The following is a 72,089-nucleotide window of genomic DNA, read 5'->3' as shown; positions in this document are numbered from 1 at the left end:
CTTTTTGGCATTGTTTTTAGTATGTTTTTAGTATCTTTTAGTTAGTTTTTAGTATATTTTTATTAGTTTTTAATTAAAATTCACTTTTCTGGACTTTACTATGAGTTTGTGTGTTTTTCTGTGATTTCAGGTATTTTCTGACTGAAATTGAGGGTCCTGAGCAAAAATCTGATCCAGAGACTGAAAAGGACTGCAGATGCTGTTGGATTCTGACCTCCCTGCACTCGAAGTGGATTTTGTGGAGCTACAGAAGCCCAATTGGCGCGCTCTCAACGGCATTGGAAAGTAGACATCCTGGGCTTTCCAGCAATATATAATAGTCCATACTTTGCCCAAGATTTGATGGCCCAAACCGGCGCTCAAAGTCACCTACAGAAATTCCAGCGTTAAACGCCGGAACTGGCATAAAAATTGGAGTTAAACGCCCAAACTGGCATGAAAGCTGGCGTTTAACTCCAGAAAAGGTCTCTACACGAAATTCCTTCATTGCTCAGCCCAAGCACACACCAAGTGGGCCCGGAAGTGGATTTTTCTGTCATTTACTCATTTCTGTGAACCTTAGGACACTAGTTTACTATTTATAGGATCTTTTGACATTGTATCTGTACCTTATGACCTCATAACATTTCTTACACGTTTCTTTCCACAGTATGAGCCTCTAAACCCCATGGTTGGGGGTGAGGAGCTCTGCTGTGTCTTGATGGATTAATGCAATTACTACTGTTTCTTATTCAATCATGCTTGCTTCCATTCTAAGATATCACTTGCTCTTAACCCGAATGAATGTGATGATCCGTGACACTCATCATATTCTCAACTATGAACGTGTGACTGACAACCACCTCCGTTCTATTTTAGATTAAGTAGATATCTCTTGGGTTCTTTAATCGGAATCTTCGTGGTATAAGCTAGAACTGATGGCGGCATTCAAGAGAATCTGGAAGGTCTAAACCTTGTCTGTGGTATTCTGAGTAGGATTCAATGATTGAATGACTGTGACGTGCTTCAATCTCCTGAAGGCGGGGCGTTAGTGACAGACGCAAAAGAATCACTGGATTCTATTCCGGCCTGATTGAGAACCGACAGATGAATTCCGCTATGCTGTGACAGAGCATATGCAATCGCTTTCACTGAGAGGATGGGAGGTAGCCACTGACAACGGTGAAACCCTACACACAGCTTGCCATGGAAGGAGACTTGCGTGTTTGAAGAAGAAGACAGTAGGAAAGCAGAGATTCAGAGGATGGAGCATCTCCAAACCTCAACCTATTCTCCATTACTGCAAAACAAGTACCTCTTTCATGTTCCTTTGCTTTTTACAATCAATCCTGATAATTTCTGATATCCTGACTAAGATTTACAAGATAACCATAGCTTGCTTCAAGCCGACAATCTCCGTGGGATCGACCCTTGCTCACGCAAGGTATTACTTGGACGATCCAGTGCACTTGCTGGTTAGTTGTGCGGGATTGCAAAAGTGTTATTGCAATTTCGTGCACCAATCATCGTACTCCGTTTCTTCCTTTCCTTCACCTCTATCTGTTTGTCCTCTCTAGCCTCACCTTCTATAGTTTTCTTTCATCTCAAAATTCTTTATTCAATATCAATATCAACTTATTCGTACAAATTACATTAATTTCTATCCACTGTAGCATCATAGCCTTTCAACAATAGCAGCACACAAGAGACAAGAATAGAATAACAAGAGCGAACGAGCAACAACAATACCTCAAACCTACGCGGAAAGGGCTCGTAGAAGACGTGGTAGTTTTCCCCCATCGAAGCGTTCCAAAAGACAGTGAAGTTTTTAGCAAGGTTCTGAAAATCCAACCGGTCATCGAACTGCTCTAGTAATTGGTTCACTAGTTTACCGGTCCAATCGTGGTCCAACTAAAAAAATTATTTTATAATAAAATAATAAATAAATTACAAATAAACATTCTAAATCATAATTATAGTCTAATATAAAACCTTAAAATATCTTTCTTCACATATAAGTCACTTATCAACTAGGAAACTATAGTACTGTTCTTAACTATCTTAATTAACTGAAAAATCTCAAACTCAATCTTTTTGACTGAATTAGCATTCACTGTTGCAACATACAAAGCAGAGACATACTTTTCAAAGCCACCAAACATAAACAGTGAGACCTATAGATGCAATCAAGAAATAATAAGACTACAAAATTCTAATCCCACAAATAACAAGCATAGTGGCTCAAGGACGAACAAATTTTTTTAAAACAAATCAATCTGACCTAAATGAAATATAAATCAACAATTCATTGAACTTATATTCATATTCAATCACTTATAAGTTCATATTTTCTTCTTTTATCAATTACAATCTAAGCATAATTTCTTCTATATCAGCCTAAAATGTATAAAGGAATTATAACACAAACAATGTCCAATTACCTTAACTTAGAGACCTGAAAGCATATCATGAGATAGGAACAAATTATTAAAAATAAAACAAATACTTAAAAAATGAGACCAATAAAAGCCATTCCTAAAACATGAAGCGGTGAAAAGAACAAATATGCAGCAGTACAAAACCATAAGGCAAACAACACAATACAATTTTTTCTACTCATCAAGATTTTCAACATAATTTTAACATAACCTCAGATGTCCATGATGGGGAAGTGGCTTCAAGGGTATAAGGGACTTCAAAAACACCAAGAATGAGAAACAATATACGAAGTAAAGTAGCATTAGAACACAGGGTATCTTTCACAGTTCAAGTTTCAGTTTGGTATATCCCATCTATCTATCTATCTATCTATGTTACTTATAACAAAATTTTCAGCCAAATTTTAATAAAGTTTCAACACATTCTTAATAAAGAGTAACAAACTTTTCCAAATCTTTCTGATGTAAAGCATATTAGAAAAAGAAACCCAACTTTTAGGAGCCAATAACAAAATCATGAAATTTAAACAAGATCAAATTCAGACTAAACCATAATAAGAAAAATCAATGTCTAATCTTATTATTTATAAATATTCAAAAAAGACGGACACTCACAAATTTAGCATGATTTTGAAGTAGAACAAGAATGAGGGCATTTGAAATCAGTGGTAACATGATGGCAAGGCACGACAGAGGTAGCAACAGATGTAGCAACACTGCGGCCGTCTTCGAGCCCAAACACGGTGGAAGAAGCAAAGGCTTCACCCTTCGCGCGTCTCCTCCCGCGACCTCCACCCCTTCTTTCCCCTTCGTAGTGCATTCTCTCTCTCTCTCTCTCTCTCTCTCTCTCTCTCTCTCTCTCTCTCTTGTGTCTTATTACTTAACGATTACTACGATGACGATGGATGGCGGCAGTAGCGCGACGAAGCAGACAAAGACGAGGACTGAGACCGACTTGAGGAATAAGCTGTGATTGTTCAAGCAGAGGAGCATGGAGTAGATGCGGCGCGACGCAAGGGCAGAGATGAGCTGGAACGACGTTGAAACAGTAGGGACGCCGACTGGACCAGATTCAACGGCGGCGGTAGGACGGCGGCGGTGACACAACTTTAAGAGGAGAGTGATGAGGCTAGGGTTTGAGAGGAAAGCAAATGCGTGAGACCGAAAGGCTGGTTCCCTTTTCTTCTAATACCAAAACGGTGACGTTTTTTGTAGAAAAGTGAAAACTAGCCGGGTTCCAGTTTGGTCCGACCAACCGGTTCTCATCCGGTTCAATGGTTTTGAAGCGGTTTTTGAATTGTCGATTTTACCTATTAAGCCAAATCAAAATTGTTGGCGGTTCCGATTAGATCGGTTCAACCGATCGGTCCGATCCGATTTTCAAAACTATGGTTTTTAGAGACAGAGCTTGTGGTTGGTAGCATCAATAAGGCATGGTGGTGATGATAAAGTGAATAGAAGCAAGGCCCCTAGTCTCAACAAGTATCTCGCTCTCCTTGAATTTCAACCCCACCTTAAATTATATCTCCATCCTCTGCATTTTTAATGATAAATGACTCTACACATTAAAATATGCATATTCTGGTAAAGTATCCGAAAATATGTGAAACACTTCCTAGAATATAAGGTGTTTAGGTGTTGCACTATATTTAAATTAATATGAAAGGATGAGATTAAGAGAAAAATTTTCTAGGTGAGATTGTTAGTCTGCAAAGCATGGTGAAGAAGAGACATATACTTCTCTTTACCCATCAAAGGAGAGACAACATTTTGGCGTTATCCTTCGCTATCAATTTAGTCAGCTATTGTGAGGATGAACGGAGAATCAGATGAGTCTAGCATAATTGTAGTGGAATGCACAACGTTTAAAAAAGTAATCCTCATACAACTTATGAATATTTGTACTAGCAGCATTTTAAATATTTCAGCAATAACTTAGAATATAAATGTTTCATAATTTTAGGTCAAAAATTATTTTTTTGGATATAAAAAAATACGAATGATACCAAATATTTTGATAGTATTATAGATTTGTCATATCAAACTACAAAATGTCATTTAGAAACCTAATTACTCGCAAACCAACCAAAAAAAGTTGGTAACTTAACAAAGTCTTTTTTGAAGAGAGTAATGAACGTGAAGAAGAAATACAAGAGTAGGAGAATAATTTCAGGGGAGCCATGCATGATGGGTTGATGGTAACTACGACTCAAGTTATACCTAGCACATCCAAATTTGGCTAGCAAAGGGTTTTAAAATTTAGGCGAAAAAATCCCAAGGACACAAATAAAAAGAATTTTCCATTAGAATCGAGCCTATTATGCCAAAAATGGCTTCAAGACTAAATAGAATATCCAAGAGAAATCATCCATTGGCCCCGATGCCGATCCTGCCAACATGAAGAAAATTATCCCTAATTCGAGAACCCTAACTAAGAGGCTATAGAGCGTGATATGTTGGAGATGATGAGGAACATGGAGAGGCAACAAAGGGAGGCTTTCAAGGCCTCTAAGCGTGTGAACTTCTTGTATAAAGATCATGTGATGCATAATATATTTTTAAACTAGCTTTTGAATTGCCAGAGTCCATCTGATAGCTTAATAAAAAAGATTGAGGAAGGCGTACAATCAATCAGACCACCAAAGGTTGAATCAATGAGCTCAACACCACCCTAAAAAAATGGAGTTAATCTTTGGAAGAAAAGATGATGTGGTTAGCAAGGTGGGTACCCATCACTCTGCCTAAGTCTTGGGGTCTTTAAGACCTCTTTTTTTACTTAATGTTTATGATTAATATTGTGGTCTGAAATTGTAAAGGAGTAGGAGGTAAAGCCTTTTCTATGTTAATAAGAGATATTAGGAGAAATTATGCAGCAATATTTTTTGTTCCCTTAGAGACTCATGTAAATGGGGATTGGAGTGAAAAGATCAGAAAAAGTATGGGTTTTGATGGATGTATGGCTTTTGGAGACCCATGTGAGTGGGGATTGGGGCGGAAAGATTAGAAAGAGTATGGCTTTTGGTTCAAGAATCTTAGAATAGCTGCATTAAGGATTTTCAATAGTCTTTAAACACTAGAGTGCCAATGTTTTTGGAAATATACATTAAAAGAAATCCAAGATTCTTAGGAGGCTTGAGAAGATTACTAATAATCTAAATTTTTGTAATAATTGTGATTTGGAAAGGCTCCAAAAAAAACTTTGGGAAGAGTTAGCATTGAGAAGACACGAATTTTCTTCTCCAAAAATGTGGACAATAGTATCCGAAAAGAGATAAGTGAGGCTTTGTATTTTAGAAGAACTGATGATCTTGAAAAGTATTAGGAGTACCCGTTATTCACTATATAATCACTAAAGAGACATACAATGAGATCATGAAGAAGCTTAATACTATACTTAACAGTTGAAAAATGGTTGCTCTTTTTCTCATGGGACCAGTAACTCTGGTAAAATCTATTCTCACTTCTTTTTCACTTATACTATGCAAACTGCTTTACTTTCTACTGCTACTTATAATATGATTGATTTATCTTGCAGAAGGTTCTTGTAGGATGACACTGATAGAAGAAAACAGACGCACTTTATTAATTGGAGGAATGTTAATAAACCAAAATGGGCAGGAAAATTAAGAGTTCAACATGCAAAGGACTTGAACCATGCCTTTATGATAAAGATTGGTTTGGATTTGATAAAGAATAAAAAGTCTTTATAGATAAAAGTTATGAGATCAAAGTATAAATGTGGTAGGAATATTCTTCTGGTTATCAAGAGAAGGAACAAATCTATGAAAAGGAATTTGTACAACTTGAAAAGGTACTGAGCATAATACAATTTGGTGGATTAACAAGGAGCAAGAATTAATTTCTGTTGAGTTCTTATCAATTTCTGTTGCTTTGGCATTCATCTAACTACTATTCATATTAAATAAAATTAGACAAAGTCAAAATTATCCTTATCTTAACCTCCTTTTTTTTATTGAAATGCTTCTTGATAGTATGAAAATAGAATAAATTACTATTTATATCCATGAAAGATATAAATACTGACAAATGTATCTATATAAGAATAAAACGATAATTGTACCCACGGAAGATAGATTTCGTGTGCCAAGAATATCCTAACGACCAATTGTGTAACCAATGTCTGGGTACTCTTGGCACACGGAAGCCATCTTCCGTGGTTATAATTATCGTTTTATTTTTATATAAGTACATTTGTCCACATCTATATCTTTTATGCGTACAAATGGTAATTTATTCTATGAAAATATCTTTCTTATCGTTGTTTGAAACTAAAAATATAGTAAAATTTTAGCACTTCATGGGTGTAAGCTTAGATTTTTTTAAATAATATAGTTTTACCTAAAATAAATCTTAATGTTAATTTGACATCTTTTAAAAATTGCATAATGTAAATTTTTATTTTTTAAATTGTAAAATAATATTTAGATCTTTCAAATATATTTTATTTTATTATAAAAAATAAATTACAAAAGTGATATAAAAACGACATAAATTATGTACTTTTAGTAGATTTATAGTCTAATGTAATTTTGATTAATATTATCCAAATAATATTTATTTTTTTAAAATGACATTTGACAAAAAAATATTCTAATACAAATCACATTAATATCAATTTAATTTTAAGTAAATTTAATTCTATAAAAATAAATTTATACCAATATCTATTTACAATGCAAACACTCATTTAATCTCTGCATTGTTAAATATCTTAAAGTGTATGTAGAGTGTGTGATGTTCTTTGACTATCATTATTATCAAAATTAGATTATACAGGTGAATTCGACAAAAAAATTGATAAATCAAAAAATTCGGTCAATTTGGTTCACTATATTAACCATTTTTATATTTAAACTATTAAAAAGCGATCAACAACTGTCAAACTTGTTAAAACTCGATAAATTTGCGTGAAGTCACATTCAAGAATTTGTACTGATCCACTGTGCATAAAAGTTAAAAACATAATTATGAGAATCGAATTGGACTGAACGGTTCGACTATAAAACTTCCGATCGAATCAATGATTTAGCCGATTTAATTAGTAAATTGAACCAAATTTGTAATTAAATTGGTCAACGATAGTCAAATTCGTTAAAAATCGATCGACTGCACTAGACCTACATGGATCCACGATGCACCCGTGTGCTATCGAACCATCGTAAGAGCTCCCGTCCACTACAACTCAAAAAATGTTGACAATGAGGTTCACACAGCGCAGCATGTATACAACGCCTCCCCTTGCCACTACCCTATCTTATTTCTTAATAATATATGTGACAATATATAAATATATAATAAACTATGAATGAATTTTTTTTATCCTTTTTAATATGGATTGACATGAATATCAAACAAATAGCAATACATAGAATCTAATATTTTGATATATTGATATTAATTGTGTTATCTTTTATTTTTTCTTTTGTTCATTTAAATTGAGAAAATATTTTATACTAATGACTAATTTATTATCTTTTTTTGCACCATAAATTATATCTAAAAATTGATATTTAATTGTTATTAATATATTTTTAAAAATATGTATTTAATTTTTAATTTTAATTTTATTTTTATAATTTTATGTTTTTATTCAATTATAATCCGGTCAACTGGATAAATCAATGACTAATGACTCACCGATTTGCCACCAAGCCAACCTACATCTTATGTATTAAATTGTTATATATATATATATATATATATATATATATATATATATATATATATATATATATACACCTTCAATTAAAATTATTTTATATTTATTTAATTTAATTTTAATTTTGTATTTATTTTTATTAAATTTTGTAATTAATAATTAGGGCAATTTACTAAAATAAACAAACTGATTCAAATGTTTACCCAAATACATAAAATGGAATTCTCCTACGTGATTGTGCAAAACGAGTTATATGTAATCCGTGGCAAGTTAGCACGGTTTAGGATTTACATGTAAACCGTGGGAGGTTCCCACGGTTTAGGAAGAAGGCAAGGCATGCATAAACCGTGGTAGGTTACCACGGTTTATGAGGAAAAAGAGATGAATATAAACCTCTATGACCTACCACGGTTTATGTAGGAGGAGTGATGTGCATAATACCCTGAATGTTGCCACGGTTTACAATCACTGAAACTCTATATATATGTGAGTGATTCAAGCTCCATAAGAGATCATTTTCACAATGGCAAGTGAGGGAGAGAGTTTTCTAGCCTTAGTGCATTGCTGTGGCAAAATTAAAAAAAGCAAAAGCGAGGGTGTGAAGTTCACTGATAGAGAACCACTGAGTATTTTCATCAGTTCGTCAAGCTCCTTATCAGATTTGAAGAACAGCATCTTGCAGAAGCTTGGCGTGTTTGGTAGCAAGTGGGTGAAGAAACTATACTACAAGATCCCCATCGCAGTTGTCTCGACCGGTGTTAAGTATGATACCTTTGTGGTTAAGGCTGATGAAGATCTTAGGGTTTTGTTCCATTGCGTAAGGAGTTTTCCGGAGATTAGAATCCATGAGTTGTTCGCCAAGTTGGAGGTCGGGGTTGAAAGTTCTGGGGCATCCGCTCCAGTTCCTGGTTCAACTGCTGCCGGAGGTGCATCTAGTTCCATGCCTACCGTCAGACCGTATCATCCACCAATAGCATCCCCTTCATTCGCAGTGGACTTAGGCCGAAGAGAGATTGTTGGTTCTGTAACTTAGGAGAATGCACCAGTCGATGAGCCTCCTCACGATGTCGGCACTGGGGGTGGCCTGTTAACTTATATGGAAGGCTTTGGTGGACCCGATCGAGTAGAGAACGCAATGTGTGACGATGACTCTGAGCAGGAGCCTGTTGATATCGCAGGGGACAGCGACGATGACACAGGTGCAAATCCACATACGCAGCATATGCCTTCAAGTTCTGCCTCTCAACAGTACCCTCCACACTTCTCGACACTAAACTTGGATGCTCTGGCTCAACAGGAGGACGGAGGTAACATAGTCGGGGGCTCTTCTACAGAATTTCAGATCGGGCAATCATTCCAAAACAAGGATGAAGCTGTGCTGAGTGTGAAGGACTATAGCATCCGGCGAGGTGTTGAGTACAGAGTCATTGAATCAGATCATCTGAAGTATCATGGAAAATGCAAGGAATTCGAGAAGGGTTGTACTTGGTTGATTCGAGTAGCCCTGCGTGCACGCAAGGGCACTTGGGAGGTTAGGAGGTACAACGGGCCACACACATGCTTGGCAACCTCTATTTCGAGTGATCACCGTCAGCTGGATTACCACGTTATCTGTGCGAGGATTCTTCCATTGGTTAGGGCAGACGCTGCGGTTACGGTAAAGGTTTTGCAAGAAGCTACAGAAACTGATTACGGGTTCCGGCCTAGCTACAGGAAGGTCTGGATGGCCAAGCAGAAGGCAGTGGCACAAATATATGGCGATTGGGAAGAGTCGTACGCGGACCTGCCACGTTGGATGTTAGGGGTCCAGTCAACAATGCCTGGAACAATCACGGTGTTGAAGACCTCTCCCGTTCGGCTTGGTGGTGAGATTGACGAGTCGACGGTGTACTTTCACCGACTTTTCTGGACATTTCCACCGTGCATTGAGGCATTCCGTCATTGCAAGCCCCTTGTCAGTATTGATGGTACCCACCTGTATGGTAAGTATGGAGGAACGCTGCTGTTGGCAATAGCGCAGGATGGGAACTCGAACATCCTGCCGATAGCATTTGCCCTTGTGGAGGGTGAGAATGCAGAGTCGTGGGCATTCTTCTTGTCCAACCTACGAGAGCATGTAACTCCTCAGGAGGGTATCCTTGTTATCTCCGACAGGCATAATGGAATCAAGGCAGCGCTTGAGGCACCGGAGAATGGCTGGCTCCCTCCCCGTGCTTTCCGAGCGTACTGTATTCGGCATGTGGCGGCCAATTTTGCCCTTACGTTCAAAGGTAAGGACTCAAGGAGGATGCTTGTGAATGCTGCCTACGCAAAGACTGAAGCAGAGTTCTATTACTGGTTTGACATCATGCGGACTGAGAATCCAGCAATGTGTGACTGGGCCAACCGAATGGAGTACGACAAATGGACCCAACATGAGGATAGTGGTCGACGGTTCGGGCACATGACAACCAACATTAGTGAATGTGTGAACTCGGTGTTAAAGGGAACTCGCAACCTCCCGGTCACATCTTTGGCTAAGTCAACTTACGGGAGGCTTGCTCAGCTATTTGTGGTCCGCGGACAGGCAGCAGAGGCACAAATTGGATCTGGGCATGAGTTTTGTCAGGCCTTGGTCAAGGCTATTGATCGGAATATAAGGGACTCTAGGTGCTTCACGGTGACGTTGTATGACAGGCATCAATCCGAGTACACCGTCGCCGAGACAACACCAACCGGGAGCTTCTCGCTGGGAAGCTATAGGGTTTCCCTCAAAGATAACACATGCGACTGTGGCCACTTTCAGGCGCTACACTATCCTTGTTGCCATGCCATTGCGTGTTGCGCATACTCCCGCCTTAATTGGGCGTCATATGTTCACGAGGTATATCGTATGAGTGAGGTGTTCAACGTTTACAAGCAGGGTTTTTATCCACTTATCCCTGAAGGACTGTGGCCTCCATATCCTGGGCCAACTATCATACCTGACCCTGATTTGAGGCGTGCAAAGGAAGGTCGTCCTAGGGCAACCAGGATCCGTGGTAGTATGGATCAGTCTCAGGAGAACCAACCTAAGCGCTGTGGGTTATGCCGTCAGCCTGGGCATACGCGCAGGAACTGTGACCAGCGAAGACAGACTGGTGGAGGGTAAGCCTAGAGATCATGCCGTTTATGATGTGGTCTATGTGGTTTTAGTTTTTTTTAGCCATGTATGGTTGGTTAAGTCCATGACTGCCAACATGTTATTTTAATGCGCTAATTTCGTATTAGTAAATTGCGTTTATGATGTGGTCTATGTGGTTTTAGTTTTTTTTAGCCATGTATGGTTGGTTAAGTCCATGACTGCCAACATGTTATTTTAATGCGCTAATTTCGTATTAGTAAATTGCGTTTATGATATGGTCTATGTGGTTTTAGTTTTTTTTAGCCATGTATGGTTGGTTAAGTCCATGACTGCCAACATGTTATTTTAATGCGCTAATTTCGTATTAGTAAATTGCGTTTATTTTAGATGTTTGAACTGATTTACTTTTGTTCATTAAAAATGCGCATGATAATTCTGAATGAAATGCTGGTTATCATAGAAGTCCAAACCGGTTTATCTACCAAGTACAAATAAACATAACATTATCTACCAAGTACAAATAAACATAACATTATACAAAACCATAAAGATAAGACGTCTCACTAAGATGCTAAGTAAATAAACTGACAAAGTTCATACTGGACATGAAAATATGACATAACTAATCAGAATCCTCAATGGTGTCACTATCATCATCGTCAAACTGACCAAGGAGGTGACCTCCGGTGCCACACAATGTAGGACGTCTAACTCGCCTCGGCCTCTGATCTGCCGCTGGTGCTGATGGCTGTGGGGGAACAGCGCTAAATGCGGAAGCAGGTGTCCCTCCTAAGGTGAACCAGGGGTCAGACGGGGATGTTGCAGGCTGGTTCAGGTCAACAGGCAGCTGACCCTGAACGTCGTCAATCCGTGGATGCTGATCAGCGACCTGGGCAAGGTCATCAGCCATCTGTGGCCTATAATGGGTACCATCGTCATCCCTGAGCATGTCTGCTATATCCATGTAGAACTCTGACTGAGTAACGGGATCATCGACCTCCATCCCGACAGCCGCCGTAGTAAACTCAGCAAATGCATGTGGGGCCACGTTCGCAAAGAGCTGAGAGCTACTACCCACATCGAACGTCGGCTGATCCATAGCTGACGCTGAAACACCTACATCCTCACCAACAACGTGCTGAGTCCCATCATCCTCAACGGATGGTCCTGGACCTCGACCCCCTGCACGACCATAACCACCAGGCTGACGTCTGCCTCTACGTCTAGGAACACGATACTCCACTGCATCCCCATGCTCAGGTCCAGGGAGGTCCTCCTCCAAACGGTGGGCGAACTCCCGCCACTCTCGATCCGTGGTCCGGGTGCCTATGCGGCGACGGCGATCGACTCGCCTGTTATCTGGTCTGTCGTAAACGTGCACCCTGGGAGGAGCCTGTGACAACCCTCTGTGACGTGCCTCCTCAGACAACAAAATCGGCCTCGGATCTTGGAATGCAACATCCGGGGATAGGAATCTGTGCGCCACACGGCACCACCAATCCAGGTACTCTGATGATGGACCGGGGTCAGGGACTCGATCAACCCATATGACTGACTGAACCCGAGAGTCCCAATACTGATGCCACTCCCGGTAATATGTGGGGAACCAGCGGTCACCACCCCTGCCATCCTTTGCATGTAACCAATCTATGTTCAGAGCCGGCTGAGGGAGATGCTGAACACCGCCGAACTGTGGTAGCACCCTATCTACCTGATGCCACTCAATCGCCGCAAAATATATTAGGCTAGTGAGGGCAGTCCAAAGCCTACGGTGCTCCTCAACTAGTATCTCGGGATGAATAACAGCAGCAACCTCGACAGAAGAATAAGGCTCCCACACAAACTGTAGCAAAACAGTTAGAATGTCGTTAGAACAGAAAATTTAGCATAAACCAATGCAAGTAAGATCAATATCTAAATAACTCACATCATGGACACGCAATCGATCCAACAAAAGGCGTGCAGAAGCTAATCTTTGGGCCCCTCCATCGTTTCTCGGCATAAACGTGGCCCACCTACGAATTTCATTCAAATGATGTCAAAATGAAGAATAACACATGATGTTGAATAATTAAAGAACTGAAAATATAAAACCAAACCTGGAAGCAAGAGGAAACCCAAATCTATCAAATCCACTCGGCCTAAGAGTGGGAAACCTCCAGAAAATCCAAGACTGTAGAAGCTGAAGCGGCCCAGCCAGGTTAACAACGTTTCTGTTTGTTCCACGACAAAGACATCTATACAACCAGGCCAGCGCAGCCGAGCCCCAGCTATATCTACCCAAGTCGTCCAACGATGCCAAATAAGGCAACCACCGAAGGTGGACCCTGTTTGCATTCTTGTCCGCAAACAGCTGAGAGGACAACAGCATCAGAATATAGGCACGAGCGTATACACGCACGGTCTCATCACTAGCATCTGCTGGGAGAACCCGGAACCTCTCATGGAACCATGTGTAGCACACTGTCATTTGCTTAACTTTACTCTGTGGAGGTAACTCCCCAAACAACTCCCGGAACCACACCCATGCTGGCCTACCGTGTTCCATCAGATTCTCAAACTCGGTCAGACACCCACTAACGGGCTCACCATCGATCGGCAAACCAAGCTGATATGCCACATCTTGCAAAGTAATACTGCACTCCCCAAAAGGCATGTGGAAGGTGTGCGTCTCAGGACGCCACCGCTCAATAAATGCGCTGAGGAGAGGCTCATCGACCCAGAACCACTGACTGTTAAGCCTAGCCAAATGATACAACCCCGCTGTCTCCAGATAGGGTATAATCCGATCGTGTAACGGCATATTCTGTTGTCTTCTGACGCCGCTAATAACCCTAGCAGGCTGCAAAATGTGGATAAAAAAAACCTTCAACATACATCCATCACTAAAACCATCAAAAATAACTTATAAAAAATTACTAGAATAACAATAAAAATAATAAAATTAAATTCTACTAACAATAACCATGGTCATACCAATTTCTAACCTACGAGTAATATTTCTACTAACAATAACAATAATAATATTAATATTTATATAAATAAGTCTAATCAGAATAACAATAAAGATAAACATAAGAAAATATATTTTACCAATAATAATCCTAACAATATCAATATTTATATAAATAATATTTGTAGAAATAACAATAAGAATAAACAAAAAATTATTCTTACTAACCATAACCATAATTATATCAATTTCTATATAAACAATTATATTTATATTAACAATAACCATAACAATATCAATATTTATATAAATAATATTAATCAGAATAACGATTTAAATAAACACATAAAAAATTAATTTTACAAATAATAACGCTCATAATGTCAACATTTATATAAATAACATTACTAACAATATTAATAACAATGTTAATAATAATAACTTACCTCTTCATCGAGGTATCCTGCCACGTGAGCAACAACATTTAGTCGGTACAAGCGATCCTCAGACTCCACTGGCTCCATCGGATTCCTCCTTCAAACCTTCAAAGCTTTTCCAAAAGCTCCTCTCAACACAACAACTTTCAAAATTTTTTGGTGAAGCAAATGAACCGTGAAAGCCTTCAGCGGATTACATATTTATATACTACAACGCATAAACCGTGGGAGGTTACAAGGGTTTATGCTTATGCAAACTTGTTCATAAACCGCGGTAGGTTACTGGGTTTTATACTCATATCATTTTCTTCATAAACCGTGGTAACCTACCACGGTTTATACATGCAATGCAATGTTCTAAAACCGTTAGAACCTCCCACGGTTTACGTAGAAAACCTAAACCGTGCTAACCTCCCACGGATTACATATAATTCATTTTGCACATTCAAGTACCAAGATTCCATTTTATGTATTTGGGTAAACATTTCACACAGTTTGTTTATTTTAGTAAATTGTCCTAATAATTATACATAATTTGTAAAATAAATATTAAATTTTATTAAATATTTATAAATTAAAATATTCTTAATTAATAACAATATATTTTTCTATGATCATATAATATATTTTTTAATAAATACTTAATGTATATTATAAAAATAATCTAATTAATGAATTATTGAAATTCAGAAATAATAATAAATTTAATACAAAAATAAAGTAAGAAATATTTATTATAAACAAAATAAAATACTTTTATATAAATATTTAATTATAATTAAATTAATCGATTTCATTAATAAACCAACGGTTGAAGCAGTGATTCAATCATTCAATAATTTAATATTCGAACAAAATTAATTATCGTTTGGATTTCTATAGTTACACTCCTATTCCTTCCCATTGCAAAACAAAGCAAGCAGTGCATCACCCGCATTGGTGCTGACGCAATTGGAACATCCGTCCTTGACATCAGCATTCATATTAGTCTCTAACGACCAATCCAACGGCACATCCGCCCTCTTGTCAAAGTCATCTAACCATATGTACCATATCTTCCACTTTCATATAAAATCTTAATAAATTATATTCTTTCTTTTTTTCAAGTTATATATAAGTTTTCGTCAATAGTAAAAAAATTGGTTAGAAAAATAAAAACAAAAATTTTATTTTTGTAATATATTTAATATATAAAATTTAAAATTAATATTTATTTTATATTTTCATCAAAACTTTTCACTTAAAATATCCTTAGAAAGATATATATGTCATTTAAAAAAAAATCCTTAATTAAATTGTCATTCAAATGTTAATTCTAACTCATTTAATGTAATATCTGTTGTCAAAATATTTAAGTGGATAAAAATTTAAGAGTTCAATTTTAATATATTAAAATATAAAAATCATTCCTTTATTTATTAAATATTTATAAATAAGAAATCATTCCTTTGTATATTAAGTATTAAAAATACTATTTGTATACTAAAATTTGTTATTAAAATTAATTACTAATATATTTGTGTATAAATATATATAATTCAATTTATTTTAATATATTTATATTTAAATATATAATTTATATTAATAACTAATTTTGATAATTAATTTTAATGTAGATATAATATAATTAATTAAATATTTATATATTAAATATACGATTAATTTAGGAATTTAATTTTAATATATTAAATTATCATTCCTTTCTTTCTACTCCTCTGAAAGAAGGGCACCCAGTATATATGCAAATAAAGTTGAAATAGGAAAAAATTCCAATGGAATATTGGAATGTCAATGAAGTAATTTCTCAACAAAAACACTGCAACCAGTGTCATCGTCACTTTTCCAGTTTTCCACAAGACCATATATATTCCACGCCCTTCTTGCTATTTGTGGATCTGAATTTCGCTCCTCGCTCCCCCCCCCCCCCTTCCCCTCCCCTCCCTCTCTTCCCTTGGATATGGTTATGGAAGTGCAGAACACCGCCAGGAAGAGGCTTGCCGTGGAGGAGGCAAGAGAAGGAGAGGACTCTGCCAGAATCAAGAAGCTGAAGAAGGGGGAGGAGCAAGGAGAGGACGCCGAGGCAGCTCCCACGGATGAAGAGGTGGAGGAGTTCTTCGCCATACTGAGAAGGATGAAGGTGGCCGTCGATTACTTCGACCAGAAAGGGAAGGGTGGCAGGGAATGGAGGAGGGAGCTCCTCGAGCAAACCGAGGACGCGCTGGACGACGTCGACGGGCGTGAAGATGACGCTTCCGCCGTTAACAAGAGCACCGGCAGCCGAGAGGTAAGAGTGAGTGATGATTTTGATTTGAACGCCGTGGCTCCTGAAGCCGCCGCCGATGGGTAGTTATATATTTCTATAGCAAATTGAAAGTGTGACCTTCGGTTTATCTGTCGAAAAAAAAAAACTTTTTTAAATGAATGCTAATATTATTCTTGTTAAGAAACATTGAAATAAACTATATTGTATTGTAAATACTAAATAACATCTCTCAAATCAGGAAAAATACTATTTCTCATTTTCTCTTTTCATAATTGTTATGAAACATTAGAAATTTAGAACTATACAAGTTAAAACTAAAGAGGGCTGAGAAAGGAGGTCATCTTGTTATAACAGGGGATCACTGAGTACGTATCAAATCATTTGTAAGTGACATGTTTTTATGTAATTCATTAATTTTTTTTTAATTTTAATTTAGATAAAAATTTATATGCAATTGTTTTCACGTAAAATTAATAATTAAGAATTATTAAATAATTTGATAAATTTAATTAAATTGTCATCGAACGATTCTCATCTGGCAATTTCACATACAAATAATTATACCTAAGTTTTTACCTCTAATTAAATAACATTTTAATTAATTATTTTTAAATATAACTTTGTAAATAGGTTATTTACATTTTTCAGCAATCTTTTTTTATATAACTTTGTAAATAGGTAATCTAAATTTTCCGCGATCTTTTTGATATAGCAGATCAATTATAAAAAAATGTTAAAATATATAAAATAAGATTCTATGACTTAATTTTATACTATATATAATAAAATATTTGCACATAGATAAAAGAGTATACAACATATAAGTATATTCATATGTGATTAAGTACTATAATTAAAATAGAATAATAAAATTTAAATTTCATCTAAAGTTTCTTTTACTAAACCTGCACAAATAAATAATTACATTTTAATAAATTTTTTTACCATATATTTTATTGAAGGTAATAAATTAAAGGTTAAATAGCAAATGAAATTGATAATGACATTTTTATTTTGATAATGCTACTCTATTTTTTTACAAGTTTATACAAACAAACATACAATGCCAAAAAAATGTAAAAAGTGACATTATAAAAAATAAAAATAACATCATCATTTCTTCGGGTTAAATTATTAATGATTTCTTAGTATATGACATTTGTGGTGCAAAATATGTACAAACAAAATTCGCAGAAATTAATTTGTAAATGGATGTAAAAATAGAGAAATGCTGAAAAATGGATGAATGACATGTTATGCACAAATGTGAATCTGTTATTGTCAGAAATCATAAAACATAACTTACGTTTTGAGTGGGACGAAGATCAAGAAAATGTTGGTGCCTGCAAAACGCAACCTGCGATTGGCAGGGCAGGCAACCAAATTTTGAAACGTGGGCTGGTGTCTCCTGCATGCAGACCGGAGCAGGTGTTGACCAGCATTGGACTCGGCAAATCGCAGGTTGCGATTGGCAGCCTCCCAAGCTGCATGTGCAACACGTGCCATGGAGGGTGGTGAATCCGCTTATAAAACCAAAACGCATGTAGGTCCAAGGGTAAAAAAATGTGTAGTGTAAAACGAGAGTGAGGAAGGTTACTGAAGAAGAAATGAAGAAGGAAGAAGAGTGAAGAAGCAAGTGTGGGAGAAGAAGAAGTATACTGTGAAAGGTTTGATAAAAATGGTTCGTGATTTTACTAAACTGGAAGAACACATTATTGAATATCTGAATCATCCTCAATGGGTAAGTATTTTTTTCTTTTGTGATTAATAAATAAATATATTTATTTATATTTTATGTATTTGTGTTCTAACTAGTACCTTTATTGTTATTTTCAATGAGAGGTCATTCTGCACTACTGAGCCCTACGTACCACAGTTGGTAATTCCAGCCGATGGTCACTTTAGTTCGTTGGGTGGATCTGACACCCTCAGCTTGTCTCAGGTCCTGAGAGATACAGATTATCTATTTCCGACGCCACCGCAGGAAGGGCCTGTTCCATCTCAACAGTATGGTAGTCGTCGCGCCACATCAGGTCATGCCAGTGACTTCGACTTTGATCGATCGACGAGTCATGTAGATCCACCCGGTCCTTCCGCACCACAACGTACCCAGTTGTTTGATTTGAGTGAATACGCACAGCAGAAAGAGGGAGATTTGGGATATGACTTGCAACACTGGTATGATCTTGGTGGAGCAAGTGCTCCAGGGACGAGTGGTTCCGGTTTGTATGACACTGGTGGTGCGAGCATGCCAGATTTCGGTGGTCCTGACGTTGGTAGTGGTCTGGACATTCGTATAACTTACGGATATAGACTGCACCTCCGAAAAAATACACCCTATCCTTGTATTCGAAGAAGGCATCGAGGAAGTAGTCTGTTGCATTTGATATTGTATTCTGATGAGCGGATAATTTATACGCTTTTTGGCATTATTTTTAGGTAGTTTTTAGTAGGATCTAGCTACTTTTAGGGATGTTTTTATTAGTTTTTATGAAAAATTCATATTTCTGGACTTTACTATGAGTTTGTGTATTTTTTTGTGATTTTAGGTATTTTCTGAATGAAATTGAGGGACCTGAACAAAAATCTAATTCAGGCTGAAAAAGAACTGCTGATGCTGTTGGATTCTGACCTCCCTGCACTCGAAATAGATTTTCTGGAGCTAAAAAACTCCAAATGGCGCGCTCTTAACTGTGTTAGAAAGTAGACATCCAGGGCTTTTCAACAATATATAATAGTCTACACTTTATTTGAGTTAAGACGACGCAAATTGGCGTTCAACGCCAGTTCCATGCTGCATTCTAAAGTAAAGCGCCAGAAACACGTCACAAACCAGAGTTAAACGCCAAAAACACGTTACAATTCAGCGTTTAACCCCAAGAGAAGCCTCTGCACGTGTAAAGCTCAAGCTCAGCCCAAGCACACATCAAAGTGGGCCCTAGAAGTGGATTTCTGCATTAAGACTTATTTTTGTAAACCCTAGTAACTAGTCTAGTATAAATAGGATATTTTACTATTGTATTAGACATCTTTGGTCTCAGTTTTAATCGATTGTTCATCTTAGGAGACTATTGATCACGTTTTGGAGGCTGGCCTCTCGGCCATGCCTGGACCATTATCACTTATGTATTTTCAACGGTGGAGTTTCTACACACCATAGATTAAGGTGTGGAGCTCTGCTGTTCCTCGAGTATTAATGCAATTACTATTATTCTTCTATTCAACTCAGCTTATTCTTATTCTAAGATATTCGTTGCACTTCAACATGATGAATGTGATGATCTGTGACACTCATCATCATTCTCACCTATGAACGCGTGACTGACAACCACTTCCGTTCTACCTTAGAACGAGCGTGTATCTCTTGGATTCCTTAATCAGAATCTTCGTGGTATAAGCTAGAATCCATTGGCAGCATTCTTGAGAATCCGAAAAGTCTAAACCTTGTTTGTGGTATTCCGAGTAGGATTCAAGGATTGAATGATTGTGAGGAGCTTCAAACTCGCGAGTGTTGGGCGTAATGACAGACGCAAAAGAATCATTGGATTCTATTCCGACATGATCGAGAACCGACAGATGATTACCCGTGCTGTGACAGAGCATTTGGACTATTTTCACTGAGAGGATGGGAAGTAGCCATTGATAACGGTGACGCCCTACATACAGCTTGCCATGGAAAGGAGTAAGAATGATTGGAGGAAGGCAGTAGGAAAGCAAAGATTCAGAAGGGACAAAGCATCTCCATACACTTATCTGAAATTTCCACCAATGAATTACATAAGTATCTCTACCTTTATTTTATGCTTTATTTATTTTATATTCAAAAACCATTATAACCATTTGAATCTGCCTAACTGAGATTTACAAGATGACCATAGCTTGCTTTATACCAACAATCTCCGTGGGATCGACCCTTACTCACGTAAGGTATTACTTGGACGACCCAGTGCACTTGCTGGTTAGTTGTGCGAAGTTGTGACAAAGTGTGATTCACGTTTGAGAGCTCCAAGTCTTTGGCGCCATTGTTGATGATCACAATTTCGTGCACCAAGTTTTTGGCGCCGTTGCCGGGGATTGTTCGAGTTTGGACAACTGACGGTCCATCTTATTGCTCAGATTAGGTAATTTTCTTCTTATTTTGTTTTCCAAAAAGTTTTCAAAAATTTTTCAAAAATGTTTTCTTTGTTTTCGTTTTTCAAAAAAATAATTTTCGAAAACAATACAAAAAAAATTATAAAATCCTAAAAACCAAAAATATTTTTGTGTTTCTTGTTTGAGTTTAGTATCAATTTTTAAGTTGGTGTCAATTGCATGCTTTTAAAATTTTTGCATTTTTTCGAAAAATTCATGCATGGTGTTCTTCATGATCTTCAAGTTGTTTTTGGTAAGTCTTCTTGTTTGATCTTCATATTTTCTTGTTTTGTGTCTTTTGTTGTTTTTCATATGCATTTTTGCATTCATAGTGTCTAAGCATGAAAAATTTCTAAGTATGGTGTCTTGGATGTTTTTCTTGTCTTGAAAATTTTTCAAAAATAAGTCTTGATGTTCATCTTGATCTTCAAAGTGTTCTTGGTGCTTATCTTGACATTCATAGTGTTCTTGCATGCATCATTAGTTTTGATCCAAAATTTTCATGTTTTGGGTCATATTTGTGTTTTTCTCTCTCCTCATTAAAAATTCAAAAATAAAAAAATATCTTTTCCTTCTTTTACTCAAAAATTCGAAATCTTTGGGTTGACTTAGTAAAAAAGTTTTAAAAATAAGTTGTTTCTTGTTAGTCAAGTCAAGATTTCAATTTTAAAAATCTTATCATTTCAAAATCTTTTTCAAAAATCAAATCTTTTTCATTTTTCTTATTTATTTTTGAAAATTTTTAAAAATGATTTTCAAAATCTTTTTCTTAATTTCATTTCAAAATTTCGAAAAATTTACTAACAATTAATGTGATTGATTCAAAAATTTGAAGTTTGTTACTTTCTTGTTAAGAAATGTTCAATCTTTAAATTCTAGAATCATATCTTTTAGTTTCTTGTTAGTCAAGTAATCAAAATTTAATTTTAAAAATCAAATCTTTTCCAAAATATCTTTTTCAATCATATCTTTTCAAAATATCTTTTTTAAATCATATCTTTTTCAAAATCAATTTGAAAATCTTTTCTAACTTCTTATCTTTTCAAAATTGATTTTCAAATCTTTTTCAACTAACTAATTGACTTTTTGTTTGTTTCTTATCTTTTTCAAAACCACCTAACTACTTTTCTCTCTCTAATTTTTGAAAATTCCTCACCCTTTTTCAAAATTCTTTTTAATCAACTAATTGTTTCAAATTTTAATTTTAATTGTATTTCTTATCTCAATTTTCGAAAATCACTAACTATTTTCTAAAAACAATTTTTGAATTTCTCTCTCTCTCTCATCTTCTTCTATTTATTTATTTAATTACTAACACTCTTCTCTTCATCTTAAAAATTCGAACCCCCTCTTCTTCTCTGTGTTCGAATTTCTCTCTTCTCCTTCTTATATTCTTCTTCTTCTACTCATATAAAGGAATCTCTATACTGTGACATAGAGGATTCCTCTTCCTTTCTGTTCTCTTCTTTTTCATATGAGCAGGAGCAAGGACAAGGACATTCTTGTTGAAGCAGATCCTGAACCTGAAAGGACTCTGAAGAAGAAGCTAAGAGAAGCTAAAGCACAACAATTCAGAGAAAACCTTACAGAGAATCTCGAAAAAGAAAGAGACATGGCTGAACCCAATAACAATGGTGGAGGATGCTTGGTGATTACACTACACCTACTTCCAACTTTTATGGAAGAAGCATCTCAATCCCTGCCATTGGAGCAAACAATTTTGAGCTGAAGCCTCAACTAGTTGCTCTAATGCAACAGAACTGCAAGTTTCATGGACTTCCATCAAAAGATCCCTATCAGTTTTTAACTGAGTTCTTGCAGATCTGTGATACTGTTAAGACTAATGGAGTAGATCCTGAAGTCTACAGGCTCATGCTTTTCCCTTATGCTGTAAGAGACAGAGCTAGAACATGGTTGGACTCACAACCTAAAGATAGCCTGGACTCTTGGGATATGCTGGTCACGGCCTTCTTAGCCAAGTTCTTTCCTCTTCAAAAGCTGAGCAAGCTTAGAGTGGATGTTCAGACCTTCAAGCAAAAAGATGGTGAAACCCTCTATGAAGCTTGGGAAAGATACAAGCAGTTGACCAAAAAGTGTCTGATGGAGCATAGAAGTTGGTGAATTAAAAATTATTGAATTAATTACGTTGCCAGTATAGTTCTTAACTCACCGAAAATCTGCCTATCAATTTAGAAATATGTCACAGAGAGTTTAAATTAAAAATTACTGGGAGTTTGAGTCCCAAGTCGTCTCCCAACGAGTTGCAGGAAAATGTGCTATTTTATTAATTAGATGTTTCCAAAAAGTTGAGTTAAGTAGATGGAAAATTAAATTGAGGAAATTTGAATAATATAAATAAAAGCCTTGACTGGGAGTTTATTAGTTGGAATCTCTATTATTGATGGAGTGATTTTAGGATTAATTTATAATTAATGGTTGTTCTATTTAGTTATTCTTTACTAGGTAAAGGAAAGTCAAACAAGTTGGAATGATAGATCTGTTCACAAGTTGCAACCCACTTAGTTCAAAGGGATTGGTGTTAGTGACAAGATAGCAATCCAACAGTTAACCCAATTACAAATTCCCCTTCAATCCTTCCAACTCAAGAGTTCCTTTCAATCAACTCCTCATCAAATGAGGGGAACTACTCGCTCATTGTAAATAATAAATCTATAACATATGAAAGGGAATTAAAAGAAGACATGATTATTGGAAGGTAAAATGGATTAAAATGAAAGAAATAATTCTTGTATTAAATAATCATAAAAGTATTCAAATGACAAAATTGAACAAAGCAAAGAACATGGAAGAAATAAACCAAGTTAAGAGAACGAACTAGAATGACGAAGTCTTGATGAGGAAATAACTCTTCTCAATGTTCCAATGCTAAGACCAATTGAAAATTAATTCTAAAACCTAAAGAGAAAAACCTAGAGGAGGAGTGAAAATAGATCTAAAAACTAAAAACTGTGTAGAATGAATGTTTTTTTTTCCCATTTTTGCATGTTCCTTGGCTCTAGTCTACTGTTCTGGGCCGAGAACCGGGTCAAAACCGGGCCCGAAATTGCCCCCAGCGAATTCTGCAAATTGTGCAGATCGCGCATGTCACGCGATCGCGTCGTCCACGCGGACGCGTCATTCGCGTTCTTTTCGTGCCACGCGTTCGCGTCGTCCACGCCTCTGCGTCACTTATGCAGTTCCTTTCCACATGGTCGCTTGAGCCATGCGGCCGCGTCGACGCGATTTCTCCTTTACCGCGCGAATGCGTGAGCCGTGCGGCCGCGTCGCTTCTCGCTGGTTGTCTCCTCAATTTCTTGTGTTCCTTCCATTTTTTGCTAGCTTCCCTTCCAATTTCCAACTCATCCATGCCCTATAAAGCCTGAAACACTTAACACATAGATCACGGCATCGAATGGGACAAGGGAGAACTAAAATGCATAATAAAGAGTCTCTAGGGAGCAGTTTTTAACCATGTAATAATTCCAAGAAGGAAATATAAATGCATGCTAAATTAATGAATAAGTGGGTAAAGATCATGATAAAACCACACAATTAAACACAATATAAATCATAAAATAGTAGTTTATCAACCTCCCCACACTTAAACATTAGCATGTCCTCATGCTTAATTGAAGGAGAAAAAGTAGACAAGTATGAACATGTAGAAACTCATGAAATGCAATGCAATCCTATATATGTAAGTAAATGCAACTATATGATTCTTGCCCACTTGATCAAAAGTAAATAAGTTCTTCGAAACAATTACAAATCAAATTTCACTAATTCTACTCTTATACAGTAAAATAGATAAAATTGCAAGAGAATGGCCTATGAAGGCAGGGGACATGAAAATTCAAGCTTTGAACCCTCACTGGTAGTGTTTATCACTCTAATCTCTCTAGTGTATAGGGTAATCACTCTATCCTTCTCTAATCATGCTTTGTAACCTTTGTTTTTCTCCTAATCAATCAACAATAGTTAATATACCAACACAAACATCATGAGGTCTTTTCAAGGTTGTAATGGGGCCAAGGTATAGGTACGGGTATACATATGGTTAAGTGAGCTGATAAATTGAATTTTTAATTGACCCAAGCTTCAACCTAACCTGTATATTTTTGATGTAATCTTAAAGTTCATACCTAGCTACCCAGAATTCCCTTGTTTTCAATCCATACTCATGTATCACTTTTATATTTTGATTCTATAAAAATTAAACATAGCTTATCAATGCACATAGATTTGTAATTCTTATAACTTCACATGAGTAGGTACCCAAATTCCCATTATATTATCATGACGCATTCCCTTAATAATTTTTGTTCCCACAAATTCCCATACTCAACTAGCATACACAATTCTATCTTAAGCTAACCAAAGATTCAATTTGGGATATACAATTATTTTTCCGCTTAAGGCTAGTAATGTGGTAAAATACAGAACAAATGTGATTTTTTTAGGCTCAAAGTGGTTAACAAAGGTAATTAAAAAGGGTAGGCTTAATTTGGATAAGTGAGTTTAAACAAATAATGGCCTCAATCACATGCAAGCATATAAACATAATAACTATTGGACATATAGGATGAGACAAAACATAGATTACAATCATAGAGAAGTAAACACACAAGAATAAAATAATTATGGTTAAATAATGTAACCATGCATAAAGGCTCAAATCTTTCCTAGGTTGTGTGTTTTTTAGCTCAAACATCATGTTCCTATAATACAACTCAAGCAATTTTATCATAAAAATTTTTGAAAAATTAGTGGAATTTTTGTTCCAAAGATAGGGTCTTAGAAGAAACTTATTGTCTTTTCAATCAAGTAGAACATGCATGTAACTATCCTAACCTATGCAAATTATACTATTCTATAAAAGAAGGAAAATCTAACTAAAAATATCCTAATTATTGGTGCTAGGGAAGAGAATTTACCTCCGGAAGTCAGGTACTGACCGACCTCCCCACACTTAAGGCTTTGCACCGTCCTCGGTGCCATCTGTCAAGAACAATGGTGGGCTGGTGGCAGTGTCTCCGCAGTTGGGGCCGTCATGGCTCCCGGTGCTGGTGAAGGATGTGGAGTCCGGGGTGTCTGAGTCTTTGCAATCTCCTCTAAGTAGCTCCCTGAGGTGTTTGAATCTTCGGTTGTTGCAGCGCTCTCTCAACTTAGCTTTGCGTTCTTGCCGATCCAACCTTTGGATTATCTGCTGGAGCAATTCATCAGTTGTAGGTGCTTGTGGGGTTGAAGAAGGATTATCTTCAACTGGAGCAGTAGGAAGACTTGTAGTGGCTGCTGGAAGTCTGAGGTATTTCCCTTTAGGGACAAACTGATCATTCCATGGAAGCATGGCCTTGGTGTCCCCAGCTCTGTAGGAGACTCCGGCTGCTGAGACCAGATCGGAGACCAAGGCGGGAAAAGGTAAATTACTCGCAATTTGTACGTATCCCATAGCATTCCGGATATGGCGTGAGAGATTCAGAGGTTGGTCTGTAAGGATGCACCATAGCAGAATGGCCATGTCTGCAGTGAAGGAGGACTTGTGAGTGCTCAGAAAGACGTAATGGGACATGATCTGTGCCCATACGCGAGCCTCCAAAGTAAGTACTGAAGCCAAGATTTCCTTAGGGCGGGTACGGTGGTATCCGTAGATCCAACGGCTGCCAGGTAGTGCGATAACTCCAAGAACGGAGTCCCAGTCAAATTGGTACCTCTGGTGCTTAAATGCGGCTTCTTGGAAGGTGTCCATTCCTTTTGGAATAGGGGGAAGACTCAGAGCTTGCTGAATGACTTTTTCCGTAATAGGGACTTGCTTTTGCCAGACATAAATAGACTGTAGGGTTGGCATGTAGAAGTTGGAGTAGAACTCAACCACCCAAGAAAGATTGACCTGTCTCGGCTGTCTCCGTAGGAAACCCCATTGTCTTCGTTCAATTTGCGGTTCAACAAAGGTAGCAATATTGGACGGGAGGATAAGAAGGTATTCATTGTTATAGTTCCTTTCTGCCAGGATAGGGAACATCTGCTCACAGTAGCGATTGGAAAATCGCGCAGTGTCCTTTGCTGGGAAGGCTTTCTCCTTGTCATCAACCTTTATTATCCTCTTAACTCTCTTTGTCGAAGGCTTGACTATGGTTGAAGAGGGTTCTACCACTAATTCTCTCTTCGTTCCTTTCCTTGCTGTGGGTTTAGGAGTCGCTTTCTCCTTTCCTTTCTTGGTGGCCATCCTGAAAAAGGGAGGAGAAAGTAAATTAAGTTCAAATAGACAATTAGCAAGGGAGAATAAACAGTGCACGGTAAAAATGAATGAACTAAACACATGGTCTAGACAACATGTGAAAAGATCAAGAAAGGAAATAGGATAGGTGCACAAAAAGGGAAGTAGATGCAAGATGATTATTGGCATGCTGGCAAGGGCATGAGTAGCATAGATCAAGCACCACTTCGTAACAAAGTAATAATTTGTATTGGCAATTAAATTCGATTAATAAAACAGTAAAGGAGTGTTGTGAAAGACATGCATGGAATAGTAGAGTAGGATAATGTAGAAAAGTGCATGATGCCATACGGGCCTTTTCACAAACACATAGCATGCATGGTAAATAAGGCATAGAAAGTATTAAAGTAAACATGCAAGCAATCTTTTAGTGAGAATGAGATATAAGTGCCAAATAATATAGAATAAACCACAAGCAAATAATGAGGAATGATGACTCAAATAATATGCTAGCACCATGGAAAAAAGAAAGAAGAAGAAAGAAAATAACGATAAAGAAAAGAAAAAGAAAAGAAAATAACATCTAAAATAAGAAGAATGATAAAAAAAGGGAGGAAGAAAAGAAAACCTTGTTAATGGAGGTGAGAGAAAGAGAATGTGAAGGGTGGGATAGAAGGGGGAAAGGGAGAAGGGAGAAATAAGGGGGGGGGGAATAAGAATTAGGATTTGGAGGAGAGAAAGATAAGATAATGTGGCAGTTCTGGTGGGGCTGTGCGGCGCAAGCGACGCGGCCGCGTGGGGCACGCGTTCGCGTGGATGCGCTTTAGGGTATGGTCGCGCGATCGCGTCAGGCACGCGGTCGCGTGACTCATATTAGGCTTCTGGTGCGAGTACAGTCTCGCGGCCGCACAACTCTCTGTTCAAATTAATTTAATTACCAAAATAGGGTGACGGGATCGCATGGGGCATGCGATCGCGTGAGTGGGCCTTTAAGGGAATGTGACGTGGTCGCGTGGGTCACGCGGCCGCGTAAGTAGGATTGTGCGTTCAGCCCCAATCCAGCACCACTCTCGCACAACATTCGGGTGTGCACCCTTTTACGTCAAAAATTCAGGGCACACGGCCGCGTGGGGTACGCGGTCGCGTGGGAGGCCATGATTCCCATGCGACGCAAACGCGTCAGGGATGCGGTCGCGTGGATTGATTCGTGCCAAAGGCACGCCTCCAGCCACGCTCCAGCGTGACTCTCTGTTCACTTTTATTTTTCTTCGCTCTCTAGGCAACGCGGACGCGTCGCTGATGCGATCGCGTCGCGTAACGAAATATATATATATATATTTATAATATGCAAATGCAGATGTGGGAAGGTGCGAAGAAGAGGAATTGACTGGGAAAAATTAAAGACAGAAAGAAAAGAACGATCATACAATGGTGGGTTGTCTCCCACCTAGCACTTTGCTTTAACGTCCGTAAGTTGGACGCTCCAGTAGCTCAATCTTCTGGCCTGTGGGGATCTTCCAAGAGGAAGATCTTGAGCTCCTTATTGTTCTACAGCTTCTCTCCATGGTACAGCTTCAGACGTTGTCCATTAACTTTAATTAGCTCAGAGTGTGAAGGGTGGCTTAGGTGATAAACTCCGTATGGTTCGGCCTTCTCTATTCTGTATGGACCTTCCCATCTCGACCTCAACTTGCCTGGCATGAGTCGTAGTCGGGATTTGTAAAGGAGGACTAAATCTCCAGGTTGGAACTCTTTCTTCTTGATGTTTTGATCATGTACAGCCTTCATCTTCTCCTTGTATATTCTTGAGTTCTCATAGGCTTCTAGACGAAGGCTCTCCAATTCTTGCAGTTGCAACTTCCTTTCAGCTCCAGCTTGCTCAATTCCCATGTTGCACTCCTTGACTGCCCAAAAGGCTCTATGCTCTATCTCAACTGGGAGATGACAAGCTTTTCCACAAACTAAGCGGAAAGGGCTCATTCCAATGGGTGTTTTGTATCCTGTCCGGTATGCCCATAGTGCATCTTGCAGCCTGGTGCTCCAGTCTTTTCTATGAGGTTTGACTATCTTCTGCAAGATACGCTCTATCTCTCTGTTTGACACCTCGGCTTGCCCATTGGTCTGAGGATGGTATGCTGTTGCAACCTTATGAATTATCCCATGCTTCTTCATCAATCCTACTAGTTTCCTGTTACAGAAATGGGCGCCTTGATCGATCACGATTGCTCGTGGTGATCCAAAGCGGCAAATAATATGGTTTCTCACAAAGGAAACTACAGTGTTAGCATCATCAGTGCGGGTGGGAATTGCTTCCACCCACTTGGAAACATAATCCACAGCTAACAATATATAAAATTGACCATTAGAATTTGGGAACGAACCCATGAAGTCAATGCCCCAAACATCAAAAATTTCACAAAAAAGCATAAATTGTTGAGGCATCTCATCCCTTCTGGATATATTACCAAATTTTTGGCATGGAAGACAAGATTTACAAAACTCAGCAGCGTCTCTAAAAAGAGTAGGCCACCAGAATCCACAGTCTAAGATCTTTCTAGTTGTTCTTTGAGGGCCAAAATGTCCTCCACTCTCAGATGAGTGACAGGCCTCCAAAATGGACTGGAATTCTGATTGGGGTACACAACGTCTAATTACCTGATCAGCACCACATCTCCACAATATGGGTCATCCCATATATAATATTTAGACTCGCTTTTCAGCTTGTCCCTTTGATGCTTAGAAAAATGTGGAGGAAATGTGCGGCGAACTAGATAATTAGCTACAGGTGCGTACCAAGGTGCTACCTCAAATACTGCTTGCAGGTTATCAAATGGAAAATTATCATCTATAGGAGTAGAATCATCCTTAATGTGCTCAAGGCGACTCAAGTGGCCTGCCACTAGATTCTGATTACCACTCCTATCCTTTATTTCTAAATCAAATTCTTGTAAAAGCAGTATCCAACGTATAAGGCTTGGTTTGGACTCCTTTTTGGCTAATAGATACTTCAAAGCTGCATGGTCCGAATACACTACTACTCTAGTACCAAGTAGATAAGCTCGGAATTTATCCAGAGCAAAAACAATAGCAAGAAGCTCTTTCTCAGTAGTAGTATAATTGGACTGGGCAGCGTCTAAAGTTTTAGACGCATAAGCAATAACAAAAGGATCCTTACCGTTACGCTAAGCTAGCGCTACCCCTACTGCATGGTTGGAAGCATCGCACATGATTTCAAACGGCTGGCTCCAGTCTGGTCCTCTCACAATTGGAGCTTGAGTCAGAGCAGTCTTCAGCTTATCAAACGCTTATTTGCAATCAGCACTGAACTCGAACTCAATATCCTTCTGCAGTAATCTGGATAAGGGAAGTGCTACCTTACTAAAGTCCTTGATAAATCTCCTGTAAAAACCTGCATGGCCAAGGAACGAACGGACTTCCATCACAGAGGAGGGGTAAGGTAAACTGGAAATAACATCCACCTTTGCTGGGTCTACAGAAATACCAGTATTAGATACAACATGTCCTAATACAATCCCTTGTTTAACCATAAAATGACATTTCTCAAAATTTAATACAAGGTTTGTATTAACACATCTATCTAATACTCTAGATAATCCATCTAAGCAAAGGCTAAAAGAATCACCATAAACGCTAAAATCGTCCATAAAAACTTCCATACAATCCTCAATAAGGCCAGAGAAAAGACTCATCATGCACCTTTGGAAGGTAGCTGGTGCATTGCACAAGCCAAAGGGCATTCTCTTATAAGCATACGTTCCGAAGGGACATGTAAAAATGGTCTTTTCCTGATCCTTAGGGGCTATATGAATTTGGAAATAACCTGTGTAACCATCTAAAAAACAATAATGTGATTTACCTGACAGGCGATCCAGCATTTGATCAATGAATGGAAGTGGGTAGTGATCCTTACGGGTAGCTTGGTTGAGACGCCTGTAATCAATGCAGACTCTCCAAGCATTCTGAACTCTAGTTGCTATGAGCTCTCCATGCTCATTCTTCACTGTAGTGACTCCAAACTTCTTGGGCACCACTTGTACTGGGCTTACCCATTCACTGTCTGAAATGGGATATATGATACCTGCTTCCAATAGTCTGGTCACCTCCTTTTTGACAACTTCCAAAATAGTGGGATTCAGTCTTCTCTGGGGTTGGCGGACAGGTCTTGCTCCTTCCTCTAAAAATATTCTGTGCTCACATACCTGAGGGTCGATGCCTACGATGTCTGCCAAACTCCATCCAATTGCTTTCTTGTGCTTCCTCAGCACATTAAGTAGCTGCTCTTCCTGTTCAGGAGTGAGATCCTGTGCAATAATAACTGGAAACTTCTACCCCTCTTCAAGATAAGCGTATTTGAGATGTGGAGGGAGAGGTTTCAACTCAGTCTTCTGGTCATGGGTAGGCTCTGGATTGTCTGGAGCTTGTGAAAATCCAGAAGTGTCCTTATCGTTAGCTAATAGAGTCCACACACTTGGACTTTGTTCTGTGTACTTCTCTTCCAGTTCTTCTTGGTGAATTTCAGCTACAGTTTCATCTATGACATCACATTGGAAGATGGAATGATCTTCTGGAGGGTTGTTTGTGACTCCATTCAAATTGAAGATTGCTATTTGGCCATCTATTTCAAAGGAATATGTTCCGGAAAAGGCATCTAATCTGAATCTTGATGTCTTCAGGAATGGTCTGCCAAGTAAGATTGATGATGGCTTATCTGAGTCATTATTGGGCATCTCCAAGATATAGAAATCAGTGGGAAATGTGAGCCCTTTAATGTTTACTAAAACATCTTCAGCAACTCCAGCTACTGTAATAGTGCTTTTATCTGCCAACACAAAACGAGCTGCCGACCTTTTCAAGGGAGGGAGCCTAAAAACATCATATACAGATAAAGGCATAATACTAACACATGCTCCCAAATCACACATGCAGTCATAAATTACTACACCACCAATAGTACAACTAACTATACAAGGGCTTGGGTCACTACATTTTTCAGGTAAACTTCCCATTAAAGCAGATATGGAACTTCCTAAAGGAATAGTTTCTAATTCATTAATTTTGTCCTTATGTATACATAAATCTTTTAGGATCTTTGCATATTTAGGTACCTGTTGAATGACGTCAAAAAGGGGAACAATTAGCTCAACCTTTTTGAAGATTTCTACCATTTTGGGGTCAGGTTCCAACTGTTTCTTGGGCTTCCTTGCAAGTTGTGGAAATAGAATAGGAGTGGTGTTTTCTGCAGTGTCTGCGCCTTTCGGTGCTTTCTCCTGTGGTTGAGCCTCTTCTCTCTCAGCTATGTCCTGTATGTCCTCTTCCTCTTCAACATCTTCTAATTCCACAACCTCTTCAGTTGAGGCGTGTTCTGTGGGGCGTGGTTCCTCCTGACTTCTCTCCTGCAGTGTGGTTCCAGACCTTAGGATGACGGCATTAATACTACCCTTCGGGTTGGGGAGTGGTTGAGATGGGAGTCCACCAGAGCTTGAGGATTGGTTATTAGAAATTTGCATTGATCCCATCTGTGAGACAAGAGTTTGTAAAGTAGAAGTGACAGTAGAAGTGAAAGTATCCAAGGTTGTTTTAAGATGATCCTCCATAGCCTGATGTCTCTAAACAATGGTTTGTAGTAAGTCAGCATTAGGGGATGAAGAGATGCTGGTGGCCTGAGAGGTTTGTTGAGGGGCTTGAGGTTGTCTTAAATGAGGTACTCTGTAAGGTTGATTCTGCTGCCTGTTGTGATTGTTGTTCCACCTCTGATTTCCATTGTTATCTCCACCTCCTCTGTTAGAATTGTCTCTCCAGCCTTGGTTAGAATTATCTCTCCAGCCTTGGTTGGAATTATCCTGCCATCCTTAATTATAGTTGCCACCTTGACTGTACCCTTGATTGGGGCGGTCATAAAAATTATGAGTGGCTGCTACAATATTGTCTTCTTGTTGGAACTGCGGACACTCATCGGTATAGTTACTATAATCTGCACAGATGCCGCACACTCTTTGTGGGACTAACTGTTGGCTATGCTGTGGTGGAGAAGGCTGAACTTGCTGAGATTGTTGTTGATTCAGTTGCATCTGCTTCAGCAAGTTAGTAATTTCACATAGACTCTGGGTTATAACGGTAGTCTCTGTATTAATGGATACCTCCGCAATAGCTCTTGATCGACGTTGTCTTTGTCTATAATTCCTAGTAGAGTCAGCTAAGTCTCTGATCAATTCCCATGCTTCGTCTGTAGTCTTGTGCTTTTTCATAGAACCATTGCAAGCACCTTCCAGTGTGGTTCTATCCTGAGATTTCAGACCCTGTGTAAAGTAACTGAGTAAGATGACCTTGTCAATCATATGATGGGGACATGCATTTTGAAGTGTATTGAAGCGTTCTAAGTATTCATAGAGGGTCTCAGATTCATCCTGGATGATCATAGACATGTCCTTCCTTAGCTTGTCAGCAACTTCAGCTGGAAAGAATTTATCTAGGAATTCTCTCCTAAGTGTATCCCAGTTGGAAATAGTTTCCCTGGGCTGAGTGTAGTACCACTCTCTTGCCTTTCCCTCCAGAGAAAATGGGAAGGCTTTTAATAGAATAGAGATTTCATCAGCTCCATCACGCTTAACAGTAGAGCAAGCGGTGTGGAAATCCCTAAGATGCTTGATAGGCTCTTGAGCAGGTAAGCCATAAAATTTGGGCATCAAGTTGAGTAGTGAAGATTTTATTTCAAAATCTACAGCTACTGCTGGGTAGTGCCCCTGGAATGGTTGGAGCGTAAAATCAGGGGCTCCTTCCTCCTGGATGGTAACTCTTCTGGGTGCTGCCATGTCACCTGCACATAAATGAACTGGATCAGTAGAAAGCGGGGTTGTTTCTTCCTTAAATGACGGTTCCGGTTCATCCTCAAAGAGGAGTCGCCTACGCCTAGCTCGCCTCATATATGAAAGAGTTCTTTCAATTTCAGGGTCAAATGCTGGCAAGCTTGGATCAGGAAGCGAACACGTCATTTAACGAAAGAAACGTGCAGTTCATAGTGATAAAACGAAAAGAAAAAAAATTGCAATAAAAATAAATACCAATAAATAAATTAACACACTGTTGCAACTCCCCGGCAACGGCGCCAAAAATTGATGGAGCACAGAAGTTGGTGAATTAAAAATTATTGAATTAATTACGTTGCCAGTATAGTTCTTAACTCACCAAAAATCTGCCTATCAATTTAGAAATATGTCACAGAGAGTTTAAATTAAAAATTACTGGGAGTTTGAGTCCCAGGTCGTCTCCCAACGAGTTGCAGGAAAGTGTGCTATTTTATTAATTAGATGTTTCCAAAAATTTGAGTTAAGTAGATGGAAAATTAAATTGAGGAAATTTGAATAATATAAATAAAAGCCTTGACTGGGAGTTGATTAGTTGGAATCTCTATTATTAATGGAGTGATTTTAGGATTAATTTATAATTAATGGTTGTTCTGTTTAGTTATTCTTTACTAGGTAAAGGAAAGTCAAACAAGTTGGAATGATAGATCTGTTCACGAGTTGCAACCCACTTAGTTCAAAGGGATTGGTGTTAGTGACAAGATAGCAATCCAACAGTTAACCCAATTACAAATTCCCCTTCAATTCTTCCAACTCAAGAGTTCCTTTCAATCAACTCCCCATCAAGTGAGGGGAACTACTTGCTCATTGTAAATAATAAATCTATAACTTATGAAAGGGAATTAAAAGAAGACATGATTATTGGAAGGTAAAATGGATTAAAATGAAAGAAATAATTCTTGTATTAAATAATCATAAAAGTATTCAAATGACAAAATTGAACAAAGCAAAGAACATGGAAGAAATAAACCAAGTTAAGAGAACGAACTAGAATGACGAAGTCTTGATGAGGAAATAACTCTTCTCAATGTTCTAATGCTAAGACCAATTGAAAATTAAATTCTAAAACCTAAAGAGAAAAACCTAGAGGAGGAGTGAAAACTAGATCTAAAAACTAAAAACTGTGTAGAATGAATGTTTTTTTCCCGTTTTTGCATGTTCCTTGGCTCTAGTCTACTGTTCTGGGCCGAGAACCGGGTCAAAACCAGGCCCGAAATTGCCCCCCAGCGAATTCTGCAGATTGTGCAGATCGCGCATGTCACGCGATCGCGTCGTCCACGCGGACGCGTCATTCGCGTTCTTTTCGTGCCACGCGTTCGCGTCGTCCACGCCTCCGTGTCACTTATGCAGTTCCTTTCCACACGGTCGCATGAGCCATGCGGCCGCGTCAACGCGATTTCTCCTTTACCGCGTGAACGCGTGAGCCGTGCGGCCGCGTCGCTTCTCGCTGGTTGTCTCCTCAATTTCTTGTGTTCCTTCCATTTTTTGCTAGCTTCCCTTCCAATTTCCAACTCATCCATGCCCTATAAAGCCTGAAACACTTAACACACAGATCACGGCATCGAATGGGACAAGGGAGAACTAAAATGCATAATAAAGAGTCTCTAGGGAGCAGTTTTCAACCATGTAATAATTCCAGGAAGGAAATATAAATGCATGCTAAATTAATGAATAAGTGGGTAAAGATCATGATAAAACCACACAATTAAACACAATATAAATCATAAAATAGTGGTTTATCAGTGTCCTTCTGGCATGCTTTCAAAGTGGACCATTTTAGATATATTCTATGATGGTCTATCTGAGCTTTCTAAGATGTCACTAGACCATTCTGCAGGTGGATCCATTCACCTAAAGAAAACGCCTGCAGAAGCTCAAGAACTCATTGACATGGTTGCAAATAACCAATTCATGTACACCTCTGAGAGAAATCCTGTGATTAATGGGACGCCTCAAAAAATGGGAGTTCTTGAAATTGATGCTCTGAATGCCATATTAGCTCAGAACAAAATGTTGACTCAGCAAGTCAACATGATTTCTCAGAGTCTGAATGGATGGCAAAATGCATCCAACAGTACTAAAGAGGCATCTTCTGAAGAAGAAGCTTATGATCCTGAGAACCCTGCAATAGAGGTGAATTACATGGGTGAATCCTATGGGAACACCTATAATTCCTCATGGAGAAACCATCCAAATTTCTCATGGAAGGATCAACAAAGGCCCCAACAAGGCTTTAATAATGGTGGAAGAAACAGGCTTAGCAATAGCAAGCCTTTTCCATCATCTTCTCAGCAACAGACAGAGAATTCTGAGCAGAGCCCCTCTAGCTTAGCAAACATAGTCTCTGATCTATCTAAGGCCACTTTAAGTTTCATGAGTGAAACAAGGTCCTCCATTAGAAATTTGGAGGCACAAGTGGGTCAGCTGAGTAAGAAAATCACTGAAACTCCTCCTAGCATTCTCCCAAGCAATACAGAAGAGAATCCAAAAAGAGAGTGCAAGGCCATTGATATTATTAATATGGCCGAATCCAAAGAGGAAGAGAAGGACGTGAATCCCAGGAGGTCTACGTCCTCTGAACAAAAAGGAGTTACAAACTGAGGAACCTAAGGAATCTGAGGCTCACCTAGAGACCATAGAGATTCTATTGAACCTCCTTTTACCATTTATGAGCTCTGAGAACTATTCTTCCTCTGAAGAGGATGAAGATGTAACTGAAGAGCAAGTTGCTCAATATCTATGAGCCATCATGAAGCTGAATGCCAAGTTGTTTGATAATGAGGCTTGGAAAGATGAACCTCCCTTGCTCATTAGTGAACTAGATAGATGGGTTCAACAAACTCTACCTCAAAAGAAACAAGACCCTGGTAAATTCTTAATATCCTGTACCATAGGAACCATAACCTTTAAGAAGGCTCTGTGTGACCTGGGGTCAGGTATAAATCTTATTCCACTCTCTGTAATAGAGAAGCTGGGGATCTTTGAGGTACAAGCTGCAAGAATCTCATTAGAGATGGCAGACAAGTCAATAAAACAAGATTATGGATTGTGGTGCACGAAATTTTAATTCCAATATCAAAATCAAGATTTCTTATGATTTCGTACCACTAACCAGCAAGTGCACTGGGTCGTCCAAGTAATACCTTACGTGAGTAAGGGTCGATCCCACGGAGATTGTTGGTTTGAAGCAAGCTATGTTTATTTTATTATTCTTAGTCAGGATATCAATTATAATTATCAGTTTGAATTATTAGAAAAATAAAAGAGCGTGAAATAAATAATTGTTACTTTAATAATGGAGAATATGTTGGAGTTTTGGAGATGCTTTGTCTTTCTCACTTAAGCTTTCCTCTTGTATTCCTCTTCCCACACGCAAGGCTCCTTCCATGGCAAGCTATATGTAGGGTGTCACTGTTGTCAATGGCTACTTCCCATCCTCTCAGTGAAAATGGTCCAAATGCTCTGTCACAGCACGGCTAATCAACTGTTGGTTCTCGATCATGTCGGAATAGAATCCATTGATTCTTTTGCGTTTGTCATCACGCCCAACACTCGCGAGTTTGAAGCTCGTCACAGTCATCCAATCCCAGAATCCTACTCGGAATACCACAGACAAGGTTTAGACTTTCCGGATTCTCATGAATGTCGCCATCAATCCAGCTTATACCACGAAGATTCTGATTAAGGAATCTAAGAGATATTCATTCAATTTGATGTAGAACGGAGGTGGTTGTTAGACACACGTTCATGGGTTGAGGAAGGTGATGAGTGTCACGGATCATCACCTTCTCCATAATTAAGCGCGAATGAACATCTTAGATAAGAACAAGCGTGTTTGAATGGAAAACAGAAGTAATTGCATTAATTCATCGAGATGCCGCAGAGCTCCTCACCCCCAACAATGAAGTTTAGAGACTCATGCCGTCAAAGAGTATAAAATTCAGATCTAAAAATATCATGAGGTACAAAATAAGTCTCTAAAAGTTATTTAAATACTAAACTAGTAACCTAGGTTTACAAAAAAATGAGTAGACTAAGATAATTGGTGCAGAAATCCACTTATGGGGCCCATTTGGTGTGTGCTGGGGCTGAGACTTAAGCTTCTCACATGCCTGGGCTCTTTCTGGAGTTGAACGCCAGGTTGTAACGTGTTTTTGGCGTTGAACTCCAACTTGTAACCTGTTTCTGGCGCTGGACGCCAGACTGCAACATGAAACTGGCGTTGAACGCCAGTTTATATCGTCTATCTTCGTGCAAAGTATGAACTATTATATATTGCTGGAAATCTCTGGATGTCTAGTTTTCAACCCAATTGAGAGCACGTTAATTGGACTCCTGTAGCTCCAAAAAATCTATTTCGAGTGAAGGGAGGTCAGGATCCAACAGCATCAGCAGTCATTTTTCATCCTAACTCAGATTTTTGCTCAGCTCCCTCAATTTCAGCCAGAAAATACCTGAAATCACAGAAAAACACACAAACTCATAGTAAAGTCCAAAAATATGATTTTTTCTTAAAAACTAATAATATTTTACTAAAAACTAATTAAAACATACTAAAATCTACATGAAGTTACCCCCAAAAAGCGTATAAAATATCCGCTCATCACAACACCAAACTTAAACTGTTGCTTGTCCTCAAGCAACTAGATAAATAAAATAGGATGAAAAGAAATTAAGAAGAAATAATATCTCAGAGTTTCAAGTGAAGCTCAAATTTTAGTTAGATGAGCGGGGTTGGTAGCTTTTTGCTTCTGAACAGTTTTGACATCTCACTTTATCCCCTGAAATTCAGAATGATTGGCATCTATAGGAACTCAGAATTCAGATAGTATTATTGATTCTCCTAGTGTAGTATGTTGATTCTTGAACACAGTTACTTTATGAGTCTTGGTCGTGGCCCTAAGCACTTTGTTTTCCAGTATTACCACCGGATACATAAATGCCACAGACACATAACTGGGTGAACCTTTTTAGATTGTGACTTAGCTTTGCTAAAGTCCCAAATTAGAGGTGTCCAGAGTTCTTAAGCACACTCTTTTTGTTTTGGATCACGACTTTAACCACTCAGTCTCAAGCTTTTCACTTGGACCTGCATGCCACAAGCACATGGTTAGGGACAGCTTGGTTTAGCCGCTTAGGCCTGGATTTACTTCCTTGGGCCCTCCTATCCACTGATGCTCAAAGCCTTGGATCCTTTTTACCCTTGCCTTTTGGTTTTAAGGGTTATTGGCTTTTTTCTTTTTCTTGATCCAATGAAATATTGTAATTTTAAAATTTTTTTTCTGCTTTTTCTTGCTTCAAGAATCAAATTCATGATTTTTCAGATCATCAATAATATTTTTCATGTTCCTCATTCTTTCAAGAGCTAATATTCATAAAATTCAAGATAAAAATATGCACTGTTCAAGCATTCATTCAGAGAACAAAAAGTATTGCCACCACATATAATTAATTATAATTTTCTTTATTAAGAACTCAAAAAATATAAATTACTTCTTTATTCTAAAAATATACTATTTTATTCATGTTTGATGATGATGAGAGAAATAAATTATAACTTAATTGGAAATAAAACCAAAATAGATATGCTAATTACCACTACTCCTATATAACTTCTAAGGTAAATTTCTATAATAACACTATCACAGAGTTAAAGATAAAATTAGAACAAAACAACCTGTATTTTGGAAAGTGGATGTTCCTCTAGTCTGTGGGGTGCTTGGTCCTTTAAGAATTAATTTTTGACGCTTCAGCTCCCTCAAGTCACGCCCTTGCTCCTCTTGTTCCCTAAGCAATTTGCAAAGCATGCTGCTTTGATTATTCTGTTCTTCCTTTATTTGGTTCATAGCTTCTTGCAACTTGGAAACAGATGCCTCAAGATGCTCACAATATTCGAATTGAGGGAGTTCTGGGAGGAATTCTTGTGCTCTCCTCTTGATTGGGTCATCCTGCAACTGTTGTCTTTCCATTGATATTTTAGTGATTGGCCGCTCAACTGAGATATACTCAGTTATTCCCATCCTTACTCCAGCATCTCTGCAGAGCATAAAAATTAAGCTTGGATAGGCCAATTTGGCATCTTTGGAGTTTTTGTTTGCTATTTTGTAGAGTTCACACGAGATTAGTTGATGAACTTCTACTTCTCTTCCCAACATGATGCAGTGAATCATCACTACTCTTTTAACAGTGATTTCAGAACGGTTGCTGGTGGGCAATATAGAATGCCTAATGAAGTCCAGCCAGCCTCTGGCAACTGGTTTGAGATCTTCTCTCTTGAGTTGATTTGGGATGCCAGTCGTGCTGGTGGTCCACCTGGCTCCAAGGATGCATATATCATCTAAAATTTTGTCCAGGCCTTTGTTTACCATCATCATTCTCCTATTAAAGGAGTCTAGGTCATCTTTCAGTTGAGGAAGCTTAAAGATCTCCCTGATTTTGTCAGGGTGGATGTGAACAATCTTTCCTCTAACCAAGATTTGATAGTCATAGAGGGCAGTTCCAATTATTCTTTGCCTGTCTGTCTGCCACAGATTAGCGTAGAACTCCTGAACCATATTCCTTCCCACTTTTGTTTTAGGATTAGCTAGGATTTCCCAGTTCCTGTTTCGAATTTGCTCTTGGATCTCCGGATATTCATCTTCTTTCAGATCAAACTTGACTTCTGGGATCACTGATCTTAGACCCATTATTTTGTAGTAATGGTCTGAATGTTCTTTGGTTAAGAACTTTCCTTAATTCCAAAGTGGTTTTGGAATACTCTCTTTCTTGCCTCTTGGAGTGGGTTGTTTTCCTTTAGGAGCCATGATCTTAGTGCGTATGTTTTTGTGATCACGGATAAACACACCAAACTTAGAGGTTTGCTTGTCCTCAAGTAAAAGAAAAGAAAGGAGAGGGATAGGAGGAGAGCAAGTGTTGAATGGTGGATGATGGGAGGGGCACCGAATGTGGATATAAAGGGGGGAGGGTGGGTTTCGAAAATAAGAAAAAAAAATAAGATAGAAGATATGATTAATAAAAAATATGATAAGAAAAAGATATAATTTAAAAATAAAAAGATGTTAATTATATTTAGAAAAGATATATTTGAATTTTTATTTTGAAAGAAGATTTTAAAAGATAATTGAGTTTTGAAAAACTTAAAAAAAGAGTTGGATTGGATTGGAAAAAGATTTGTCTTTATGGATTAAGATACATTTGATATTTTTGAAAAAGGGATTTTAGAAATTAGGGTTTTTAGAAATTAGGATTAAAATTTTTGGAATTGAAGGATGATATTTTGAAACATGTTTATGCAAGAAATCATGAATTGAAACATAAAAATTAGAAAATTTGTGAAGAAAAACAAATTTTACCTCCTCCCTACCATTCTGGCGTTAAACGCCCAAACGCTGCATGTTTTGGGCGTTTAATGCCCAATTGCTGCTTCTCCTGGGCGTTCAACGCCCAGCTGTTGCTTCTTTCTGGCGTTGAATGCCAGGAAGTCCTTTGTCACTGGGCGTTTTTCTGAACGCCTAGGATGCTGTAATTCTGGCATTAAACACCCAGAAGGAGCTTCTTTCTGGCGTTCAACGCCCAGATGGCTATCCTTACTGGCGTTAAATGCCCAGTGGATGCTTCTTTTGGGCGTTCAACGCCCAAAATATTTCTTACTGGCTTTTTCACACCAGTGAGCTTCCAAATTCCCTTGTAACTCTGTGAATTCAAGCAATTGCTACTTTACCTTGAAGATACTTGACATATACCTGTAAAAATCAATTAATTAACAAATAAACTTTGTAAATGGCTGGGTTGCCTCCCAGCAAGCGCTTCTTTATTGTCTTTAGCTGGACTATTACTGAGCTTTAATCAAGTCTCAGTTTTGAGCATTCTTGCTCAAAATTGCTTTCAAGATAATGTTTAACTCTTTGTCCATTAACAATGAACTTTTTGTTAGAATAATTATCCTGAAGCTCTACGTATCCATATGGTGACACACTTGTAATCACATATGGACCTCTCCACTGGGATTTTAATTTTTCGGGGAATAATCTGAGCCTAGAATTAAATAGCAGAACTTTCTGCCCTGGCTCAAAGACTCTGGATGACAATTTCTTATCATGCCATCTTTTTGCTTTCTCTTTGTAAATTTTTGCATTCTCGAAAGCATTGAGTCTAAATTCCTCTAGCTCATTTAACTGGAGCAATCGTTTTTCTCCAGCTAACTTGGCATCAAGGTTTAGAAATCTGGTTGCCCAGTAGGCCTTATGTTCCAGTTCCACTGGCAAGTGACATGCCTTTCCATACACAAGCTGGTATGGAGAGGTCCCTATAGGGGTCTTGAATACTGTTCTGTATGCCCACAGAGCATCATCCAGACTTCTTGCCCAATCCCTTCTTCGGTTAATTACAGTTCGTTCCAAGATTCTTTTAAGTTCTCTGTTAGAGACTTCAGCTTGTCCATTTGTCTGTGGATGATATGGAGTAGCTACCCTGTGGCTAACTCCATAACGAACCAAAGCAGAGTAAAGCTGTTTATTGCAGAAATGAGTGCCCCCATCACTGATTAGTACTCTAGGAGTGCCAAATCTGCTAAAGATGTGTTTCTGGAGGAATTTTAACACTGTCTTAGTGTCATTAGTGGGTGTAGCAATAGCTTCCACCTATTTGGATACATAATCCACTGCCACCAGAATATAAGTGTTTGAGTATGATGGTGGGAAAGGCCCCATGAAGTCAATACCCCATACATCAAACAACTCAATCTCCAAGATCCCTTGTTGAGGTAGGGCATAACTGTGAGGCAGATTACCAAATCTTTGGCAATTGTCACAATTAAGTACAAACACTCGGGAATCTTTATAGAGAGTAAGCCAGTAGAAGCCACATTGGAGGACTCTTGTGGTTGTTCGCTCACTTCCAAAATGTCCTCGATACTGTGATCTATGGCAGTGCCAGAGGATCTTCTGTGCTTCTTCTTTAGGCACACATCTACGGATTACTCCGTCTACACATCTCTTGAAGAGATATGGTTCATCCCAAAGATAGTACTTTGCATCCGTGATAAACTTCTTTGATTGCTACCTACTGTACTCTTTGGGTATGAACCTCACTACCTTGTAGTTTGCAATGTCTGCAAACCATGGCACTTCCTGGATGGCAAAGAGTTGCTCATCCGGAAAGGTTTCAAAGATCTCAGTAAGAGGGAGGGACGCCCCTTCTACTGGTTCTATTCGGGACAAGTGATCTGCTACTTGGTTCTCTGTCCCTTTTCTGTCTCTTATTTCTATATCAAACTCTTGTAGAAGCAACACCCATCTGATGAGTCTGGGTTTTGAATCCTGCTTTGTGAGTAGATATTTAAGAGCAGCATGATCAGTGTACACAATCACTTTTGATCCTACTAAATAGGATGTAAACTTGTCAATGGCATAAACCACTGCAAGCAACTCTTTTTCTTTGGTTATGTAATTCTTCTATGCGTCATTTAAAACACGACTGGCGTAGTAAATGACGTGCAGAAGCATGTCATGCCTTTGTCCCAACAATGCACCAATGGCATGGTCACTGGCATCACACATTAATTCAAATGGTAATGTCCAGTCTGGTGCAGAGATGACTGGTGCTGTGACCAGCTTAGCTTTCAGAGTCTCAAATGTCTGCAGACACTCCTGATCAAAGATAAATGGCATGTCAGCAGCTAGCAGATTACTTAGAGGTTTGGCAATTTTTGAAAAATCCTTTATAAACCTCCTATAGAATCCTGCATGCCCCAGAAAGCTTCTGATTGCCTTAACATTGGCTGGTGGTGTGAATTTTTCAATTATCTCTACCTTAGCTTGATCCATTTCTATTCCCTTGTTCGAAATTTTATGTCCAAGGACAATTCCTTCAGTCACCATAAAGTGACATTTCTCCCAGTTTAAAACCAGGTTAGTCTCTTAGCACCTCTTTAGAACAAGTGCTAGGTGGTCAAGACAAGAGCTGAATGAGTCTCCAAATACTGAGAAGTCATCCATGAAGACTTCCAGAAATTTTTCCACCATATCAGAGAAAATTGAGAGCATGCACCTTTGAAAGGTTGCAGGTGCATTGCACAGACCAAATGGCATCCTTCTATATGCAAATACTCCAGATGGACATGTGAATGCTGTTTTCTCTTGATCTTGGGGATCTACTGCAATTTGATTATAACCTGAGTATCCATCCAGGAAGCAGTAGTATTCATGACCTGCCAGTCTTTCTAGCATCTGGTCTATGAATGGTAAAGGAAAATGATCCTTTCTGGTGGCTGTATTGAGCCTTCTGTAATCAATACACATATGCCACCCTGTAACTGTTCTTGTAGGAACCAGTTCATTTTTTTCATTATGGACCACTGTCATGCCACCTTTCTTAGGGACGACTTGGACAGGGCTTACCCAGGGGCTATCAGAAATAGGATAAATAATCACAGTCTCTAGTAATTTAGTGACCTCTTTCTGCACCACCTCCTTCATGGCTGGATTCAGCCGCCTTTGTGGTTGAACCACTGGCTTAGCGTCACCCTTCAATAGGATCTTGTGCATGCATCTGGCTGAGCTAATGCCCTTAAGATCACTGATGGACCACCCAAGAGTTGTCTTGTGTGTCCTTAACACTTGAATTAGTGCTTCCTCTTCCTGTGGCTCTAAGGTAGAGCTTATGATTATAGGAAAGGTATCACCTTCTCCCAGAAATGCATATTTCAGGGATGGTGGTAATGGTTTGAGCTCGGGTTTAGGAGGTTTCTCCTCTTCCTGAGGGATTTTCAGAGGTTCTATTATTCTCTCTGGTTCCTCCAGATCAGGCTGAACATCTTTAAAGATATCCTCTAGCTCTGATTCGAGACTCTTAGCCATATTGACCTCTTTTACCAGAGAGTCAATAATATCAACGCTCATGCAGTCATTTCGGGTGTCTGGATGTTGCATGGCTTTGACAACATTCAACTTGAACTCATCTTCATTGACTCTCAGGGTTACTTCCCCTTTTTGAACATCAATAAGGGTTCGGCCAGTTGCTAGGAAAGGTCTTCCCAGAATGAGAGTTGCACTCTTGTGCTCCTCCATTTCCAGCACCACAAAGTTAGTGGGAAAGGCAAATGGCCCAACCTTGACAATCATGTCTTCAATCACGCCTGATGGGTATTTAATGGAGCCATCAGCAAGTTGGAGACATATCCGAGTTGGTTTAACTTCATCAGTCAACCCAAGCTTTTCGATAGTAACTGCAGGTATTAGATTAATACTTGCCCCAAGATCACATAGAGCTTGCTTGGTACAAGTACCTTCTAATGTGCATGGTATCATAAAGCTTCCCGGATCCTTAAGCTTCTTAGGTAAGCTTTTCAAAATGACTGCACTGCATTCTTCAGTGAGGTAAACTTTCTCAGTTTCCCTCTAATCCTTCTTATGACTCAAGATCTCTTTCATGAACTTAGCATAAGAGGGTATTTGCTCAAGTGCCTTTGCAAACAGAATCTTTATTTCAAGAGTCTTGAGATAGTCTGCAAAGCGGGCAAATTGCTTATCCTGTTTCGCTTGGTGGAGTTTCTGAGGATAAGGCATTTTGGCTTTATATTCCTCAACCTTAGTTGCTGCAGGTTTATTGCCTACAGATATGGGTTGAGAAGCCTTTTTAGAGGGGTTGTTATCAGTACTTGTATGTGTTTGATCTCCCACTGGCGTTCGAATGCCAGGGGTGGAAGCTGGAGTGGCGTTAGACGCCAGCTCCTTACCTGTTTCTGGCGTTTGAACGCCAGAACTGTGCTTCCTTTAGGCGTTCAACGCCGATTCATTGCTTGTTTCTGGCGTTTAACGCCAGAACTGAGCATGGTCTGGGCGTCCAGCGCCAGCTTTCCACCCATTTTCTGGCGTTTGAGCGCTAGAGTTATTCCTCTCTGGGCTCTGACTGTCCTCAGATGGATTCTGGGTGGTTTGCTCATTTCTTGGCTTCCTGCTACCTTGAAGTGAGGTATTTAATGTTTTTCCACTTCTTAATTGAACTGCTTGGCATTCTTTTGTTATTTGTTTTGATAACTGCTGTTCTGTTTGCTTCAACTGTGCTTCTATATTCATATTAGCCATTCTTGTTTCTTGTAGTATCTCCTTGAATTCAGCTAACTATTTTGTTAGAAAATCTAATTGCTGATTGAATTCAGCAGCTTGATCTGCAGGACTGAGTTCAGCAGTTACTGTTTTAGCCTCTTTGTTGATGGAAGATTCACTGCTTAGGTACAGATGCTGATTTCTGGCAACTGTATCAATAAGCTCTTGAGCTTCTTCTATTGTCTTTCTCATGTGTATAGATCCACCAGCTGAGTGGTCTAGAGAAATCTGAGCTCTTTCTGTAAGCCCATAGTAGAAGATGTCTAACTGCACCCACTCTGAAAATATTTCAGAGGGACATTTTCTTAGCATCTTTCTGTATCTCTCCCAGGCATCATAAAGGGATTCATTATCTCCTTGTTTGAAGCCTTGGATGCTTAGCCTTAGCTGTGTCATTTGTTTTGGAGGAAAATAGTGATTCAGGAATTTTTCTGACAGCTGTTTCCATGTCTTTATGCTGTCCTTAGGTTGGTTATTTAACTACCTCTTAACTTGGTCCTTTACAGCAAATGGAAACAGTAATAATCTGTAGACATCCTGATCTACTTCCTTATCATGTACTGTGTCAGCAATTTGTAAAAATTGTGCCAGAAACTCTGTAGGTTCTTCCTGTGGAAGACCGGAATACTGGCAACTTTGCTGCACCATGATAATGAGCTGAGGATTCAACTCAAAACTACTAACTCCAATGGAGGGTATACATATACTACTCCCATATGAAGCAGTAGTGGGGTTAGCATATGACCCCAGAGTCCTTCTGGACTGCTCATTTCCACTTAGTTCCATGATGGAGCAAGGGAGATGATATGGATGTTGATATTGTTTATTTTATTAAATATAAAAATTTATTTTCGAAATAGTAAAATAAAGTAAAATAAGATAAAATAAAAACGAAATAAAAATAAAAATAAAAATTTGAAAATGTTTTGTGAAGATTTTCGAAAAAATTGAGGAGAGAGAGAAAGTGGTTAGGATATTTTTGAAAAAGAAAATAAAATATAAATTTTTTTTAAAAACCTAGGAGGGTAAGATTTGAAAAATTTTGAAATTGAAATCTGAATTTTTATAAAAAAAAAATTCGAAAAAGTAGCTTAAAAATAGTTAGAAAAGATATTCTTTTGAATTTTGAATTTTATGATGAAAGAGAAAAACACATAAAAGACACAAGACTTAAAATTTTTAGATCTAATGCTCCTTGTTTTCGAAAATTTTGAAGGAAAAATACCAAGGAACACCAAACTTAAAAATTTTAAGATCAAAACATAAAGGAGACTCAAGAACACTTTGAAGATTCACAAGAACACCAAGAACAAAAGAAAGAACACCAAACTTAAAATTTTTAGCAAATAAAAAATAATTTTCGAAAATTATATCAAAATTAACAAGAAAACACCAAACTTAAAGTTTGGCACAAGATTAAATCAAGAAAAATTATTTTTGAAAAAGATTTTAAAAAGAAGATACCCAATTACCAAGAACATAGACCAACGCTCTAGCCAATTGGGCAGTAAATGTAACACTTGTTTTGAATAGGTATATCCCTTTTGGAATACTAATGCTTTGGAAAAACACAAGCGAAACAAGAAAAGACACAGACAAGAAAATTTAAAGATCAACAAGAAAAATCAACAAGAACAACTTGAAGATCAAAGAGCACAAATTCGAAAATTTGAAGGAAAAATATAAAGTATGTAATTGACACCAAACTTAGAACAAAACACTAAACCCACAAAAAATTAAAAATTTGATAAAGAAAATAATATTTTTGAAAAATTTTTGAAAAGGGAATAAAGGACTCAGAATTTAATGACTCTATAGCAACAAAAATAAATTATTCCTAATCTAAGCAACAAAATAAACCTTTAGTTGTTCAAACTCGAACAATCCCCGGCAACGGCACCAAAAACTTGGTGCACGAAATTTTAATCCCAATATCAAAATCAAGATTTCTTATGATTTCGTACCACTAACCAGCAAGTGCACTGGGTCGTCAAGTAATACCTTACGTGAGTAAGGGTCGATCCCACGGATATTGTTGGTTTGAAGCAAGCTATGTTTATTTTATTATTCTTAGTCAGGATATCAATTATAATTATGAGTTTGAATTATTAGAAAAATAAAAGAGCGTGAAATAAATAATTGTTACTTTAATAATGGAGAATATGTTGGAGTTTTGGAGATGCTTTGTCTTTCTCACTTAAGCTTTCCTCTTGTATTCCTCTTTCCACACACAAGGCTCCTTCCATGGTAAGCTATATGTAGGGTGTCACCGTTGTCAATGGCTACTTCCTATCCTCTCAGTGAAAATGGTCCAAATGCTCTGTCACAGCACGGCTAATCATCTATTGGTTCTCGATCATGTCGGAATAGAATCCATTGATTCTTTTGCGTTTGTCATCACGCCCAACACTCGCGAGTTTGAAGCTCGTCACAGTCATCCAATCCCAGAATCCTACTCGAAATACCACAGACAAGGTTTAGACTTTCCGGATTCTCATGAATGCCGCCATCAATCCAGCTTATACCACGAAGATTCTGATTAAGGAATCTAAGAGATATTCATTCAATCTGATGTAGAACGGAGGTGGTTGTCAGACACACGTTCATGGGTTGAGGAAGGTGATGAGTGTCACGGATCATCACCTTCTCCATAATTAAGCGCGAATGAACATCTTAGATAAGAACAAGTGTGTTTGAATGGAAAATAGAAGTAATTGCATTAATTCATCGAGACGCCACAGAGCTCCTCACCCCCAATAATGGAGTTTAGAGACTCATGCCGTCAAAGAGTATAAAATTCAGATCTAAAAATGTCATGAGGTACAAAATAAGTCTCTAAAAGTTGTTTAAATACTAAACTAGTAACCTAGGTTTACATAAAATGAGTAGACTAAGATAATTGGTGCAGAAATCCACTTATGGGGCCCACTTGGTGTGTGCTGGGGCTGAGACTTAAGCTTCTCACGTGCCTGGGATGTTTCTGGAGTTGAACGCCAGGTTGTAACGTGTTTTTGGCGTTGAACTCCAACTTGTAACCTGTTTCTGGCGCTGGACGCCAGACTGCAACATGGAACTGGCGTTGAATGCCAGTTTATGTCATCTATCTTCGCGCAAAGTATGGACTATTATATATTGCTGGAAAGCCCTGGATGTATACTTTCCAACCCAATTGAGAGCGCGTCAATTGGACTTCTGTAGCTCCAAAAAATCCATTCCGAGTGCAGGGAGGTCAGGATCCAACAGCATCAGCAGTCCTTTTTCAGCCTAACTCAGATTTTTGCTCAGCTCCCTCAATTTCAGCCAGAAAATACCTAAAATCACAAAGAAACATAAAAACTCATAGTAAAGTCCAGAAATATGATTTTTTCCAAAAAACGAATAATATTTTACTAAAAACTAATTAAAACATACTAAAATCTACATGAAGTTACCCCCAAAAAGCGTATAAAATATCCGCTCATCAGATTGGTAGAGAACGTGTGAGTGAAGGTTAAAGGCCTTTACACCCTGCTGATTTCATAATCTTAGACACTGGGAAGAATGAGAATGAATCCATCATTCTTGGAAGACCCTTCCTAGCCACAGTAGGAGCTGTGATTGATGTTGACAGAGGAGAGCTAGTCCTTCAATTGAATGGGGACTACCTTGTGTTTAAAGCTCAAGGATCTTCCTCTGCAACCATGGAGAGGAAGCATGAAAAGCTTCTCTTAATACAGAGTCAAACAAAGCCCCCACAATCAAACTCTAAGTTTGGTGTTAGGAGGCCACATTCAAACTCTAAGTTTGGTGTTGAACCCCCACATTCAAACTCTAAGTTTGGTGTTGGAAGGTCCCAACAATGCTCTGAACATCTGTGAAGCTCCATGAGAGCTCACTGTCAAGCTATTGACATTAAAGAAGCGCTTATTGGGAGACAATCCAATTTTTATTTATCTCTATATTTCTATTGTTCTTTATTAGGTTTATGATCATGTGGAGTCACAAAACAATTACAAAAATTAAAAACGGAATCAAAAACAGCAGAAGAAAAAGCACACCCTAAACGCCAGTAAGGAGCACCTGGCTGGTGTTCAACGCCAGAACAGAGCATGAAGCTGGCGTTGAACGCCAGAAATAAGCAGCAGTCTGGCGTTTAAATGCCAGGATTACACCCTGAGGAGAGCTGGCGTTAAACGCTAGAAACAAGCATGGAATGGCGTTCAACGCCAGAAACATGCTGCAGATTGGCGTTGAATGCCCAAAACAAGCATGGAAGTGGCGTTTAACGCCAGAAACATGCTACAGTCTGGCGTTAAACGCCAAGATTGCATACAGAGGGCATTTTACACGCCTAAAGGGTGCAAGGATGAGAAATTCTTGACACCTCAAGATCTGTAGACCCCACAGGATTACCTCAAGATCTGTGGACGCCACAGGATTCCCACCTACCTTCTCCCTCTCTCTCACACCTTTTCATAACACTCTTCCCCAAACATCATTCACCAATCACGTCAATCACTCTTTCCCATCACCTCTTCACCACTCACATCCATCCACTCTTCCCCATAAACCCCACCTACCTTCAAATTCAAAATCTCTTTCCCACCCAAACCCACCCTAAATGACCGAACCCTAACCCCTCTCCCTCCACTATATAAACCCCTCCATCCTTCTTCATTTTCACATCTCACTACCTTCTTTTATCTCCCTTGGCCGAAAACACACCACTCTCCCTCTTCTCCATCTCTTCTTCTTCTTCATCTATTCTTTCTTTTCTTGCTTGAGGATGAGCAACATTCTAAGTTTGGTGTGGTAAAAGCATAGCTTTTTTGTTTTTTCATAACCATTGATGGCGCCTAAGACCGGAGAAACCTCTAGAAAGAGGAAAGGGAAGACAAAAGCTTCCACCTCTGAGTCATGGGAGATGGAGAGATTTATCTCAAAAGCCCATCAAGACCACTTCTATGAAGTAGTGGCCAAGAAGAAGGTGATCCCTGAAGTCCCTTTCATGCTCAAGAAAAATGAGTATCCGGAGATCCGACATGAGATCCAAAGAAGAGGTTGGAAAGTTCTTACCAACCCCATTCAACAAGTCAGAATCTTAATGGTTCAAGAGTTCTATGCCAAAGCATGGATCACTAGGAACCATGATCAAAGTATGAACTCGAATCCAAAAAATTATCTTACAATGGTTCGGGGGAAATGCTTAGATTTCAGTCCGGAAAATGTAAGGTTGGCGTTCAACTTGCCTATGATGCAAGAAGACGCACGCCCCTACACTAGAAGGGTCAACTTTGATCAAAGGTTGAACCAAGTCCTCATGGACATATGTGTGGAAGGAGCTCAATGGAAAAGAGACTCAAAAGGCAAGCCGGTTCAATTGAGAAGACTGGATCTTAAGCCTGTGGCTAGAGGATGGTTGGAGTTTATCCAACGCTCCATCATCCCCACTAGCAATCGATCCGAAGTAACTGTGGATCGGGCCATCATGATCCATAGCATCATGATTGGAGAGGAAGTAGAAGTTCGTGAAGTCATCTCTCTAGAACTCTACAAAGTAGCCGAAAAGCCCTCCACCTTGGCAAGGCTAGCTTTTCCTCATCTCATTTGCCATCTATGCTACTTAGCTGGAGTTGTCATAGAAGGAGACATCCTCATTGAAGAGGACAAGCCCATCACTAAGAAGAGGATGGAGCAAACAAGAGAGCCCATTCATGGATCTCAAGAGACGCATGAGGAAGCTCATCATCAAGAAATCCCTGAGATGCCTCAGGGGATACATTTTCCTCCACACAATTATTGGGAGCAACTAAGGATAGGAGCACCAAAATCACTAGGGATCAAGCAACAAAGGCAAGGAAGAGACATAGAGGAGCCCAAGAACACCATTGGTCCTTCAAGGAGAAGGCGCCACCATCACTAAGGTGGACTCATTCCTTAACTTCCTTGTTCTTATCTCTCTGTTTTTCGGTTTTTGAACTTCATGTTTGCCTATGTTTGTGTCTTTACTACATGATCATTAGTATTTAGTAACTATGTCTTAAGGCTATGAATAATTCCGTGAATCCTTCACCTTTCTTAAATGAAACATGTTTTTAATACAAAAGAACAAGAAGTACATGAGTTTCGAATTCATCCTTGATATTAGTTTAATTATATTGATGTGGTGACAATACTTTTTGTTTTCTGAATGAATGCTTGAACAGTGCATATTTTTTATCTTTTTGTTTATGAATGATAAAATTGTTGGCTCTTGAAAGAATGATGAAAAAGAGAAATGTTATTGATGATCTGAAAAATCATAAAATTGATTCTTGAAGCAAGAAAAAGCAATGAAGAACAAAGCTTGCGAAAAAAAAGGTAAGCAGAAAAAGCCAATAGCCCTTAAAACCAAAAGGCAAGGGTAAAAAGGATCCAAGGCTTTGAACATCAATGGATAGGAGGGCCCAAGGAAATAAATCCAGGCCTAAGCGGCTAAATCAAGCTGTCCCTAACCATGTGCTTGGGCATGCAGTTCCAAGTGAAAAGCTTGAGACTGAGTGGTTAAAGTCGTGATCCAAAGCAAAAAGAGTGTGCTTAAGAGCTCTGGACACCTCTAACTGGGGACTTTAGCAAAGCTGAGTCACAATCTGAAAAGGTTCACCTAGTCATATGTCTGTGGCATTTATGTATCCGATGGTAATACTGGAAAACAAAGTGCTTAGGGCCACAGCCAAGACTCATAAAAGTAGCTGTGTTCAAGAATCAACATACTTAACTAGGAGAATCAATAACACTATCTGAACTCTGAATTCCTTTAGATGCTAATCATTCTAAACTTCAAAGGATAAAGTGAGATGCCAAAACTGTTCAGAAGCAAAAAGCTACAAGTCCCGCTCATCTAGTTAGAACTAATATTCATTGATATTTTGGGATTTATAGTATATTCTCTTCTTTTTATCCTATTTGATTTTCAGTTGCTTGGGGACAAGCAACAATTTAAGTTTGGTGTTGTGATGAGCGGATAATTTATACGCTTTATGGCATTATTTTTAGGTAGTTTTTAGTAGGATCTAGCTACTTTTAGGGATGTTTTTATTAGTTTTATGAAAAATTCACATTTCTGGACTTTACTATGAGTTTGTGTGTTTTTCTGTGATTTCAGGTATTTTCTGACTGAAATTGAGGGACCTGAGCAAAAATCTGATTCAGGCTAAAAAAGGACTGCTGATATTGTTGGATTCTGACCTCCTTGCACTCAAATTGGATTTTCTGGAGCTACAGAACTCCAAATGGCACACTCTTAACTGCATTGGAAAGTAGACATCCAGGGATTTCCAGCAATAGATAATAGTCCACACTTTATTCGAGTCAAGACAACACAAACTGGCATTCAACGCCAGTTCCATGCTGCATTCTAGAGTAAAACGCCAGAAACACGTCACAAACCAGAGTTAAACGCCAAAAACACGTTACAACTCAGCGTTTAACCCCAAGAGAAGCCTCTGCACGTGTAAAGCTCAAGCTCAGCCCAAGCACACATCAAAGTGGGCCCCGGAAGTGGATTTATGTATTAAGACTTATTTTTGTAAACCCTAGTAACTAGTCTAGTATAAATAGGACATTTTACTATTGTATTTGACATCTTTGGTCTCAGTTTTAATCAATTGTTCATCTTAGGAGACTATTGATCACGTTTTGGAGGCTGGCCTCTCGGCCATGCCTAGACCACTATCACTTATGTATTTTCAACGGTGGAGTTTCTACACACCATAGATTAAGGTATGGAGCTCTGCTGTTCCTCGAGTATTAATGCAATTACTATTATTCTTCTATTCAATTCAGCTTATTCTTATTCTAAGATATTCGTTGCACTTTAACATGATGAATGTGATAATCTGTGACACTCATCATCATTCTCACCTATGAACGCGTGACTGACAACCACTTCCGTTCTACCTTAGAACGAGCGTGTATCTCTTGGATTCCTTAATCAGAATCTTCGTGGTATAAGCTAGAATCCATTGGCAGCATTCTTGAGAATCTGAAAAGTCTAAACCTTGTCTATGGTATTCCGAGTAGGATTCAAGGATTGAATGACTGTGACGAGCTTCAAACTCACGAGTGTTGGGCATAGTGACAGACGCAAAAGAATCACTGGATTCTATTCCGACATGATCGAGAACTGACAGATGATTACCCGTGCTGTGACAGAGCATTTGGACCATTTTCACTGAGAGGATGGGAAGTAGCCATTGACAGCGGTGACGCTCTACATACAACTTGCCATGGAAAGGAGTAAGAATGATTGGAGGAAAGCAGTAGGAAAGCAGAGATTCAGAAGGGACAAGGCATCTCCATACACTTATCTGAAATTCCCACCAATGAATTACATAAGTATCTCTACCTTTATTTTATGCTTTATTTATTTTATATTCGAAAACCATTATAACCATTTGAATCCGCCTAACAGAGATTTACAAGATGACCATAGCTTGCTTCATACCAACAATCTCCGTGGGATCGACCCTTACTCACGTAAGGTATTACTTGGACGACCCAGTGCACTTGCTGGTTAGTTGTGCGAAGTTGTGACAAAGTGTGATTCACGTTTGAGAGCTTCAAGTCTTTGACGCCATTGTTGATGATCACAATTTCGTGCACCATATTCAATGTTGTATTCAGAGTTGTATTCAGTGTTGTATCTTATATTTAGATGATTCTGTTTATTATTATTATTATTATTATTATTATTATTATTATTATTATTATTATTATTATTATTATTATTATTATATTTTTAGCTTTGTTCTCATATAATTCTGTTTGAGATTATCATATTGCACTTTTGTAATGAAATGTTTATTTATTAAAAAGTTACATAACGAGGTTAAAAACTTTATTTATCATAAATTGTTAAATAGTTAAAATAAATGATGAGGTTACATAAAAAGTAACATATAATATTGAAGTAGGTCATAACAAAGTTACATTGAAAAGCTTAACCACTGATGACCTCCAATGGAGCTTGGACCTACGCGCGAAGGACATCGGCTGCGGCTGTGTCCCTCGCATCCATAGATAGTATACTGGCAAGGACCACGCATATCCCGTGAAGTCATCTCATTCAAGTAGCGGGTTGACTTTGGTCTTCCTTTTGTCGCGCGCCTCAATGTCTAGTTGGCGATCACCTTCGCTCTTTCATATCTATCCCACGTAGATGGGTCACCTATCGAAACAAACTCGCCTCTGTACACCTTGTAAATTTCAGACATCTTGTACACGGTGCACATATACTTGCCAATCAAGATGCTGGTTAGTGCAACATGAAAAAACGTGGCGACATGGGAGTCGCTCGACCTGGAAATGGCCACAGTCGCAGTGTCATTGCGCAAGGTTAACAGTGTAAACAGAACCATCTTGCATTTCGCGAACTTTAAACATCTCATTCCATCTGTCGAACCGGTTGACCACAATGTTTCCTGCACGTCAAAAGCTTTATTCAACTCTCTTCGTTAGAAATTCTGAATACGTGAATCCATTGCGGACACGCCGATGAGCCTCGACGCTCTTCCGAGTAAACAATTCATTCAGCCGATAGAAAGTAGACCTAACAATGGCAGTCACAGGAAGGTTGCGTGCACCCTTTAGGACATAATTTATGCACTTTACCAAGTTTGTCGTCATATGTCCCTAATGATGACCCCATCGAATGCCAAAACCCATCTCTCAACACCGATGTTATCGCACCATTGAGTATATGCCTCACCCCACTCTTTAAGCCTCTGGTAGTTTTTGTTGTACTCCTGTTCTGTCCTAGAATAGCCTGTTCAATAATTCATTTAATCGTAAGCAGAAACCACAAAATTATAATGAATAGGGCCATAATAGCGAAATATAATACCTGTGTTAACCACCAATTTATGCAAATACGGAGCCTTGAACCTCCTTAAGAAGTTGGACCCGATGTTCCTGATGCATAATATGTGTCACACTCTTGGTGGTGACCATGCACCGTTACTGTGAGCTACTACAGTGTCGATAGAGGTATGGCGGTCAGAAATAATGCCCACGCCATCAGTGGTAACAATATATCTCCAGAAATTGGTCAGGAAAAACTCCCACGCGTCTGCCGTCTCACCCTCGGCTATGGCAAATGCAATGGGCACATGTTTTTGGTTTCCATCTTGTGCAACCGCAACTAGAAGTACACCTTTATATTTATCGTACAGGTGCGTGCCATCTACCTGCACCAGTGGCTTGTAGTGTCTGAATGCTACAATACATGGATAGAAGCTCTAAAAAATAGAGTGCAGTAGTCTTACACCTTGAACCTCCTCACTCTTACGGTAAACAGGGAGCGTTTTAAGTTGCGCACAAGACCTTGGCATCTTCACAATCATTGCTTTCAACCGTACTGGCAGAGTCTGGTAAAAAACTTCCCAATCACAAAAAATTTTTGCAACAGATTTCTGCTTTGCCAACCAAGCCTTGCGGTAACTTACAGTGTAGTTGAACCTGGATTGAACTTCTGCAATAATAGATTTTACCTTTATCAATGAGTCTGCTTTGACGAACGGCCTAATAGCCTCTGCAATTGTGTCTGAGTCCAACTTGGCATGATCTTGTGAAATCGTACCCATGGTGCACGTGTGTTTCCCATTGTATCTTCTAATCTCCCAACAAGCTTTCTTTTGAATTAAGCTAGCTCAGATAAGCCAATCACAACCTACACCATAACCCTTGCATTTCGCATAGAATGTCCGCGACTCAAACTCATACACAGTGTAATTAACTCCTCTGGAGATAGTGTAGCTTTTGATTGCAGATATCACCGTCTCTCTCGAACCAAATTCTATTTTGACACTAAACTCACCATCTTCCGCCGCAACATTCCCTTCACCTACGACATGCGCACCACCATTAGTCAGACAAAGCAAATAAAATAAAGACTGTAGGTAACTTGAATTAGTAATCATAACATACCCATGTTCGCATACTTAGGAAATTCTGGGGCATGTATGGCTTCGAGATCTAAAGTCTGCATAAAAGATGGAACACCAAACGGATGCTGGCTTACAATTGCATCCGCTTCATTATGCACTGCCGAATTGCCTGCCAAGTCTCCGTCATCATTTTCGTCATCGACTTTATAGTTGGCTTCGAACTCATCTTCACTGTCATTATTATCTTCTTCCTAATCTATATCCTCGAGCTCATCAACGTTGACCTCTTCGCCAACCACACCCAACCCCAACTGCTCTTCGAACTCAACGTATAATTCTATCATCGGCACATGAAATCGGGTTTGTTGATAAATACATAACATCTGATGTATACTGCCATCATCAGTGAAGGGCATCATTTGAAACTGTATCAGCCACCAAATACTTGTATAGGATTCCTGTATAAAATGTTGCTCACCCTTTTCGAAATGTGGCTTTAAATATTATTACAAAGCCTATTTTGCAACTCTACAAAATTCATGATACATGGAATAGAAAATGACAACGGACATTCACAAACAAAATTCACTCATTCATGTGTGTTTGGTATAATCGAACCGTTATAATACACTCTCAAATTTGCAATACTTTCCATAACTTCAACCTTACCTAATCCGACTTTTTTTGACACAACTTACTGCTGAAACAATTTTAAACTATCACATATGTGCAAGAAAGAAGAATAGGAGGAGTAGAAATGGAGTGAGGCATTTTGAACGAGTGTTGCTTTGTATTTATAGGGAGGACTCTCGAATAAAATATTTTTTTATATAAAACGCAACCTGCGTTTTATGTTTTCCAAAAAAATCTGACATCTTCAAAACCAACCTGCATTTTGGGTCTTCCAAAAATAAAGCTGGCACAAAAAAGAAAACGCATCCTGCGTTTTGTTTTGTCTAAAAAAAATTAAAAAAATGGCCATCACTAAACGCAGGTTACGTTTGGGTTTCAACGAATAAAAAAAATTAAAAGGCTTCCAACAAACAAAATGCACCTTGCGTTTATTTTATATGCTGAACAAAAAAAATAAAAAATAAAGAAAAAAAGTAAAACACAGGCTGCGTTTTGGGCTGACACCATAGCAGTGAAAATTTTGTTCATACGTGCATTTCATTACACTTCACCAATGTCTTTTCTATAACGAAAAAAATGAGCCCAAAATTTGATTAGTCTTTAGTAGAATTACATTTTTATTTGTCAAAATTATTTTAATTAACAGACATAGTAATATTTTGGGTAAAGTATACTTTTTGTCCTTAAAGTTTGGCAAAAGTTTCAAAAATACTCCTAAGTTTTATTTTATTTCAATTTTGTCTCAAAAGTTTTCGATTTGCATCAAATATACCCTCGATGGCTAAATTTTCAAAAAATTTATGACCAATCTAACAATAATGTATGAAAATTATGCTTGATTTGCTTGTGTTGAGGGTTGTTCTTATGAAATTGTTATTGAATTGGTCTTAACTTTTTTGAAAAATTAGTCGTCAGGGGTATATTTGACGCAAATCGAAAACTTTTGGGACAAAATTGAAACAAAATAAAACTTAAGGATATTTTTGAAACTTTTATCAAACTTTAGGGATAAAAAGTATTCTTTACCCTAATATTTTTCATATCTAGTTTTATTTTTTTGTATGTGATCTTTTTGCTGTCGTTGGTGGTGGGGGAAGAGGTCGAGGTGGTGAAGAAGGGTGGAGAGGGGGATGAGATGGCGATAGAGGGGGAAGGGCAGAGGGAGACAATATAGGAGAGAAAGGAGGCAATGGCGAAGAAGCTAAGAGGAGGGAGCGATTGAGGATGAGTATAGGACGAAGGTTGAGAATGATGGGGAGCAAAGGAGGATATGGCGGTTGTTGCAGCCAGTGACGGATCCAGAAAATTTTATGAGTGGGGGCAAAATATACATAACATGATAATTATTTTTATAATTATATTTATTATTATAAAATATAATTAATTTTTAAATTATCTCATAAATAAATTAAAATAATAAAATAATCATTTAAACAATAATCTGTTAATAATTCAACATCATAAAATTAAAATTAAAATTAAATTCACTAATCAAATATAATTTTAAAATCAATTCATGAAACAAAATAAAAAATTGCTCGTAAAAGTAACAGTGAAATCATATATACACAACACGCTACTGCTGCTTTGGCTATAAATTTTCTTTGATTTTGTGGTAAAATTAATCACATGAATAAGAAAAAACAGAAACATGTAATAAGGCATGCATGAGTTTAATTTTTTTCACATATATGAACTAATTCTCACTTCATTAAGAAGATCTTAAATAAAATCATATAGAAAGATGAATTAGAATAAGCAGTGAAGTTAATAGTTGAAAACAGTTAAATAATTTGACTAATTTGACTCAATTTTTATTTAGCGACTCTCAATTATTAACTTTACATAAAATTAATTGCACCTGAATTTTCATTTTAATATATTTAAACAGAAGATATTATTCTTAGAAATGGAGACAACAATCACACATTTAGTGGAGTAAAATAATGTTCAAGAGAAGAAATAAATGACAACATTAGATATCTAAATTATTTGAATAATTTTTAAACAACACTTTGAAAAATTGAAATGATTCAAATTGATTAGGTTATTATTATTAGTTCTTTTATTATTATTTATTTAATTATTTTTATTAAATAATTGATATAATATTTTATAATATAATAAAATCATTTAATCTCTTTTTTTTATTTCTATAGATGTTGTGAACCAAGGAAATAAATATGGATGGGGTCAAATTTATTTACTTTGTGGGGGCAAAAAATTTTTTACTATATACTACATATAAAATTTTTAAAACTCAGTGGGGGAACTTGCCCCCACACTAACCAATATAAATCCGTCCCTGGTTGCAGCAGAGGAGAATGTATCCAAGAGGAGGAAGGTTTTGGGGTCAAGAGGCTGATTTGTCCAGTGTTCGTCCATCTCATTACAGAAGCTAATTTGTCTAGCTCGCAACACATGGACAATTAACAGTCACGTGCGCGAGTTAATACTCCATGTCAGCATTCATTGTTAGTGACAAACGGAGCAACTTGGATAAGGATTGATTTGATTAGTGCATGGAGTTAAATCTTAGGGATTATTTTGTGTATTTTAAAAATCCAGAAACTAAAGTATTCGATTTTGAAAACGTCAAAGACTAATTTGGGTAGTTATTCTATAATTTATATAGACTAAACTATAACAATATAATATTTTATGCTATTTTATATAAATTTAATGATATATGTTTAATTTATATAACACTTTTTAATTTTAGTTTAGGGTTAAGTATAATTTTGACTCCTGTGGTTTAACCCAAAAATCAAATTTGTCCCTAAGATTTTTTTTCCATTCAAATTTGTCCTTAAAGTTCAACTTGATTTTAAAATCGTCATTTCTTTAATTTTTGGACAAAAATAATCTTGTACAGAAGCACATTTTCTCTCACTTTTTTAATAGATTCACCATTTTTGCATCCTCAAATTTCAGACAATCTGAAATCCAAACAATTTCAAACATGAACTGAACATCTATACAATTAACACAAAGAAAAACAAAAAGAATAAACAACAAGAATAACAAAGTACTAAAAATGGCAGAAGAAGAAGAATTAGCAACAACAACAACAATTAATAAAGGCTAAAGAAGAATAATGAAAAACAAGTAACAATAAGAATCATTACTAGAGACTCAGAGCACAACGACGAAAGGATGAAGATAGAGCCTGAGAGAGCACAAATGGGGGGCAACCATTGCCGCGAGTACTTCCAGAGGCGCACAATGAGAAGAGGACAATGAAGACAAGGCGATGAGCGTGACAAAGTAAAACCACGATAGGAGATGAGCACGACGATTGGCTCGAGAAGAAGGAAACGGTGGACACTGCCGCTGAACCCTCCTCCTTCTTCCTCTCCTCCTTCAACAACAACGATGACGATAGCACCTTGGCTCACTGGTGCTGCCTTCTCTTTGCTCCCCTTTATTTTCTCTTCTCCTTCCCTACTTTTCTCTTGTTCTATTCTATTTATCTTTCTTGCTTGTTGGAGTTGTATATGTATATGAGAGAGTGAAAAGGTGGGTGAGAAAAAGAAAATGTGTTTTTGTTCAAAAAGATGATTGTAAAACCAAGTTGAACTTTAGGGACAAATTTGAATGAAAAAAAAAACCTTGGGGACGAATTCGATTTTTGGGTTAAACCATATGAATCAAAATCGTACTTAACCCTTTACTTTATTATCAAGAACCAATTGGTAATTTGATTTAAAGTGAAGTATCAATTCGGTCTCTATCCATTTTTACGAAAGACAATGCAACCTCTTACACAAAAAAGAGTTTCACTGTGACTCCTGATCTTTTTGTGAGACAACACAATTTCTCTGTTATATCTACCATTAACTAGTAACGAAAATTGTCTAACTAGCACGTTAGGGTGATGAGTTGGCATGTTAAGTATCACGCTATCACTGCCAAATTGATCAAGAACATATTTGTGTATATTCACTTACACAAAATGATATTGTTTTCACATCAAATTTGTCAAAGATCTATTTATTCTAAAAAAATTTATACAATAATTTTTTTAAAAATCACTTTTTTTTAATTGTCATGATATTCATTATATTGATATTTTTTCATAAATACTTAAATATGTAGTATAATAAGTATAAACTAATAATTAATTATTTAAGTTAAAAATCATTTATTATAAAAATAAGCTAATAATTTTTTAGTAAAATTTTTAAATATATAAATAAAAGTTAAACAATATATGTATTAATATACAAATATATGGTGATTATTTTATATGTATCCCATTCAACTCTAGGCTTGTGTAATATTCCCTAGGGCTCTGCTTGGTATGCTGTGAATACTTCAAAAGTTTGTCATAAACCTAATTACCCATCTAACTTGATCGTTTCAGATGATTTTTCCACAACTTGACATACCTGGATTGTCAATAGATGTTCCATCTAAATTAATCTTTGTCCATACTTGAGGAGAAAATTTCTATGCTATTCTTTTTTTTAAGTTGTAGTTTAGGTTCTCCTTAGTGAAAACTTTCCTTATAGATTGACGTATGGAGTTTTTCTTTTTTTTTTGACATGCCTATACAAAAAAATCAAACCGACCTGCCTCAAAACCTATTATAAAGCCACCAAACCTAAACTATCTAGAATAAATCTACCCCATGAGAGACAAAAGGGTATGAAATTGTATAACTTTGGATCAGAATATTTTTTTGTCAAGTTACGCTCTAATACACATCCCCTTCCCTTTCCATAGGTTTCCTATATCAACTTACTAATCATAGCTAGGATTCAAATTCGATGCACTTTCTAACAAGGTAAATATAGTTACTACTAGACCATGACTTGCAGAGCATACTTTGGGTCATAATCTTTTTTTTTTTGTGGACAGGTTCAGGCTCCAAAGCAAAGAACCAAACTGACAAAACCCCCAGCCCTAACTCAACCCGACAAAAACTGCAGATAACGCCTTTCTTCTGTTCTCCATGGCCGCCACTGTTGAGCTACAAAAAAGACCACTCCTCGCACACCCCCGCTTCCAGCGTCTTCCTTATCGCTATCAATTGTTGGTCTCCGCTGTAACACTCTATCATACAGAGTCTTATGCTTAAGTCATAATTCAGAGATGGCAAGGTATTACGACCTCTAAAATAAAAATTTAGTACGCATAGTAGTATGAATGATTGATTATAACTAGGAGCCTTCGTAGAAAAAGAGGTAAACAAAAAAAAATCGCAACTCAAAAGCGCAACACTCCGATCGATAACGTAACGAATAAGGATAAACCAACGCGAGATTATATATATACAAAGGAGTGTCAAAAACAGGAATATCAAGACTCAAAATCCGGCTGCGAAGATAACCGGTCCGAGCATATAGCAATATATACATATGATAAAAATAAGGAAAACCCCAAAGGAAACCCAAAGGGACACAAATACAGAAACCTATTCTCCAAAATCTCCCATAAGAGGAGTCATCACAGTTTGTATTATTTAATGGAGATAAAAGTATCTAAGCAAAACAGAGAAACCAAAACAGAGTCCCGAGAACAAAGGATCTTCGCAAATCTAGAAGTCTCCAGCATGTCTCAGCGGGAAACCTCACGTTCTGCATCTGAAAACCACAAAATCCGCATGGGTGAGAACCAGAGGTCCCCAGCATGGTAACAGCTTCCACATATATAATACATAATAATAGAGGAAAGCCGAAGGCAATCCTAGAACTTCCACCAGATAATTCAAAGCTTATAAACAAGCTAAACCATATAAGGGCATCTGACTAAGGATTCTTCAGTCTAACTAATACTTCCCTTTCTAATTCCTTCAGACCTCCCAACCACCAGCAGGAGTATAATGTAGCAAACACAATTATATCAAACAAGAAATATACAAATAGGAGTAAATAAGGCATTTAGACAATTAGCAAGTAAAATGCAGTCAAATAGGCAATCTCAAACAATTCATATAGTATGCATATGATGAATGCCTGTCGCTAGTGGCTGATGATATCATCTGTCGGTTATAGAGCCAACTCGACAAGTCCTGGTAGCTAACCATTGGACTGTCCCTCTTTCGTGTCTCCCCAACTCAAGTTATACTCAATATAAACTTGATCATAATCATGATCCATATCCATCACCCTCACTGGTGAATATTTATGGGGTTGAGCTCATCCGGGGCTTTCACAGTGCCCGGCCACCCTGACGACATAGGGTCAAAAGAGCTTCGAGTCTCAACCTGGAGCACGTGGTGCCTAGCCACTGCTTCCTTCCAGGGAAACTCTCATCTCCAACAGTGGAAGTGCAACATTCACAATTCATTCAATAGCATATATATATGCATTTATACTTAGCCATAATCATGGCTCCGCGGTAACACGGCAATAATCTAGCCATCCGGCTCACGGTTAAATCCATAACCAGCCATTCAGCTCACGGTTAAATCCATAACCAGCCATTTCATTAACAATTACGGCCCTTTGGCCCATGGCATAACAAGCACTTCCACCACCATCCTCCGCATCTCACATAATCATCTTTGATCCTCATTGATCATTTATTTTTCACTTGCTTCACTCGCAAGTTACCACATCCCCTAGCTCTTTTTCTAATTGCTAGGCATATCATAATGATTTAAGACATAAATGGTGAGATCGGAGGCTTAGAAGTATGAGATTTGGCTTTTAAAACTCAAAAATTAACTTTGGGATAAAAACAGGACCACGCGTGTGCGTGAACTCCACGCTCACGCGTGGATGGCCTCAAAAACTCATCGACACGTATGCGTCATGCACGCTAACGCGTGGATTGAAAATTAGCCAATCGACGCGCACGCGTCATCCACGCGTTCGCGTGGGTGCTCTCGTACCCCAGGCACAAAACTGGCACAGTTCTGCCACAACTCTCTGGAAAATGGCTGGGCATTGGGTGCAGCACATCGGCGCGCCCGAGCACACCACGCGCACGCGTGGATGGCATTTTCGAGAAGAACGGCGCGTACGCGCCACATGCGCCTACGCGCGGGGGGGTCATTCTGCTAAAAATTTTCTAAGTTAAAAACTGCAGAATTCACAGATTCAACCCTCAATCTTCCGACGGACATAACTTCCTCATTTTAAATTGTTTTTCACCCGTTCTTCGAACGGCATTGACATCCCGGATCCAATTTCATTTCTAAACAGATTTGACACAAAATAGAGATCCGTAGTCCAAGTTATGTCCCGTCAAAGTATGCCCAAAAACCATGTTTTTCATAAAAACCACAAAGTGCCATTTTCAAAACAAGTCATTTTCAACTCTTTTCCAAATCAATCAAAACATGCCAATTTCATCCCTTTTCTTTGAAATCAATCAAAATATATCAAATTCAACATCAAGCCTCCTCAACTCACACATTGACACTTTACCACAATTTACAAAATCACTATCTCATCATTTTAACCCACTTCACCCAAGTGGCTCAAACTCAAATACATTGACATATCATATACTCTTCCTCATGCCAATTTTCAACAACACCAATTCCAATAAATCATCATTGCACACAATCAATAACATACTCACCATCAATATGGTTCCACCCACAATTCAACCATAACCAATCATCAAGCATATATCACAACATGCATATTTGTCATACATCATACCATCAAGGCATCAATAATCATCATCACATATATGACCACATCATATATTTCAACCATTCAACAACACCAACAATTCAATGCCTATCTTAGGGCCTCTAGCCTAAGTATTTCCTACCACATTACATATTAGATACGGGAAACTGAAACCATACCTTAGCCGATTTCCCAAGCTCAACTGGAGCACTTCCAAACCACTTTTTCCTCAAGCTTTTAAGGCCTCAACACCTCCAAGAACAGATTTTTCACCACCAAACCCTTTTCAAGCTTTTCAAAGTCACCAATCAAGCTCCAATATTCACACATACACAACCTAAGCCACAACATCTCAAAACCCAAACATCATAGAACCATAAATTACACTAGGGTTGAGAATCTTACCACACCCAAGGTCCAAGGAGACAAGATTAATCTTCTTCTTCAAGAGAGTTGGGTCCTATAACATCAAAGAGCCCAAAATCTCAACATTTTTGCTCATGAAACTCGTAATCAAAGCTGGAAATTCGAAGAGCAAAACGTGGCTTACCTCAAGATTAATTGTATGGGTTTTGTAGAGCTCTCCGCGGTGAACGCGTGGCCGCAAACGGAGCGGCAATCGAAGCTCTAAATCAAAAGTTATGGTGGTTTGAAGATCAAGTGAGAGAAAGAAGTTTGAGAGAGTATTCTTCCCCCATGGCCTCCATTTCAGCGTGTGTGTGATAAACCCCATTTGTAGGGTTTATCTTATGCTTCCTTTAAGGGATTTTATGACCTTTTACCCACATTTATTCAATGAAATAGCATGGTTTTATAACTTCTCCTTTAATTGTGCTTAAGAGTGAAACATATTTTTTAGGTCAAAATAGCTAAATCTAATTCTCCTTGATTCCATTAGATGCCTTGATATGTTTGTTAAGTGATTTAAGGTTTAGGAGGCAAAGATTGGATCAAGGGAATGAAGAAAGAAGCATGAAAAGTTGGAGAACTCATGAAGAAATGAAAAACCAGAAAGCTGTCAAGCCAACCTCTTCGCACTTAAACGACCATAACTTGAGCTACAAGGTCCAAATGATGCGGTTTTAGTTGGGTTAGAAAGCTAACATCCGGGGCTTCGAAACGATATAAGATTTTCTATAGTTGCCACACGTATGGTGGCGCGCACGCGCATATTACGCATATTCCATATGAAGACTTGGATGGGATAGAGAAAGAATTGAGTTCCCTTGGTGATGAAGATCAAGCATCAAGTCTTAGTGGTAAAGAATCCTTTGAGCATGAAGAACCTTCTCCGGTTGGATTTGAAAGCGTTGAGGAGGTAAATTTTTCTCATCCTCCCTATTATGATTTGAGTAAAGGAAAAGGTTTGGATAAAATTGTTAAACAAAGGATTGAGATTAAGAGATCTTGTGAAGAGGTGGAAGTCCCTAGAAATGGAAGAACGAGGGTTGGCTATGCTTTATCAAGATCTTTGGAAGCATCTTTGCCTAGGTTGCCATCCACACCTTCATTTGAGTGGGTGAAATTCATTTCTATTAGCTTTATTATCCCACTTGAATATGGTTTGCTTGAAACGGATGGCCAACTTAGGGAAGTTTGTGGGATGAAGCGTAAGCGGAAAAGGTTTTGTGGTGGGCGTTGCAAATCGAGGCTCATCATGGTTGATGCATCAAACATGAGATATAAAGGTTGGAGTAGTGTTCAAATAGATGGGTCCAGGAGGATTGTTGGCCACTATATAGAGAATTCACTTTACTTACCACCCGGATGGACTAATAATGATAATCAACTTCAAGACGGGTGTGAAAATAAAGTGTGGGATCCCGGATTAGAAGAAGAGGATCAACTTTGGGAGCCCCAAGCTTGTGAAGAACTCCATCAACACTTGGCTCTATCAATGAGAAATCTTGGGGCACAATGGAGAACCAAGCATTGGTGGGAGTTCCAAGATGAGTACAAGCACAAGCCACCTTGATGAGGAGCTCCCCATAAGTCCAACTTAAGGACAATAAACAAAAGTGCTAGGTGGGAGACACCCCACCATGGTAAAATCCTTTCATTTTCTCTTTTGTACATATTGGTAGAACTAGTTTAATTTCATGTTTAGATTAGTTGGTTGAGTTTAATTAGTATTTTAACATGTTAAATAAGGTTTTAGGGTGTTTTGTTAGTAGCTTGGAGGTTTGGAATGCTTGGATTGGTGCAAAAACATAGCAAAAATTTTTGAAAAATAGAACACCATCCACGCGTTCGCGCACATGACGCGTACGCGCACCTGAGCATTTTTCGACCACCCACGCGGACGCGCACTGTACGCATACGCGTGGATGCAAAAATTCTACCCCAGCCAAAAACCCGAGAGTTAGGCCTGTGCTGTGCGAATATTGGGCCTAAGGCACAAGTCTATGCACGCGTGCGCGCACCTGGCGCGTACGCGCACATGATCTTAAATTCGCAATGCACGCGCACGCATACTTTGCGCGCGCGCGTCGATTGCACGATCCACACTCCTGGTACTTTTACCAGAGAGTTGTGCCACTTCTGGGCCAACACTAAGCCTCTCGCCTAACTCGACGCACGCGTGCGCGCACTTGGCGCGTACGCGTCCTTCGACCAATATCCCATCGACACATAAACGTGCATGACGCGCACGCGTCGGTAAAAAAAAAAGAGAGTTTTTTTTCTCATCTTCCATTTTCTTTTGTTCACTGCATTCGCATACTTTTACTCTTTCCATTTTCATTTTGTTTCTATAGCATGTTTTCAGTTTTTTTTTCTAAGTGTCATTTCAATAATGGTGTTGGATTCTTACACTCAATTGTTGAGAAATTCTTGCATTAATTTGATGCTTCTTGACTTGTTTGATATTGTTGGGTGATGAAACTTTTAAATCAATGCTTCATCTTGAATGACTCTTGTATCTTTGTGCATTGATATGACCTCATATTGTCTTTCATGACCCACTTCTTCTCATTTGCACTTGATGCTCAATACACTCTTCATGCTTTAACTTTACTCTTGCATCGAGCTTAATGATATGCCCTAGCTTACATTGTTTTCTCACTCACATGCCTAGCTAACATGTAGTAGGGAATCATACTCTTATTTGGCATTAGCCCCCGCCTATGTTCTAATTGCCTTGATATCTTTGTTATAGGCTTAATTTTCTTTCTTTCTTTCCTTTTGGGTTGGCCACCAATACGGAGGAGAAAGGAAAAGCTTTTAAATGGGGCAACAAACAAGTCATCCGCACAACCTTTTGAAGGAGCTCATCAATTATAGCAACCCATCCACCTTGCTCTTCTTTGCATGCACCGAGGACGGTGCAATCTTCAAGTGTGGGGAGGTCGTCCGATCGATCTCCATGGGTAACAATTTTCTTTTTCAACACCAAATTTTTATTTTCTTTGTTAGATTAGCTATTGCATTGCATGATAGGTTGCATGTTAGTTAGAATTTGTACATATTTTTACCACTTCTTTTTATTAGGACTACTTGGTTAGGATGATGATTTCTTTCCCAAGAAACCGTTTTAGGGTAACCTACCAATTTGAAAAAGAAAATTTGTTGAACTTGCTTGAAAGAATGTATTTTGGAACATGGTTTTTGAGCTAAGAACACAAGCTTGCGAGATTCGAGCCTAATGGTGTGGTTACATCTTATAACCACTTATTCTTCCTTCTTGTGTGCATTATTCTCTTCCTATGATTGTAATCTTTGATTTGTTTAATTCTCTATTTCCATTATTTTGTGTATTCATGCATTTATATGATTGAGGCCATCATTTCATTAGCTCACTTATCCAAATAGCTTTACCTTTTATCTTCCATTGTTAGCCAATTTGCGCCTACGATTAACCCACTTTGTTCTTAATTTAGCACATTACAAGCCTTAAAGCGAAAAACAATAAAAGTCCTTATTTGGATCTTTGAGTAGCTTGGGCCAGTGTATGTGAGTATCATTCAAGTGTGGAAACTTTGGGACATTGGTTGGGATAAGAGGGTGTTTGTGTTTTGTATTTTTATATTGGGGAATTGGGTACATACTCATGTATTGATTAAATGTATAGACCTTATGCATTGATGTTCTTATGTATAGTTTGAAAGAAAAAAAAAGAAAAGAAAAAGAAAAGAAAAAAAATAGAAAAGAAAGAAAAAAAAACAATAAAAAGGGGACAAAATGCCCCAAAGTGAAGCTCAAACAATAAAGAATCAATGCATATGGAATGTGAATCAAAAAAGGAAATGCATGAGTATGTGAAAAAATGAGGAATGGGTAGTTAGATTAGTACTTAATTGTATTAGGTCATTATATAGGTTATGTGGGAAAGTCTAGGTTAATCAAAGATTCAAACCCTAGTCCACTAGCCAAATATGACCCTACCTTAACCCTAGCCCCATTACAACCTAAAGAAAAGACCTCATGATAATTGTATGCGTGCATTGAATAATTGTTGATTGTTAGATGAGAAAAAAACAAATCTTGGAAAGCATGATTAGGGGAGAATTGAGTGAATCAACCCCAAACACTGAGCGACTAGAGTGCAAACACTTCCGGTGAGGGTTCGATGCTCAATTCCTTGATTCCCGGCTTTCACGAGCGTTTTTCTTGCAAATCTATGTGAACTTCATGTTTATACTTCAATTGGTAGGACTCATGAATCGTTATATGATCTTAAGCCCTAGTTGTGCATGTATGTCTTGGAGATTGATTTATTTTAACCAAGTAGGTAGAATCATTTTGCATTTAGTTGCATTCATGTAGATAGATGCATATAGTTTATTTACATTGAATAAATGTTGATATCCTTTGTTTCTCTCTTGGCTTAAGCATGAGGACATGCTTGGTTTAAGTGTGGGGAGGTTGATAAACCCCATTTGTAGGGTTTATCTTATGCTTCATTTAAGGGATTTTATGACCTTTTACCCACATTTATTCAATGAAATAGCATGGTTTTATAACTTCTCCTTTAATTGTGCTTAAGAGTGAAAACATGTTTTTTAGGTCTTAAAATAGCTAAATCTAATTCTCCTTGATTCCATTAGATGCCTTGATATGTTTGTTAAGTGATTTAAGGTTTAGGAGGTAAAGATTGGATCAAGGGAATGAAGAAAGAAGCATGAAAAGTCGGAGAACTCATGAAGAAATGAAAGAACCGGAAAGCTGTCAAGCCGACCTCTTCGCACTTAAACGACCATAACTTGAGCTACAAGGGTCCAAATGATGCGGTTTTAGTTGGGTTAGAAAGCTAACATCCGGGGCTTCGAAACGATATAAGATTTTCTATAGTTGCCACACGTATGGTGGCGCGCACGCGCATATTACGCGCACGCGCTGTTGCTGCCACCTGGTTCACTTAAAGCACAACGTGGCCAGCGATTTTAGAAGCCTTGTGGGCCCAATCCAACTCATTTCTGATGCTATTTAAGCCAATGATTGAAGGGGAATCAACATACTTTTACCATTATGTTAGTTACCATTAGTCATAGTTTAGTTTTAGAAGTAATTTCTAGAGAGAGAAGCTCTCACTTCTCTCTAGGATTAGAATTAGGATTAGGTTTAGTTCTTAGATCTAGATTTTAATTCATCTTCTTCTACTTCTATCTTCTCAATTCCTTGTTGTTACATTCATTCTTCTTCCATTCTTTTGTTGTAATTTCCTTTATGTTGTTTGGTGCACGAAATTGTGATCACTACAACTTCGCACAACTAACCAGCAAGTGCACTGGGTCGTCCAAGTAATACCTTACGCGAGTAAGGGTCGATCCCACGGAGATTGGTGGTATGAAGCAAGCTATGGTCATCTTGTAAATCTCAGTCAGGCAGACTCAATTGGGTATAGATGATGATGAACGAAAATAATATAAAAGATAAAGATAGTGATACTTATGTATATCATTGGTGTAAGAGCTTCAGACAAGCGTATGAAGATGCCTTCCCTTCCGTCTCTCTGCTTTCCTACTGCCTTCATCCAATCCTTCTTACTCCTTTCCATGGCAAGCTCGTGTAAGGTCTCACTGTTGTCAGCAGCTACCTCCCATCCGCGCAGTGAAAGCTAATGCAAAGCACTCTGTCACAGTGCCGCCAATCACCGGTTTGGTTCCCTCCCCTACCGGAATAGAATAACTCTTTTGCGTCTGTCACTAACGCCCAGTAGGTTACAGGTTTGAAGCACATCACAGTCATTCAATCATTGAATCCTACTCAGAATACCACAGACAAGGTTTAGACCTTCTGGATTCTCTTGAATGCCGCCATCAGGTCCTGCCTATACCACGAGGATTCCGAAGAATCCAAGAGATATTCACTAAGCCTCAGATGCTTGTAGAACAAGAATGGTTGTCAGTCACCTTGTTCATGGGTGAGAATGGTGATGGGCGTCAATCATCACCTTCATCATGTTGAAGAACAAGTGATATCTTGGATAAAGAACAAGCGGAATTGAATGGAAGAACAATAGTAATTGCATTAATACTCGAGGTACAGCAGAGCTCCACACCTTAATCTATGGTGTGTAGAAACTCCACCGTTGAAAATACATAAGAACAAGGTCTAGGCATGGCCGAATGGCCAGCCTCCCAAAGATCAAAGGATCTAAAAACAATCCAAAGATTCAAAGATAGATAAAAATACAATAGTAAAAGGTCCTATATATAGAAAACTAGTAGTCTAGGGTGTACATAGATGAGTAAATGACATAAAAATCCACTTCCGGGCCCACTTGGTGTGTGCTTGGGCTGAGCAATGAAGGAATTCGTGTAGAGACGTTTTCTGGAG

General features: G+C 38.3%; 2 protein-coding genes across 6 annotated transcripts; both read left to right on the top strand.

Moving 5' to 3' along the window:
* The first annotated feature begins 9,193 nt into the window (after positions 1-9,193).
* LOC130965970 (uncharacterized) lies at positions 9,194-11,227 on the top strand. Its single transcript, XM_057890722.1, has one exon. The coding sequence runs from the start codon at positions 9,194-9,196 to the stop codon at positions 11,225-11,227; it is 2,034 nt and encodes a 677-aa protein (XP_057746705.1).
* A 5,155-nt stretch (positions 11,228-16,382) lies between these two features.
* LOC130965260 (uncharacterized) lies at positions 16,383-60,137 on the top strand. Of its 5 annotated transcripts, none has more exons than XR_009081197.1 (3): positions 16,383-16,874; positions 18,272-19,292; positions 19,403-19,911. XR_009081197.1 is itself a non-coding variant. In XM_057889999.1 (2 exons), the coding sequence occupies exons 1-2, from the start codon at positions 16,548-16,550 to the stop codon at positions 60,120-60,122; spliced, it is 414 nt and encodes a 137-aa protein (XP_057745982.1). In that variant the 5' UTR covers positions 16,383-16,547; the 3' UTR covers positions 60,123-60,137. The 5 variants fall into 5 exon arrangements, 3 of the variants coding, with proteins under 3 accessions (XP_057745982.1, XP_057745981.1, XP_057745983.1); XR_009081198.1 differs by lacking the exon at positions 19,403-19,911 and having other exon boundaries at positions 18,272-18,594; positions 18,696-19,396; XM_057889999.1 differs by lacking the exons at positions 18,272-19,292; positions 19,403-19,911 and adding an exon at positions 60,036-60,137.
* The last annotated feature ends 11,952 nt before the right edge of the window (positions 60,138-72,089 follow it).

This window comes from Arachis stenosperma, chromosome 3 (assembly GCF_014773155.1).
Source record: "Arachis stenosperma cultivar V10309 chromosome 3, arast.V10309.gnm1.PFL2, whole genome shotgun sequence".
NCBI lineage: Eukaryota > Viridiplantae > Streptophyta > Magnoliopsida > Fabales > Fabaceae > Arachis > Arachis stenosperma.
Note: the sequence above shows the minus strand (reverse complement) of the source record. Positions and strands in the feature narration are given on the sequence as shown.

Excerpts from the sequence above, each read along its gene's own strand:
- LOC130965970 (XM_057890722.1), top strand. The coding sequence starts at position 9,194 with ATGGAAGGCTTTGGTGGACCCGATCGAGTAGAGAACGCAATGTGTGAC.
- LOC130965260 (XM_057889998.1), top strand. The coding sequence starts at position 16,548 with ATGGTTATGGAAGTGCAGAACACCGCCAGGAAGAGGCTTGCCGTGGAG. Across the intron at positions 16,875-18,271 it reads AGAGCACCGGCAGCCGAGAG|ACCGGAGCAGGTGTTGACCA; the intron begins GTAAGAGTGAGT and ends TCCTGCATGCAG.